This window comes from Cherax quadricarinatus, unplaced genomic scaffold (assembly GCF_038502225.1).
Source record: "Cherax quadricarinatus isolate ZL_2023a unplaced genomic scaffold, ASM3850222v1 Contig968, whole genome shotgun sequence".
NCBI lineage: Eukaryota > Metazoa > Arthropoda > Malacostraca > Decapoda > Parastacidae > Cherax > Cherax quadricarinatus.
This window is the reverse complement of record NW_027195994.1, coordinates 54756-117670: the sequence shown is the minus strand read 5'-3', so window position 1 is coordinate 117670 and position 62915 is coordinate 54756. Positions and strand designations below refer to the sequence as shown.

The window sequence follows — 62915 nt, the reverse complement described above, 5'->3', positions numbered from 1 at the left end:
CTGATGGTCCAGAACCATACAAATTTGTGAACAGGAACTTGAAATTCTCCCTGCAGTGTACGTACTTACCACCAAACTGTATGTCATTTGTCCAACCCTAAGACCAAGGAATACTACGCTCTCTAAAGGCAGAAAAATCAGTAATCCAGAAAGGCTTTGGAACCAAAGGTCCCAAAAATCTGTATTGTACCTGTATTAACCCGTAAACGGTCCAAACGTATATATACGTTTTTACCGCTAGTGCCCCCAAACGTATATATATGTTTTATTTTTCCTGCCTTCAAATTTGGCATGATTGGCCTGAGATGCCTTGTCAGCATAGAATGGGTCCTAACACTCAGTGTGCACAGTATTAAAAAAATCTGGGAGCACCAGTTCAAATGAGTGCCAGCTAGAGCAAACAGCACAGCAAACACCTGGGATTCACTGATGTCATGTAGTATTAACACTACCATTTTAAGAGGAAAGTGATTTTGACCCTGGGTTTAGTGGCTTTGAGGTGGATGTGACCACAAGTGGTCGAGGAAATATCAAAAACCTCGATAATAACCCATGTGCAATATTTGTGCAACACCCTAAGTAAAGAGAAACAATTCTGGCTGGCTGGCTGCTTAGCTGGCTGGCTGGCTGGCTAGCTGGCTGGCCAGCTGCATGGCGGCCAGCTGTGTGGCTAGCCGGCTGCTGGCGGCCTGGCTCTATCTCCGTTTGTCTGTCTGTATCTATGTCTATCTCTGTCTGTCTCTGTCTCTATCTCTGTCAGTCTCTGTCTATCTTTGTCTCTGTCTCTGTCTATCTTTGTTTCTGTCTGTCTATCTCTGTCTCACAGGTACATATAAATACAAGTATACATAGTGTAAATTACCTAGGATAACCCAAAAAATCCAGACAAAGTGCTATACTCTGCTTGAAGATGTGAGTAAACGTGATGATGACGCAGTCTTACGGCTCTCTCTGAGACAGAGAGCTAGACGAAGAGACAGATAGACAGGGAGCTTGACAGACAGACAAATAGACAGACATGTTTATGTACCAGCGAAAACAAAGGGAGGCCGTAATCTTTTCTTATCAAGCCTTCTCACTGCACCCTCGCGAATGCTCATCAAACATCAGCTTTTATCAAATGTTATCTCATCATATCATGTCACTGTCAGGGGTGGATTTTGTTTTTCGTGCTTCAAGGGGAACTAATTATTTTATTATTACGTATTATTCCTCCTCCCTCCTCCTCCTCCTCCTCCTCCTCCTCCTCCTCCTCCTCCTCCTCCTCCCTCCTCCTCCTCCTCCTCCCTCCTCCTCCTCCTCCTCCTCCCTCCTCCTCCTCCTCCCTCCTCCTCCTCCCTCCTCCTCCTCCTCCCCAACATTGCTGGGACCTATAAATACTTTGTGTATATTCCAAGACAATAGTAAATGACCAAGGCAGGTGCAAATGTCCACCTGTCAGTGTGTTTGTAACAATTTGAGTACAATTTCAGTACCTAATACTAGTGCCAGAACAAAGATTGGTTATGAAATGACAAGAACTACTATAAATTGTAATTATCAGAACATAAAAATTATATAAAATAATATGAAAAATAGAAAAAAAGGTATACCGGCAACACTTCTGCAAGTGGCCGGACTCGCTGTTGCTGTCAAGTGAGTATCCAGTGCCAACTTCTGGGCCTCATATCTCGGTAAATACTGACCCTATTTTTTTTTTTTTATCCTATAACACTTAATGCTCTTTTTTTCAATAAAAAAAATGATTTTTTTATTTTTCAAAATATTTGGGGCACTGGGGTAGTGAACATATATATATGTTTGGACCGTTTACTGGTTAAGGGATTAGGCAATCATGTATTAGACCAGAATGAGTTAAAGCAGATGATCTCTGTGTTTGGCATGCTGTTGAAGTGTGAACATTGTAATGAATTATTATATCTATGAGGGGAGTGTGCTTAACCCAATGGGAGGCAATCAGGTTTGGTTTGAGAAAGAGGAGAGCAGGTCCATTTCCTTGGGTCAAGAGCCTCTCACCAGCTTCAAGAAACCTCCCTTGAAGGTAATATGTATGAAAAGATTTAGGGAAACCAGTTAGCTGACCTTAGTAAGTATTAGAAGGAAAAAAGTACAGTGCTAAAAAAAGAAAGTTAAAAATAATCAAAAGGAGATGAGAAGTCTCATAGATGTGATTTATAAACAAATTTACATTAGCTTTTTTAAATTTTGAGTGTTTGAGAGTCTAACAAGATAGTGTTTATGGAAAAAAAATCTAAAACCGGGATACTTGGCTTTATACTGCAACCTTCAAAAAACAAATGATATGAATTTGTGTATAAATGCATGTTGTGTTCTGTCTTCATAGGATGATGGAAAACAAATAGCAGAATGCAGAGTTCGGTTCCTGTCATTCTTAGGCATTGGACAGGATGTGAAGCACTGCGCCTTCATCATGCACACAGCCCAAGACCAGTTTATTGCACATGTGTTCCACTGTGAACCATCTACTGGAGCCCTCTGTAAGACCATTGAAGCAGCTTGTAAGGTTAGTGTCATGGTTATTAACTTAAGATTTGTTTTTGTTTCACTTCAAAAAAAAAAAAAAAAAAAAAAAAATTTGCCCTTGATGTTATGGAGGAGAGTAGTCATCTTAGTAAGTTTATTAAGGTATACACAAATACAGTTGCATAGATTAAAAGAAACACTGTCTGTTCATAAATTCAAGTGTTCTTAAAAATCACTTACTCACCCACAACCAAATAAATACTGAATAATTGTATCTCATAAATGTTTAACCTGTGACCCAATCAAACTTTGTTATTTTTAATTACATTACCTAACAGAATACTCCATTCTACTGAATGCACAGCAACACAGTAAATGACCATATGACCTGTCTTTGAAATGCAATGGACCCTCGAGTTTCGGCAGCATCGACTTTCATGAAATCCGACTTTCGGCATGTTTTTTCGGCAAAATTTGGCCTCGCGTTTCGCGATTAGACTCGTGGTTCGGCGACCGTCCGGTACCCGTCTGCCCGTCACCGCGCACACAAAGCCAGTCTCCCACGCCATTCATGCTCAGTGTGCCATTGTTTACCAACACGTGACCATCACCCCGCGGGTTCATACGTAATAATCCATTGTTTTTTGTGATTGCAACTGCTAAATAAGTCACCATGGGCCCAAGGAAAGCTAGTGCAAACCCTTTGGTAAAGAAAGTGAGGAACACGATTGAATTCAAGAAGGAAATAATTGAAAAATATGAGAGTGGCGTGCGTGTTACAGAGCTTGCCAGGATGTATGGCAAACCCCATTCAACCATCACTTCGATCGTGGCGAAAGGAAAGGAAATAAAGTGTGCCGTTGTTGCAAAAGGGGTAGATATGCTGACAAAAAGGAGATCACAAATCCTCGAAGAAGTGGAGACGTTATTTTTGGTGTGGATTACCGAAAAACAGTTAGCAGGAGATAGTGTTATGCAGTCGATAATATGTGAAAAGGCAAGGCAGTTGCATGATGATCGCGTAAAGAAAATGCCTGCAACAAGTGGTGATGCTTGTGATTTTAAGGCCAGCAAAGGTTGGTTTGAGAGATTTAAGAAGCATAGTGGTATTCACAGTGCGATAAGGCATGGTGAGGTTGCCAATTCTGACAAAATTGCAGCTGAGAAGTTTGTACAGGAGTTTAAGGAGTGCATAGACACTGGAGAATTCAAACCCCAACAATTGTTTAATTGTGATGAAACAGGCCTGTTTTGGAAGAAAATGTCAAAGAGGACCTACATCATGCAGGAGGAAACGGCACTCCCAGGACACAAGCCTATGAAGGATAGGCTTACTCTCATGTTTTGTAGTAATGTTAGTGGGGATTTTAAAGTGAAGCCTTAACTGGTGTATCACTCTGAAAATCCCAGAGTGTTCAAGAAATACAGTGTCGCCAAGAGTAATTTGTGTGTGATGTGGAAGGCTAACAGTAAGGCATGGGTCACAAGGGATATTTTCCTAGACTGGTTTAATGAAGTGTTTGGCCCCAGTGTGAAGAAATACCTCCTGGAAAATAAACTGTCACTCAAGTGCCTCCTGGTAATGGACAGTGCTCCTACTCATTCTCCAGACTTGGAAGAGCAAATAGTGGAGGAGTTTAGTTTCATCACGGTGAAGTTCTTGCCCCCTAATACAACTCCTCTCCTCCAGCCCATGGACCAGCAGGTCATTTCAAACTTCAAAAAACTCTACACAAAAGCAGTGTTTCAAAAGTGCTTTGAAGTGACCTCAGACACAGAACTGACCCTAAGAGAGTTCTGGAAAGATCACTTCAATATCCTCACTTGCATAAACCTTATAGGTAAGTCATGGGAGGGAGTGACTTCCAGGACTTTGAACTCTGCTTGGAGAAAATTGTGGCCAGAATGTGTAGAAGAGAGGGATTTTGAAGGTTTGGGGCTGACCCTGAGGAGCCTATGCCAGTTGTGGAATCTATTGTGGCATTGGGGATGTCCCTGGGATTGGAGGTGAGTGGTGAGGATGTGGAAGAGTTGGTGGAGGACCACAGGGAAGAGCTAACCACTGAAGAGCTGCAAGAGCTTCATCTGCAACAGCAACAGGTCACAGCTCAGGAAACTGCTGCAGAGGAGGAGAAGGAGGAAGAGAGATAGAGGAAGGTGCCTTCTTCAAAGATTAAGGACATTTGTGTAGAGTGGACTGGAGTTCAAGCATTTATGGATGAACTTCACCCTAACAAAGCTGTAGCAGGCCATATTGGCAACATGTACAATGACAGTGTTATGTCCCACTTCAGACAAATCTTAAAGAAACGCCAGAAACAGAGCTCTCTGGACAGATATTTTGTGTGACAGGGTTCCAGTGACTCAAGTTGTTCCCAGTGCCGGTGTCTTTAAAAAACAAAGAAGGGAAGTAACCCCAGATAAGGACTTCATACCTGAAGTCCTAATGGAAGGAGATTCTCCTTCCAAACACTAGTGTACACCTTCCTCCTATCCCCTCCTCCTGTCTTCCATCCACCCAGAAGTCTTCAGTAAAGGTAAGTGTAATGTTATTATTATTTTTTATATACATGTTCTTGATTTCTCAGTGTTTTCAGCATGTAAATTTTTATTTAATTTGAAAAAAAAAATATTTTATTTTAATATTTTTGGGTGTCTGGAACGGATTAATTTTATTTCCATTATTTCTTATGGGGAAAATGATTTCGCCATTCGGCAGTTCCGACTTTCGGCAGGCTCTCTGGAACGGACTAATCACGAAACTTGGGGGTCCACAGTACTCATTTGTGCTTAATTGTTAACTGTTAACAACAATGTTTACCACTGAATATATCATTGCTTAGTTAATCTTAAGCCTGCCCATAATGCTCTGCATACAAGGGGCTTTGGCATGTTACACTTAATTAACCACTGTATTTCCTTGTACTTCTATGTATCATGTTCAAATTAATAAATAAATAATTAAATACATAGCAGCATATGTGTAAAGTACCTAGGATAACCCAAAAAAGTCAGAGTGACTTATTTCCATTGGGGTCCTTTTACCTTATTATTATAATATAAAGGTGATAATATCTTATTATTATATAAAGGAGATAATATCTTATTATCATACTATTAAGACTATCTACTACATGAGGGTCATTAAGACTATCTACAATACATGGGTCATTACTAGGAATAAGGTAAAATTACATGTTTGTTGGCTAAAAAATTAAAAAATCATTCCCCTCCCTTTCTGTAGCTACATTCATCAGGCACCTTTTGGCACTCTTCTTGAACTGGTTCATGCTATGACTGGCTTTGACATATGCAGGCAGTCTGTTCCATTCCTTTATTGCTGTACAATAAAAGGTGTTTGAAGTCTGGCCACTAACTGTGGGTACTACAAAGTTGTGCTCTCTCCCCCTAGTACTTTGATTGCTTTGGTTCCCAGCCTTGACAGAATTGGCAGCAAGATATTCTGGACACTGTGAGCAATTTTATAAACTTGATTTAGCTTCAGTTGTTTTACTCTGTCTTCAACATTCAGCATATCCAATTGCTGTAATTCATCCTGGCCTACATGCTGTCTTGGTCCCAGGTCCAGGATGAATCTTAGCATTTTGTTCTGGGTGATTTGCAGTCTATCTTTCAGTTTTTTGTCAAGGCAGAGTACCATGAAGAGCAAGTGTAGTCCATATGACATTGTATAAGGGCTAGACATAGGGTCCTGCGAGCCTCAGTAGGTAGACACTGTGCTTGTCTATAGAGGAATTTCAGTCTGGCATTTGCTTTCTTTACTACACTGTTCCCTATCAATTCTCCTGACATGCATGTGTCAAAGGGGATTCCCAGATATCTTACCGAGGAAACTGAAGTGATGGGCTCCCCATTACACTGGACATTAAAATTATTTACCCTTCTCAGTTTGTTTCGTGCCAAAGAGCATGGCTTCAGTTTTCCCGAGGTACAGTGGACCCCCGCATAACGATTACCTCCGAATGCGACCAATTATGTAAGTGTATTTATGTAAGTGCGTTTGTACGTGTATGTTTGGGGGTCTGAAATGGACTAATCTACTTCACAATATTCCTTATGGGAACAAATTCGGTCAGTACTGGCACCTGAACATACTTCCGGAGTGAAAAAATATCGTTAACCGGGGGTCCACTGTATAATGATAGTTTGTTGTCTACTGATCATTTGCTGCAGGACTCCAGTGCCAGTGTTAATACATTAGCTATATCTTGTGTGTCTTTACCTGACACTAACAGAGCACTGTCATCTGCATACAGTAAGAGGTTGCACTTGGCACTGATAGGCATGTTGTTAACATAGCATAGGAATAATAAGGGACCCAGAATGCTACCTTGGGGAACTCCACATGCTATCAGCAGGGGTTCTGATTCCGTTTTGTTGACTTTGACAATTTATCTCCTGTTGCTAAGGTAGGACTTAAGCCTATACCGATAGCTTGAAGTTTCTTATATAATATATTGTGGTTGACAGTATCGAAGGCCTTTGCAGGTCTAAGGTTACCATACCTATGAGGTTCCCCATTGACATTGTAGTTCTCATGTAATCCATCAGATTAATTAGGGAGGTGTCGGTTGAGTAAGATCTTCTAAGGCCTGATTGATAGCTATGGAGAATGTTGTTGTCATTAAGGTTCTTAACTACTTGAGAGTACACCGCCCTCTCTACAATTTTGGATATTACACATAATACACTAACAGGCCTATAGTTGCTTACATCAGACCTACTATTTTTCTTGAAGAGAGGAGTAAATCTGGCCTCCTTGAACCCCTCTGGTACGGTATTAGTGGTGATGGACAAATTTATTATGTGAGCAATGGGGATTGACAGTTCAGAAGCACCATCTTTTAGGAACTTAGACGGGATGTTATCAGGGCCGGTGCTTTTAGTTGGGTTTAACCTGCTTAGTTCTTTTTGAATAAAGTCATGAGATACACTAGTTGACAACTGTTTGGGGTTACCCCTTTATTGGTATAGTATGTTTGAAACTTATCTGAGTCTGTGTTAAAGGTATTTGATGCAGCTGGTAGTTTACTTACTAGTGTTGATTATTATTATTATTATAATCAAAAAGAAGTGTTAAACCACAAGGGCTATACAGCGCTGCACTAGCGTTGATGCAACAGATGTGTAGTAGGAATTAAAACAATTTGCCACCTTAGTCGTTTCGTGGCATACCTCATTATCGATAGTGAGTACTATGTTAACTGTTTTAGTTGTTGCCAGAGCCTTCTGGGATTATGTTTATACTCTTCAATTTTTGAGCAATAGTGCTTTGCCTTTGCTCCTTTTATAAGTCTCTGTACTCTGTTCCTCACCCTTTGGATTTAGTGCTGCAATATCCTGTCTGTTTGTTTTCAATCTTTTTAGCAACTGATCTCTGAATTTCATATTATCTAATATCTCAGTAGTCATCCAGGGTTCGGTTCTCCATTTAATCTTAACCTCTTTAACTGGTGCAGTATTATCAAGGATGGTAGTGAACATTGTTTTGAATTTTTCCCAGGTATCATTTATGTCCATGCAACTTGTTATCACTGTTCAATCACAATTGTGTAGCCTATTTACCAGTGTTTCTTTAGTTTCTAGTTGATCTCATTTTTATTGTCCTGTGTAGGCCTATCCTATCCCTAGTGATTTTCCTGGTGCAGTAAATGATGAAATGATCACTAAGGCCTGTGGTAATGACGCATGACTGACTAATGTTCTCAGAGCGGTTACAAAGTACATGTATGTGGTCAGTTAGGGTAGCTGAGAACTGTGTGATCTGGGTTGGTGTATTAATTAGTCGAGTGTAACTATTTAAACCTAGAATTTGTTTATACCTTTTGCATAGTCCGTTATTTTTGCTGCTGAAAACAGATACTGAAGTCTCCCAGTATTACTGTCTTGCAATTGTTTTTAAGTCCGGACAAGACTCTGGAAAAGTCTTCTAAGAACTGATCATGGGTGGGAGGGTGGTAACTGGTTCCTACTAAGATGGGTTTGGTCTTGGGAAGCAGCACTTCAAACCATAGAATCTCCAGTTTATTGTTATTTAAATCAGGTCTTGGGTTGTAAGCTAAGTCATTTCTTATGCAGGCACACACCCCACCACCTTTTCTGTTCCTATCTAAGCATTTTATATTTAACCTTCTATTTTGACCTCGTCATCAGTCACTGTATCATCCAACCAGGATTCAAAGATGGATGTAACTGCCGCCCTAGATCTGTTAGCTAAAATCCTAATCTCTGCCAGTTTTGGAATAAGTGATCTTGCATTGACATGAATAAAGTGAAGGCCTGTTTTCATAAAACAATTATAATCATCAGTATATGGCAGTGGGTCATTTGTATTAAAATTAGGTAAAGCAATGTCATCATTGCTAAAGGGTAACTGTGCCAAAGTGCATTTGTTACAAAGTGAATTCTGGCACCATTACTATAATTGTACATACATCCATTATGTACCCACCCCTTACACATTTTACATAAGGTGTCTTTTCTGTTCTTCTTTTGTACCTTAGTACAGTGTATGCACATGTTTGGTGGTGTTTAAGATACAGTGGACCTCCGGTTACCAGCCGGTTTTTCGGCGCCCGGTTATCGGCCATTTGGGACGCGTCCATCCGCCAGCTGGGGGCGCTTGCGCGTCAGTTTGGCTTTGTCTCTTGGTGGCTAAGGAAGCTTCTGCTCTTACATCCAAACATTTTGCTTGTTTTCCATGGTTTTTAGTGGGTTTTTTGCAGTGCAACTGTGAAATAAGTAACCATGGCTCCAAAGAAAGTTCCTGTGGTAAAGAAAGTGAGAAGCGCCATGGAATTTAAGCGTGAAGTGATAAAAAAGTTTGAAAGTGGTATGAGGGTGGTGGAACTTGCCAGGATGTACAGCAAGAATAAATCAACAGTTACATCCATCCTGGCAAAGAAAGAACAAATCAAAGACGCTAATGTTGCAAAAGGAGTAACTTTTCTAACTAAACAAAGGACACTAATAATGGAAGAGATGGAAAAGTTATTATTATTGTGGATTAAGGAAAAAGAATTAGTGGGAGAGTGTTGTGGAGTCTATTGTTTGTGAGAAGGCAAGGCAGTTGCATGAGGATCTTGCAAAGAAAATGCCTGGAACAAGTGCTGCAGTTTGTGAATTTAGGGCCAGCAAAGGATGGTTTGATAGATTTAAGAAGCGTAGTGGCATACACAGTGTTGTAAGGCATGGTGAGGCTGCAAGTTCTGACAAATGTGCAGCTGAAAAGTGTTCACGAATTCCAGGACTATGTAAAGGCTGAAGGATTTAAACCCCAACAAGTGCTCAATGCAACATGTTTAGTGACAAATCCCTGTCCCACTTCAGGGAAATCTTAGAGACGCCAGAAACAGAGCATTCCGGACAGTTATTTTGTGAGACAGGGGTCCAGTGACTCTCAAGCTGGTCCTAGTGGCATTAAAAGACAGAGAAGGGAAGTAACCCCAGAGAAGCCTTTGCTACCTAGTCTTTATGGAGGGGGATTCCCCTTCCAAACACTAACTCCTCCCTATCTTCCAGAAGCCAGCATTAGCCTTCAATAAAGGTATGTAATACTTACATAATTGTTAAAAAAATTATTTTTTTGTGAATATTTTTGTTTGGAATGGATTAATTGTATTTCCATTAACCCTTTGACTGTTTCAGGCCCCTCTCTGAAACTGTCATTCTATGTCGCCAAATATTCAAAAAAAAAAAAATTATTTTTTTCTTATGAAAATGTTAAGATTATTTTTCTGAGTGTTTTAGTCCAAAAAAAAAATTTTTGCCATCGGTACTTACCGAGATATAGAGCCGTGAAGGTTGCAGAAAATGAGCCGCGTATGGCAACAGCAGCGACTGCCGCTCACCCGGTAAACTTTAGTTTACTTGTAATTGAAGGTTTTTTGTTTTTTTCACTATTTTATTTTTTCACATAACTTATGTGGCCTATGAGACCAAAGTATTGTATACAACACAATAAGCACACAAACATAATTATCAATATATTGTTTACAAAAACAAACAAACAAACAAACAAACAAAATCATCATCATCATCATCATCATCATCATCATCATCATCATCATCATCATCATCATCATCATCATCATCATCATCATCATCATCATCATCATCATCATCATCATCATCATCATCATCATCATCATCATCATCATCATCATCATCATCATCATCATCATCATCATCATCATCATGATGGCACCTGAACATACTTCTGGAGTGAAAAAATATCGTTAACCGGGGGTCCACTGTATTCGATAGTATGCCTACGGTCTTGGAAATTTGTTGTACAGTGGAACCTCAAATATCGAACTTTCTTTGGTTCAGAAGGCTGTTCAAGTCCCTTTACTGAATGAATTTATTCCCACAAGGAATAATGCAAATTAGGTTAGTCCATTTCAGACCCTCAAAAATACACTTATAAAAGCACTTACAAAAATACACTTACATACAGTGGACCCCCGCATAACAATATTAATCCGTTCCTGAGAGCTCATTGTTATGCGAAATTATCGTTATGCGAATGAATTTTCCCCATAAGAAATAATGGAAATCAAATTAATCCGTGCAAGACACCCAAAAGTATGAAAAAAAAATTTTTACCACGTGAAATATACATTTTCCTACACACAAAGAGAAGGATACATGCACAATAGTAGAGTAGTACATGCACAGTATATATTGTGCATGTACTACTCTACTAAATGAAGAATAAATGACACTTACCTTTATTGAAGATGCAGCAATGACTGATGAGACACTGTGTCACTCCCTTTTCCTCCTGAGTACTGTAGGTCCTGTTTGGCATTTCCTTCCAGAACAGCCTTATCACACTGTGTATGCCACTACGATTCTTAAATCTCTCAAACCAACCTTTGCTGGCTTTAAATTCACCAATATGAGCACTAGTTCCAGGCATTTTTCCCTGTTCACCTGGGTGTTAGTCGACTGGTGTGGGTTGCATCCTGGGAGACAAGATTAAGGACCCCAATGGAAATAAGTTAGACAGTCTTCGATGACACTGACTTTTTTGGGTTATCCTGGGTGGCTAACCCTCTGGGGTTAATTGTTTCTTGGTATTCTCAATAAGCCACACCAACAACGGTGCTACAGCAGCAGCAGCTGACAGTGCTACAGCAGCAGCAGACAGTACTACAGCAGCAGCAGCAGCTGACGGTGCTACAGCAGCAGCAGCATCAGCAGTTGACCATGGTACCACAGTATTTCGATAATATTTATCACCCTTTTTACCACAGGGTTGGCACTAGAAGCTTTCTTGGGGCCCATGGTCACTTATTTTGCAGATAAAATCACCAAAAACACTGTAATAATACGAAATGTTCCTATTGTATGCTTGGATGTTACCGCGGAGGCTGGCTTGTAAACAATGCCACCGGCGGAACATGTGAGGCTGGCTCAGGCCGCACATTAGACGCGTCTCGGACGAATAGCGTTGAGCGGGTTTTTTAGCGGTATGCGAGGCAAAATCTTAGCGATAAAATGTATCGGTATGCGGATTTAACGTTATGTGATGCCAACAGTATGCGGGGGTCCACTGTAATTGGTTGTGTTGGGAGCAGTTCGATTTTTGAGGTTCCACTGTACATGTGTTTGAAATTTGAGTCTATTATCAAGGTGGATTCCTAAGGATTTTCCCTCTGTGAGCTTTGTGATAGGTGATCCGTTTATCATTATGTTAAGAGGGACATCTGTAGCTCTGTTACCAAACTGAACGAAGTAGGTTTTGTCAATGTTGAGAGTAAGTTTGTTAGTCATCCAGGTAGATATTTTCTGTAATTCGGTATTCACAGTATTGGCCAGCATGACTGGGCTTGGGTGAGAGAAGACGTATGTAGTCATCTGCAAATAGTGTGGGTTTGAGTAGTTGCGATGCATTTGGTAGGTCGTTTATGTAAACAAGAAAGAGAAGAGGGCCAAGGACACTTCCCTGTGGGACACCAACTGTAATTGGCTGTGCGGAAGAGTTTTCTCCATTTTTTTATTTTTATTATCACACTGGCCGATTCCCACCAAGGCAGGGTGGCCCGAAAAAGAAAAACTTTCACCATCATTCACTCCATCACTGTCTTGCCAGAAGGGTGCTTTACACTACAGTTTTTAAACTGCAACATTAACACCCCTCCTTCAGAGTGCAGGCACTGTACTTCCCATCTCCAGGACTCAAGTCCGGCCTGCCGGTTTCCCTGAATCCCTTCATAAATGTTACTTTGCTCACACTCCAACAGCACGTCAAGTATTAAAAACCATTTGTCTCCATTCACTCCTATCAAACACGCTCACGCATGCCTGCTGGAAGTCCAAGCCCCTCGCACACAAAACCTCCTTTACCCCCTCCCTCCAACCCTTCCTAGGCCGACCCCTACCCCGCCTTCCTTCCACTACAGACTGATACACTCTTGAAGTCATTCTGTTTCGCTCCATTCTCTCTACATGTCCGAACCACCTCAACAACCCTTCCTCAGCCCTCTGGACAACAGTTTTGGTAATCCCGCACCTCCTCCTAACTTCCAAACTACGAATTCTCTGCATTATATTCACACCACACATTGCCCTCAGACATGACATCTCCACTGCCTCCAGCCTTCTCCTCGCTGCAACATTCATCACCCACGCTTCACACCCATATAAGAGCGTTGGTAAAACTATACTCTCATACATTCCCCTCTTTGCCTCCAAGGACAAAGTTCTTTGTCTCCACAGACTCCTAAGTGCACCACTCACTCTTTTTCCCTCATCAATTCTATGATTCACCTCATCTTTCATAGACCCATCCGCTGACACGTCCACTCCCAAATATCTGAATACGTTCACCTCCTCCATACTCTCTCCCTCCAATCTGATATTCAATCTTTCATCACCTAATCTTTTTGTTATCCTCATAACCTTACTCTTTCCTGTATTCACCTTTAATTTTCTTCTTTTGCACACCCTACCAAATTCATCCACCAATCTCTGCAGCTTCTCTTCAGAATCTCCCAAGAGCACAGTGTCATCAGCAAAGAGCAGCTGTGACAACTCCCACTTTGTGTGTGATTCTTTATCTTTTAACTCCACGCCTCTTGCCAAGACCCTCGCATTTACTTCTCTTACAACCCCATCTATAAATATATTAAACAACCACGGTGACATCACACATCCTTGTCTAAGGCCTACTTTTACTGGGAAAAAATTTCCCTCTTTCCTACATACTCTAACTTGAGCCTCACTATCCTCGTAAAAACTCTTCACTGCTTTCAGTAACCTACCTCCTACACCATACACTTGCAACATCTGCCACATTGCCCCCCTATCCACCCTGTCATACGCCTTTTCCAAATCCATAAATGCCACAAAGACCTCTTTAGCCTTATCTAAATACTGTTCACTTATATGTTTCACTGTAAACACCTGGTCCACACACCCCCTACCTTTCCTAAAGCCTCCTTGTTCATCTGCTATCCTATTCTCCGTCTTACTCTTAATTCTTTCAATTATAACTCTACCATACACTTTACCAGGTACACTCAACAGACTTATCCCCCTATAATTTTTGCACTCTCTTTTATCCCCTTTGCCTTTATACAAAGGAACTATGCATGCTCTCTGCCAATCCCTAGGTACCTTACCCTCTTCCATACATTTATTAAATAATTGCACCAACCACTCCAAAACTATATCCCCACCTGCTTTTAACATTTCTATCTTTATCCCATCAATCCCGGCTGCCTTACCCCCTTTCATTTTACCTACTGCCTCACGAACTTCCCCCACACTCACAACTGGCTCTTCCTCACTCCTACAAGATGTTATTCCTCCTTGCCCTATACACGAAATCACAGCTTCCCTATCTTCATCAACATTTCTCCATTTGTGTACACATATTGGCTTCTGTTGCTGAGGTATGACTTTAGGTAGTTGAGGGAGTGCCCTCTTATACCATAGTGCGACAATTTTATGTGGAGCAAATCATGGTCAACTGTATCAAAAGCTTTATGTAAATCAATAAAGATTCCCATTGGGACTTCTTTTTTCTCTAGTGCAGTGTATATTTGTTCTAGCATGTGTATAATAGCATTATTCGTATTTTTATTAGGCCTGAACCCAAACTGACAGGGGTTGAATATGTTGTGGGAGATGAGGTAGGAATACTGTAGATTCGCTTATGAATTAATTTTTCGAAGATTTTAGAGGGTGCAAGTTGGATATTGGCCTGTAGTTGTTCAAGTCTGTTTGGTCTCCTCCTATATGGTCCGGGGTGACCCTCACTATTTTGTGAACTGTAGGGAAGGTAGAGGATTCGATGGATTTGTTAAAGAGTGTTGCAGTGATTGGTGACAGCACTTGCGACGCTTTTTTGTATATAAAGGGTGGTAAGGTATTTAAATCTCCTGTCTTGTTTTTTAGTGTAGGGAGACTTCTGTTGGGTTAGTCAGAGCTAGGAACAGTGTGTTCGGGTAGTTGCCAGTGAGGTAGTCATTGGGTGAGATATTTGAGCTTGGGATTTTATTGGCAAGGTTTTTTTTCTATGGTGAAGAAATCATTGAGTCTGTTTGCTGTTTCTGTTGGTGGGAATTGGGGTTCATCTGGTTTTGTTAGTTCAATTGCACTATTTTATGATATCTTTTTTGTTCCTAGAATTTCTGATAGGGTTTTCCAGGTCTTTTTTATATCACCTTTTAAGTTGAATAATCTGTTCTCATAATACAATTTTTTAGCCCTTCTTATTAGGCTGGTTAGGATTGACTTGTAACATTTTGTTTGGTCTCTGGTTATGTGACCCATTCTGTATTATTTTTCATATAGGTGCTTTGTATTTATGGATTTGAGGATGCTGGGTGTTAGCCAGGGACTGTTCAGTCTCTTAGCTGTCATCTGAGTTTTTTCAGGGCAATGCTTGTTATAGAGGTATTGGGTCTTTTTTAGAAAATTCTTAATACATTCATCAATATCTGTATAGATTTCTAGCTCAGTGTGCCAGTCAATGTTTGTCACTGCCATTAATATGGCTGCCTCATTGTGAAGTCTGAAAGTGACTTTAGTAGTGTCTTGGGGTAATGTGCTTAGATTAGTTATGAGGAAGGTAGGGTAGTGGTCTGTGATTATGCCTGATTTTAAAGGGGATATGGTGTTGTACAGATGTGGTCTAGTAGGGAAACACTAGTCTCTGTAATTCTTGTAGGTTTTGTTACTGTTGGTAGCAACATGCAGTTACTCATAGTGTTTGTGAATTCAGTAACGTGTGGGTCCTGGTCTTGCAGGAGATTTATATTGAAGTCATCTGAGAGTAGTAAGTGATCTTTATTCATGCGTGCATCAGTTATCATACTTCCTAGGTTTTCACTAAAATGGCTAATGTTTGACTGTGGTACTCTGTAGATGTTTATCACTGTGAGAGGTTTTTGCAGGTATTTGGATTTGAATTTAGCTATTATATATTCCCCATGTTCATCCCTTGTGTAAGTATTAGTGATACATTCTAGTTGGTCTGAGTAGTATACAGCTGTGCCATCCCCTTGTTGATCTGGCCTACAGTTGTGTATGGCTGTGTAACCAGGAATGGCATAGACATCTGTAGTATCAGGCTTTAGCCAGGTTTCGATGAGAGTAATGATGGACATACTGGCATGCAGGGAATTTAGTAATGCTATGAGGTCATCGTAATATTTGCTTGAAGATCTGATATTGTAGTTAGAGAGTTATGTTGTTGTTGGCTCTGAGAAGTGCCTTTGATTGTTCTGCTGTGTAGTAATTACAGTAACTGTTTGATTCATTTAAGTCATTCAGTAAGAGGTTGGTATCAGGATCAATGCTTGTAATCATAAGATTTATAGTGAATCTATAGTTAGAATTAAGTATCAGACAAAGTAAATATTCTAAAGCTAAAAAATAGCACCTGAATTATTTTAACAAATGTAAATACAGTATATGAACTAAGGTAGTTCTTTAAAGCTAAAATAAAGGAGACAATATAAAAGGGACTAATATAAGTTGTGGTGAACAAATAAATGAGCTTGGGAATATAATGGCAAAATAGTGAACTTATTACACTTTATTACACTTTAGCACTTGTGAATATATGAACTAAGTAATAGTAAACAAAGTTAAATTGACAGATAGTCACTATGATATAATATTGATTTGGGAGTAAGATCTGATTTGTAATATATAATAAGTTGAGCAATTAATTGTACTATAAAAAGTAAAAAAAAAAAAAAAATATGAGGTAGTTGGTACTAGCTAGCAAAAGATAGTTTTGGGAATCACACAATAATGTAATTGGAATGTACAATACAGTGGACCCCCGGTTAACGATATTTTTTCACTCCAGAAGTATGTTCAGGTGCCAGTACTGACCGAATTTGTTCCCATAAGGAATATTGTGAAGTAGATTAGTCCATTTCAGACCCCCAAACATACACATACAAACGCACTTACATAAATACACTTACATAATTGGTCGCATTCGGAGGTGATCGTTATGCGGGGGTCCACTGTAATTGTACACACAAAATTAAATGGACAGGTAGCAACCATGAATAGCATTAATTTGGAGTAAGATTTGACTTGCAACACAAAATTATGAGCAATTAATAGCAATTAAAAAAAGTAAAAAGTATTTGAGGTAGCTGGTATTAGCTAGTAAAAAAAAACATTTATGAGATAGTTATTCAGTATTTATTTACTTGTGGGCGAGTAGGTGATTTTTAAGAAGAGACTTGAATTTATAAAGTGTTTCTTTTATACTCACAGGTAATGAATTCCAGATTTTTGGGCCTTTTATGTGCATTGAGTTTTTGCATAGCGTGAGATGGACACGAGGAATATCAAAGAGTGATCTGTGCCTTGTGTTATGGTCATGTGTTCTGTTGAGGTTGGTAAGGAGACGTTTGAGGGGAGGGTTTATATCAGAGTTAAGTGTTCTGTGAATGTAGTAGGTGCAGTAATAAGTATGGATGTTTTGTATTGTGAGTAGGTTTAGAGTTTTGAATATTGGTGGTGTGTATTGCCTGTAGTGGGAATTTGTTATTCTGACTGCAGCTTTTTGTTGGGTAATTAATGTTCTGAGATGGTTTATTGTTGAGCCCCATGCACAAATTCCATAGGTGAGTGAGTGGTATAGGGCCAGGAGGGCTGACTGTGGAACATAGTACCGTATCTTCGATAGTATGACTACGGTCTTGGAAATTTGAGTCTATTATCAAGGTGGATTCCTAAGAATTTTCCCTCTGTGAGCTTTGTGATCTATTTATCATTATGTCAAGAGGGACATCTGCAGCTCTGTTACCAAACTGAATGAAGTAGGTTTTGTCAATGTTGAGAGTAAGTTTGTTAGTCGTCATCCAGGTAGATATTTTCCGTAATTTGGTATTTACAGTATTAGCTAGCATGACTGGGCTTGGGTGAGAGAAGACGTATGTAGTGTCATCTGCAAATAGTGTGGTTTTGAGTAGTTGCAATGCATTTGGTAGGTCGTTTATGTATTATTATTATAATCAAAAAGAAGCGCTAAGCCACAAGGGCTATACAGCGGTCGTTTATGTAAACGAGAAAGAGAAAAGGGCCAAGGACACTTCCCTGTGGGACACCAACTGTAATTGGCTGTGTGGAAGAGTTTGCTCCATTTGTGTACACATATTGGCTTCTGTTACTGAGGTATGACTTTAGGTAGTTGAGGGAGTGCCCTCTTATACCATAGTGCAACAATTTTATGTGGAGCAAATCATGGTCAACTGTATCAAAAGCTTTACGTAAATTGAAGATCCCCAGTGGGACTTCTTTTTTCTGTAGTGCAGTGTATATTTGTTCTAGCCTGTGTATAATGGCATCATTCATATTTTTATTAGGCCTGAACCCAAACTGACGGGTTGAGTATGTTGTGGGAGATGAGGTAGGAATAGATTCGCTTATGAATTAATTTTTAGAAGATTTTAGAGAGAGGGTGTAAGTTGGATATTGGCCTATAGTTATTCAAGTCTGTTTGGTCTCCTTTATGTATCAGGGTGACTCTCGCTATTTTGAGAACTGTAGGGAAGGTAGAGGATTTGATGGATTTGTTAAAGTGTGTTGCAGCGATTGGTGACAGCACGTGTGATGCTTTTTTGTATATAAAGGGTGGTAAGGTATTTAAATCTCCTGTCTTGTTTTTTAGTGTGTTGATAATAAGGGAGACTTTTGTTGGGTTAGTTGGATTATTATTACGTATTATTATTATTATAATCAAAAAGAAGCGCTAAGCCACAAGGGCTATACGGTGCTGCAGGGTAGGGAAGGAAGCAAGGGTATTGGGTGGCAGAAGGGGGGAGGGATGACCAGTAGGTTACAGAAAACAGCAGGGCAGGGGATAGTGCGGGGGTAGAGGGCAGCAAGAGATTGAGGTAGAAAGGGCTCAAGGTATCATCAGAGTTTGTGAAGTAAGTCAGTTGTTGTCAAAAAGTCAATGAGAGAGTCCGGATGAAAGGTGGGTCCATCAGCGAGAAGGGAAGGTAAAGAGAGCAGCGGAGCGAAGACGACGATGGAGGTATATTCTGCGTGCTCGTTGATAAAGTGAGCAGTCTAATAGAATGTGGCTGACTGATAATGGAACCTGACAATTCTCACAGAGAGTAGCAGGGCACCTCTCCATGAGATATCCACGAGTATGGCCATTGCGAAGACGGGAGAGAGTAGTCTCCCAACCTCGACACTGGTGACAAGAAGACGGCCAGTAACCAATACTCGGTTTAACAGATTGAAGTTTGTTACTGAGCAGAGTAGACCAACGTTGTTGCCAATGGGTGTGAAGGTGGGTAGCTATTGCAGCAAAATAGTCCATAATTGGAACACCTCTATATGAAATTGGTAGGTCATGTACTGCTGACCGTGCAACAGTGTCTGCCTGTTCATTGCCCTGTACGTCAACATGACCAGGGACCCAACAAAAAACAATATCTTTATGCTTGGTAAAAATGAGGTGTAGCCAAAGTTGGATACAGAGGACTAAGGGGTGAGGTGTATCAAATTTCTGTATAGCTTGTAAAGCACTAAGGGAGTCTGAGACAACCACAAATGATGACACAGGCATAGATGCAATACGGATAAGTGCTTCAAAAATGGCATACAATTCAGCAGTAAAAATACTAGCCGAAGATAGTAAATGCCCTCGTACGATGCTGTCCATAAACACTGCTGCGAATCCTACGCCGTCAGAAGACTTAGAGCCATCTGTGTACACTGCAATGGCATGAGAGTGGAAGTGGTCAAGAAAATGAGAGCGGGAAGCTACCGTAGACAATTGGGCTTTCGAGCAAGGGAGTGAGAAAGAACAGACTCGAACAGCTGGAACTTCCCAGGGGGGTAGGGAAAAGTGAGATGCTACATGAACATAGAAAGGTGGTAATTGAAGAGAAGACAAGAGCGAATGTAGGCAAAGAGAGAAGGGATGGAGCAAACAGGGGCAGTGAACAAATAAAGAATGTCTATTAATATCGGTGACCATTCTATAAATGGAAGGATTGTGGAAATCATGAGAGCATACATAGTAGCGAAGGCAATGGGCATAAGAGGCTCTCAACAGGGGACGAGCGAAAAGCACCAAGGCATAAACGTAATCCTTGGTGATGAATAGGGTTGAGGAGAGGCAGCTGAATAGATCTGGTCACCATAATAAAGTTTCGATGAAATGAGGGTGGAATGTAGGCGAAGGAGAGTTCGACAATCAGCTTCCCATGAAAGATGAGCAAGGGTTTTAAGAAGGTTCAGCTGGCTGTGACAAGTTGTCTTCAGAGAGGTAATGTGAGGTTTCCGGGATAACCTACGGTCAAAGAGGAGGCCCAGAAACTTGACTATCACGTTCAGGGATACGGGAGCCATAGAGGTACAAAGGATGATCAGAGATGACAGAGCGTCTAGTGAAAGTAATTTGGTGGGTTTTAGTGCTGGAAAATTTAAACCCATGTGTGGTGGCCCAATTGGAAACACAGTCGACTGCATGCTGGAGAGAAACTGTAATGAGGTGACAGTCAGCGCCTGCACAGGCAATAGCAAAGTCATCAACATAGAGTGATGACCAAATATTTGATGGAAGACTCGAGGCCAAATCAATAATAGCAAGGAGAAAGTGTTGTGCTCAGAACACATCCATAAAGTCCGGGGAGAGCACATTATTAACCCGAATACGGAAATGCCTGTCAGTTAAAAAGTTCTTAAGGAAGGATGGTAGATTGCCTCGAAGGCCTAAGGAGTGGGCTTGGGCCAAAATATTATACCTCCAAGTTGTCATATGCCTTCTCAAGGTCAAAAAATATGGCAATAACTGAGTGATTATTTGCAAAGGCATTACGAACATACATATCCAAGCGTAGTAAGGGGTCTGTGGTAGAACAGCCCTTACGAAAGCCATATTGACGAGTGGAGAGACTGTTGTGTGTCTCTAAATACCACACTAAACGTCTATTTACCAGGCGTTCCATCACTGCAAACTGCACTGGTAAGAGCAATGGGACGATAGTGGGAGGCTTCATGTCCCGTAGTACCCGGTTTGCGGAAAGGGAGAACAATGGCAGATTTCCACAGCTGTGGAAGAACTCCCTGTGACCAAATAAGATTGAAAAGGCGTAATAGGACTGCAAGGGCTGACTGATGTAAATGTTGTAGCATACGAATATGAATGTCGTCGGGCCCAGCTGCCAATGATCGGCAAGCTGAGAGTGTTGCCTCCAGTTCCTGAAGTGTAAAAGGCACATTATACTGTTCTTCTCTGAGAGAAGAAAAGTCCAAGGGTGCTAACTCTCTGGCAGACTTTGAGGAAAGAAACGAGGGGCATAGATGGAGCCCCCTGAGAAATACGGACCAGATGATTGCCAATTTCGTTGGCAACATCTAGTGGGTTTGCTCTATCAACACCTGCAACCCACAGAACAGGAGCCGGGTCAGGAGAATATTTATCACTCAGTTTTCGTAATTTTATCCAGACTGCACTCATAGAGGAAGCAAGAGGTGATGGTGGAGACATAATCTCGCCAGCAAGTGCGTTTAGCATCACGGATGACACGGCGAGCGATCGCACTCTTCTGCTTAAAATCAAGAAGTCTTTCCGTGGTTCTATTGTACCAGTACTTGCCCCACGCAGCGTGTTTCAAACGTACTGCACGAGCACAAGCAGGAGACCACCAAGGCACACATTTCTGAGAATGCCTGCCCGAAGTTTGGGGTATAGAATGAAGCTGCGGTTAAAACAGAGGACGAGAAGAGGTGTAAAAGCTCATCAATGGAGGACGAAGAAGGAACCTCACTAAAAACAGTTAGTTGTGAGTAAAGGCTCCAATTTGCCAGCGTGGGTTACGAAGAGGTGGTGAATATGAAGGGGAAGTAAGAATGATTCTGAAATGATCACTGTCATGTAAATCTGGGAGAACAGACCAGGTGAAGTCTAATGCAGAGGAGGAAGAGCAGACTGAGAGATCAATGCAAGAGAGAGTATGAGTCTGAGGATCAAAATTGGTGTGAGTACCTGTATTTAAAACATGGAGGGGGAGGGTAGCAAGAAATCCCTCTAACTGAATGCTACGGGAATCACAGTGAGACCTCCCCCCCCGGAGGAAACGATGGGCATTAAAATCGCCAAGTAACAGAAGTGGTGGCGGTAATGACGAAACAAAAAAGGCAATATCCGGGATAGATAATGCCTGAGAAGGAGAGAGATACAAAGAACAGAGTGTATACCACCTATGCAAGTGGATACGGGCTGCTGCGTAATGCAGCGAAGTACGAACAAATAGCTGATGGTACAGAATATCAGTGCGTAGAAGGGCACTTTCATTAAAGGTTCCATCAGGAAAAGGATCTGAAGAATACAATAAATTATAGCCTGAGATGGGATAGATAGCAGCAGAGTGTAATTTTGGTTCCTGTAAGCAAACACCAAAAGGGAAAACTGGGAGAGCAACATCTGAAGCTCACCCCAATTACCCCTGAGGCTGCGAATATTCCACTGTAAATATTATTATTATTATTATTATAATCAAAAAGAAGCGCTAAGCCACAAGGGCTATACAGCGCTGCAGGGTAGGGAAGGAAGCAAGGGAATTGGATGGCAGAAGGGAGGGGGGATGATCAGCAGGTTACAGAAAACAGCGGGGCAGGGGATAGTACGGGGGTAGAGGGTAGCAAGAGATTCAAGTAGAAAGGGCTGAAAGTATCAGAATTTGTGAAGTAAGTCAGTCGTTGTCAAAAAGTCAATGAGAGTCCGGATGAAAGGTGGGTCCATCAGCGAGAAGGGAAGGTAAAGAGAGAGCAGCGGGGCGAAGACGACGACAGAGGTAAATTCTGCGTGCTCGTTGATAAAGTGGGCAGTCCAACAGAATGTGGCTGACTGATAATGGAGCTTGGCAATTCTCACAGAGAGGAGCAAGACGCCTCTCCATGAGATATCCATGAGTAAGACGAGTATGGCCAATGCGAAGACGGGAGAGAGTAGTCTCCCAACCTCGACACTGGTGATAAGAAGACGGCCAGTAACCTATACTCGGTTTAATAGACTGAAGTTTGTTGCCGAGCATAGTAGACCAACGTTGTTGCCAACGGGTGTGAAGGTGGGAAGATATTACAGCAAAATAGTCCGTACATGGAATACCTCTATAAGAAACTGGTAGGTCATGTACTGCTGACCGCGCAGCAGTGTCTGCCTGTTCATTGCCCTGTACGTCAACATGACCAGGGACCCAACAAAAAACAATATCTTTATGCTTGGTAAAGATGCGGCGTAGCCAAAGTTGGATACGGAGGACTAAGGGGTGAGGTGTATCAAATTTTTGTATAGCCTGTAAAGCACTAAGGGAGTCTGAGACAACCACAAATGATGACACAGGCATAGATGCAATACGGATAAGTGCTGTAAGGATGGCATATAATTCAGCAGTAAAAATACTAGCCGAAGATAGTAAATGCCCTTGTACGACGCTGTCCGGAAACACTGCTGCGAATCCTACGCCGTCAGAAGACTTAGAGCCATCTGTGTACACAGCAATGGCATGAGAATGAGAGTGAAAGTGGTCAAGAAAAAGAGAGCGGGAAGCGACCGTAGACAGTTGGGCTTTCGAGCAAGGGAGGGAGAAAGAACAGACTCGAACAGCTGGAACTTCCCAGGGGGGTAGGGAAAAGTGAGATGCTACATGTACATAGAAAGGTGGTAGTTGAAGAGAAGACAAGAGCGAATGAAGGCGAAGAGAGAAGGGACGGAGTAAGCAGGGGCGGCGAACAAATAAAGAATGTCTACTAATATCAGTGACCATTCTATAAATGGAAGGATTGCGGAGATCATGAGAGCGTACATAGTAGCGCAGGCAATGGGCATCACGGCGATCGGATAAGGATGGAACGTTCGCTTCTGCATAGAGGCTTTCTACAGGGGAAGAGCGAAAAGCACCAAGGCATAAACGTAATCCTTGGTGATGAATGGGGTTAAGGCTAGAGAGAGTAGCAGGAGATGCCGCTGAATAGATCTGGTCACCATAATCAAGTTTCGATAAAATAAGGGTGGAATGTAGGTGAAGGAGGGTTCGACGATCAGCTCCCCACGAAAGATGAGCAAGGGTTTTAAGAAGGTTCAGCCGGCTGTGACAAGTTGCCTTCAGAGAGGTAATGTGAGGTTTCCAGGATAACCTATGATCAAAGAGGAGGCCCAGAAACTTGACTGTATCACGTTCAGGGATACGGGAGCCATAGAGGTACAAAGGATGATCGGAGATGACAGAGCGTCTAGTGAAAGTGATTTGGTGGGTTTTAGTGCTGGAAAATTTAAACCCATGTGTGGTGGCCCAATTGGAAACACGGTCGACTGCATGCTGGAGAGAAACTGTAAGGAGGTGACAGTCAGCGCCTGCACAGGCAATAGCGAAGTCATCAACATAGAGTGATGACCAAATATTTGATGGAAGACTAGAGGCCAAATCATTAATAGCAAGGAGAAAAAGTGTTGTGCTCAGAACACATCCCTGGGGGACACCTTCAGCTTGGATAAAGTCCGGGGAGAGCACATTATTAACCCGAACTCGGAAATGCCTGTCAGTTAAAAAGTTCTTAAGGAAGGATGGTAGATTGCCTCGAAGGCCTAAGGAGTGGGCTTGGGCTAAAATATTATACCTCCAAGTTGTGTCATATGCCTTCTCAAGGTCAAAAAATATGGCAATAACTGAGTGGTTATTCGCAAAGGCATTACGAACATACGTATCCAAGCGCAGTAAGGGGTCTATGGTAGAACGTCCCTTACGAAAGCCATATTGACGAGTGGAGAGACTGTTGTGTGTCTCTAAATACCACACTAAACGTCTATTTACTAGACGTTCCATTACTTTGCAAACTGCACTGGTAAGAGCAATGGGACGATAGTGGGAGGTTTCCTGTCCCGTAGTGCCTGGTTTGCGGAAAGGGAGAACAATGGCGGATTTCCACAGCTGTGGAAGAACTCCTTGTGACCAAATAAGATTGTAAAGGCGTAATAGGACTGCAAGGGCTGACTGATGTAAATGTTGTAGCATACGAATATGAATGTCGTCGGGCCCAGCTGCCGATGATCGACAAGCTGAGAGTGTTGCCTCCAGTTCTTGAAGTGTAAAAGGCACATTATACTGTTCTTCTCTGAGAGAAGAAAAGTCCAAGGGTGCTAACTCTCTGGCAGACTTTGAGGAAAGAAATGAGGGGCATAGATGGAGTCCCTGAGAAATACGGACCAGATGATTGCCAATTTCATTGGCAACATCTAGTGGGTTTGCTATATCAACACCGGCAACCCGCAGAACAGGAGCCGGGTCAGGAGAATATTTACCACTCAGTTTTCGTACTTTTTTCCAGACTGCACTCATAGAGGAAGCAGAGGTGATGGTGGAGACATAATCTCGCCAGCAAGTGCGTTTAGCGTCACGGATGACACGGCGAGCGATCGCACGCTTCTGTTTAAAATCAAGGAGTCGCTCTGTGGTTCTATTGTACCGGTACCTGCCCCATGCAGCGCGTTTCAAACGTACTGCACGAGCACAAGCAGGAGACCACCAAGGCACGCATTTCTGAGAATGCCTGCCCGAAGTTTGGGGTATAGAATGAGAAGCTGCGGTGAAAACGGAGGACGAGAAGAGGTGTAAAAGCTCATCGATGGAGGACGAAGAAGGAACCTCTTTAAAAACAGTCAGGTGTGAGTAAAGGTTCCAATTTGCCCGATTAAATTGCCAGCGTGGGGTGCGAAGAGGTGGCGAATATGAAGGGGAAGTAAGAATGATTGGGAAATGATCACTGTCATGTAAGTCCGGGAGAACAGACCAAGTGAAGTCTAATGCGGCGGAGGAAGAGCAAACTGAGAGATCGATGCAAGAGAGAGTATGAGTCCGAGGATCAAAATGGGTGTGAGTACCTGTATTTAAAACATGGAGGGGGTGGGTGGCAAGAAAAGCCTCTAACTGAATTCCACGGGAATCACAGTGAGACCCCCCCCAGAGGAAATGGTGGGCATTAAAATCACCAAGTAACAGAATCGGTGGCGGTAATGACGAAACAAGGAAGGCAAAATCCGGAATAGATAATGCCCGAGAAGGAGAGAGATATAAAGAACAGAGCGTATACCACCTATGTAAGTGGATACGGGCTGCTGTGTAATGCAGCGAAGTATGAACAAATAGCTGATGGTACGGAATATCAGTGCGGAGAAGAAGGGCACTTTCATTAAAGGTCCCATCAGGAAAAGGATCTGAAGAATACAATAAATTATAGCCTGAGATGTGAGAAATAACAGCAGAGTGTAATTTTGGTTCCTGTAAGCAAACACCAACAGGGGCAAACTGGGAGAGTAACATCTGAAGCTCACCCCGATTACCCCTGAGGCCGCGTATATCCCACTGTAAAAAGGCCATGATTGGCAATGATAAAGATACTTGAAATCCGCAGGTAAGGGTTCCTACGGACTAGAAGGGTTAGAAAAGTCCACATGCGGAGGCAGTGGAAAATGTTCAAGCAGCGAAGGAACGGTGCGCTGTGAAGAAAGGAGTTGCGCAGATGGAGCAGAGGAGAGAGAAAGAGCGGAAGGTGGATCAGTGTCCATTGATGGTTTGGTCTCTGCAATATATTCAGAGATTGTTTCAAGTGTTTCGGAATTCAGAGATGTCGTATGGGAGACAATATTGGGAATGGTAGGGGGAGGATGAGTAAAGATTGGAACTGTATTGGACTGTACCAAGGTAGGGGGGGGAGAAAGGGTGGAGGGAACTGGAGAAGCGTGGCAGGGGACAGGAACCTGGGAGGTGGCAGAAGAGGAAGAAACTTGGGAGGGAACAGGGGAGGAAGGTACATTACGAGGAGGAGGGTGAACCTCTGCACTTGTAACTGAGCCAGTGAGAGGGGAAGAACTAGGGACAGAGACAGGGAGGGTAAAATGAGGAGGTGGAAGATGGGTAGGAGGTGTTACCGGACCTTTTTTTGACTTTTGAGAAGTAGAGGGACGATTGGGAAGAGGTGTCGTACGAGGTCTCGTCGATACTGAGGCTTGTAAGAGAGAACTCGAAGAAGCGAGATTAGACTGAGGCGTTGAAGTAGGGACGTCTGAGCCGAGGACAGCAAAAGGATTAGATACAGGAGTGATTATGGGAGAGGTAACCACAGAGGTGGGTGTAGAAGATGGGATACCAGAAGTGGGGGGACGTTTTGAAACACGGGAATAAGAAACACGTGGGAGTCTCCCTTGGAGGCGGAGATGAGAAACTGCCATGGCATAAGGGAGACCTTCTGTCTCTTTGAGGTAACGGATTTCCCGCTCGTTTAAATAGACCTGACAACGGCGAGAGTACGAAGGGTGAGCCTCATGACAGTTAAGGCAAGAGGGAGATCGATTGCAAGACGTATTAGAATGGTCATCGGCACCACAGACTGGGCATTCGGCGATAGATCTGCAATATTTCGCTGGATGGCCAAATCGCCAGCAATTTCTACACTGTTGTGGTGTAGGGATCACCTTTCGAACTTGTAACCGATGTCCTGCTATATAAACTGAGGATGGGAGTTCTCGGCTGTCAAAAGTTAAACGAGCCACATTGCTAGGGTATCGTCTCCGCCCACGGGCAGGAAGAACGTAAGTGTCTACCTTGAGGATTGGGAGATCTTGGAGTTCCAGCTGTTCTAGAATGTCGGTGCCACATGTCTGGAAATTTTGTTGAACTATGGTATGGGGCAGAATGACGGTACCACTACAAGAATTGAGGGAATGATGTTTTTCAAGGGTGACAGGAACAGTATCTATATGGGAAAGACGAGAGAGCTCACGAGCCTGGGTAGCATTCTGTACGGTAATGATGCGCGTACCGCTCTTAAGAGCATGAAAAGAAATATCTTTACCAACATGGCGTAGGAGTGCCTTGCCAATACTATGGTCAGAAAGATAGGCAGTAGAGGAAGTTGGTCGTAAAGTGAAGAATTTAGTCCACTGTTCAGTCTGAAACTGAGCGTGGAAAGGTAGTGAAGGACGTGTCGATCGTTTCTGAGAAGAACGAGAAGGTGAAGGTGGAGAAGTATCATCAGCAGGTAATTGTCGTTGACGTTTAGGCGTGAGACCAGAGTTGGTCCGACGTGGAACGGGTCGGCGATTTGAAAATTGCCGCACCGTAGAGGGAGAGGCCGGAAGCATAGTCAGAGGAGAGCGAAGGTCTGATAAATCGAAGGAGTCAGTCGAGGCCTCAGTACCTGAAGCAGGTGAGGAAACAGCACCGGCAATAGGTACAGAGGCATGAGGAATGTCTGAAGAGTGGTCCAAAGACGAGGCGGGGTCAGAACGGGGTGCGGTATCAAGAAGGGGCCCGGGGGTACCAGGTTCATGGACTAGGGCTGCCATGGTTAGGTTACTTCTTTCTTTTTGTTTTTAAGAAAAAAAAAGAAAGAAGAAAAGAAAATAAAAATAAAAAAAAGAAAAAAAAAAGGGGGGGACCGGGGAGGGATAGGTCCTAGGAGGAATGAAAGGGCCAGAAATCTCCCTCCGCGCCCAAGAGGACCTCAGCACCGCAAGTAGCGCAGATGCAGCATGGAACCCGTGCCATACCCTACCCATCATGCTAGTAAACTAACAATCCGGGATAGCAACCTCACATCTGCCGAGCTACCTCGGTGGACAAAACAGAGGGCGGCCGGATATCCGCCACAAAGCATACCTCCTTCGGCCACCACCCCTGGAATCCGAAAGGTGGCTTCCAGAGATACACTCGTTGCCCGAAAGACACCCAAAGCTACTCCGGGATACCGGAGAGGGATCGGGACATCCCCAGGCGATCCAGATTCCACGGCAAACTACGCCACCGCTAAGAACCTCAACGGAATGGGATGGACCCCGGTATCCTTTCTCCTACCCAGGAACTAGCGCGCCTGTGGGAGAAATCCCAAAGGACAAAAAGAGGAAGGGCAAAAGGGAGGAGTGGGGAGGAGGAGGAGGAAAGGAAAAAGGGGAGGATGGGATAGGGGAGGGGAGATTGGGGGGTAATTAGGTTCGGTCTGAGGAAGAAGACCGATAGGTCTAATTCCTCAGACCAAGAGCCTCTTCACCACGCCAAGGAGCCCCCCTTGAAGAGGCCACTGTAAATAGACCATGATTGATAAAGATACCTGAAATCCGCAGGTAAGGGTACCTATGGACTAGAGGGGTTAGAAAAGTCCACATGCGGTGGCAAAGGAAAACGTTCAAGTAGCGAAGGAACGGTGCGTTGTGAAGAAAGTTGCGCAGATGGAGAAGAGGAAAGAGAAGGAACAGGGTGGATCAGTGTCCATTGATGGTTTGGTCTCTGCAATATATTCAGAGACATCGTATGGGAGACAATATTGGAGATGGAAGGAGGAAGAGTTTGAGTAAAGATCGGAGCTGTAATGGACTGTACCAAGGTGGGGGGGGGGCGAAAGGGTGGAGGGAACTGGAGAAGTGTGGGAGGGGACAGAAGAGGAAGGCACAGTACGAGGAGGAGGATGAACCTCCACACTTGTAACGGAGCCAGTGAAAGTTGAAGACCTAGGTACAGAGACCGGGAAGGTAAAATGTGGAGGTGGATGAAGGGAAGGAGGGGTTAAAGGAGATTTGTTGGACCTCTGAGAAGTAGAGGGACGATTGGGAGGTGTTGTCGTATGAGGTCTTGTGAGGGAGAACATGAAGAAGTGAGGACAGACTGAGGTGTTGAAGTAGGGACGTCTGAGCCCAGGACAGTAAAAGAATTAGATACAGGAGTGACTATGGGACTGGCAACCGCAGAGGAGGCTGCAGAAGATGGGGACGTTTTGAAACACAAGAATAAGAAACATGGGGTAGTCTCCCTTGGAGGCAGAGATGAGAAACTGCCATAGCATAAGGGAGACCTTCTGCCTCTTTGAGGCAACGAATTTCCCACTCATTTAAGTAGACCTGGCAACGGCGAGAGTACGAAGGGTGAGCCTCATGACAAGGCAAGAGGGAGGTCAACTGCAAGATGTATTAGAATGGTCATCGGCACCACAGACTGGGCATTCGGCTATAGATCTGCAATATTTTGCTGGGTGGCCAAATCGCCAGCAATTCCTACACTGTTGTGGTGTAGGGATCTCCTTCCGAACTTGTAACCGATGTCCTGCTACATAAACAGAGGATGGGAGTTCACGGCTGTCAAAAGTTAAACGAGCCACATTGCAAGGGTATCGTCTTCGCCCTCGGGCAGGAAGAACACGAGTGTCGATCTTGGAGTTCCAGCTGTTCGAGAATGTCATTACCACATGTCTGGAAATTCTGTTGGTCTATGGTATGGGGCAGAATAACAGTACCACTACAAGAATTGAGGGAATGATATTTTTTGATAGTGATAGGAATAGCATCGTTATGTGAAAGAAGAGAAAGATCATGAGCTTAGGTAGAATTCTGGACTGTGATGATGCGCGTACCACTCTTAAGAGCATGAAAGGAAATATCTCTACCAACGTGGCGTAGGAGCGCTTTGCCAATACTATGGTCGGAAAGATAGGCAGAAGAAGAAGTCGGTCTTAAAGTAAAGAATTTAGTCCATTGTATGGTCCAAAACTGAGTGTGGAGAGGGAGTGCTTGACGTGTCGGTCTTTTCCGAGTAGAATGGGAAGGTAACGAAGTAACATCATCAGGAGATTGTCGTTGGCGTTTAGAAGTGGGACCAGAGTCGATCCAACGTGGGATGGGCTGGCGACTCGAAAATCATCGCACCATAGAGGGAGAGGCCGGAAGCATAGTCAAAGGAGAGCGGAGGTCAGACAAATCGAAGGAGTCAGTCGAAGCCCCGGCACCTGAAGCGGGTGACGAAACAGCACCAGCAAGAGGTACAGGAGCCTTAGGAATATCCGAAGAGTGGCCAAAAGATGAGGCGAGGTCAGAACGGGGTGCGGTAACAATAAGGGGCCCAGGGTCATGGATTGGGTGTTCCATGGTTAGGGGGGGACCGGGGAGAGATAAAAGGGCCAGAAATCTCCCCCCGTGCCATACCCTACCCTTCATGCCAGTAAACCAGCAATCCGGGATAGCAACCTCACATCTACCGAGCTACCTCGGTGGACAAAAGAGAGGGCGGCCGGATATCCGCCACAAAGCATACCTCCTTCGGCCACCACCCCTGGAATCCAAAAGGTGGCTTCCAGAGATACGCCCGAAGCCACCCTCCAGGATACTGGAGAGGGATCGGGACATCCCCAGGCGATCCAAATTCCACGGCAAACTACGCCAGCGCCAAGAACCTCAATGGAATGGGATGGACCCTGGTACCCTTTCCCCTACCTAGGAACTAGCACGCCTGTGGGAAAAATCCCAAAGGCCAAAAAAGGAAGGTCAAAAGGGAGGGGTGGGGAGGATGGGATTGGGGGGTAATTAGGTTCCGTCTGAGGAAGGAGACCGACAGGTCTAATTCCTCAGACCAAGAGCCTCTTCACCACGCCAAGGAGCCCCCCTTGAAGAGGGGGTTAGTTGGAGCTAGGAACAGTGTGTTCAGGTAGTTGCCAGTGGGGTATTCGAGCTTGGGATTTTATTGGCTAGGTTTTTTTCCTGTGGTGGAGAAGAAATCATTGAGTCTGCTGTTTCAGTTGGGGTTCACCTGGTTTTGTTAGTTCAATTGTCCTATTTCCTGATATATTTTTTGTTCCTAGAACAGTTGCACACATTGCACATCTGATACCCCACATGGTATATATATCTGGTACTTTTGCATACCAACATTGGTATACATTCTCATATGTCTGGCAGTCCTGGACTTGTATTTTTGGGGCCCTGAAGCTTCACTAGTTTCATAGTAGATCTGTCATTGAGTCCTGCACATCTGGCAGCTCCCCAAACATCCTACACCAGTCACCCTCACACAGTATGTCTCTCAACCAACCTGTTATTGACATCTGGCACCACCAAACAAATATCTAGTACAACATATACAGGTGGCAGACCTAATCATTCCATGTATTACAATCTTTTTATGGGGAAGCACTCAGACCCACCTTGATGATACTTCCTCTGTCACTCCTCACATACATACATACAGAACAGCAGGCATGGGGGAGTGCTAAACCCATAAGATTATACAGTGCATGTTGGGGGGGGGAGGAAGGTATTAAGGGAACCTGAGCACAGATCCAATTCCTTAGATCAAGATTGAAATAAGTCCTTAAAATGATAAACCTCAGCATCACACAGCAGGTGCATTTTTTTCTATTACTAGCAGCAAGTCTAGTGCTTAGGTTCTTCTTTGTTGGGTTTATCAGGGCCACTGACAGCATAAGCCGTATCGAGCCCAAGCAAAGAGGGATGCCCACACTCCCACCTGATGTCAGTAACCGGCTTCCTACCAAAGACCTATAAAGAATTATCCACAGATTATTATTATTATAATCAAGGGGAAGCGCTAAACCCGGAGGATTATACAGATTATCCACAGAGCGGAAATAGTGGAGCTGGCTAAAAGTATGCCGATGTACAGGTGCCCCTCCTGGCGAGTGCCTGGCAGGCAAAATAGACGAGGACAAGTGTCCCAGTGAGAATGGGAGAAACTTGTCACTGATACTCAGGCAAGAGAGACGCATCCACACCCAACGAAGGCTGGCGCAGAAGTCTAGGGCTTAGGTTCTACTTCTTGCACCTGACTATATTACCATTACATACCCTCTGCAAACCTGTATTTGGATTGTCTTAAACTGTCCAAACGTAGATCTACGGTTGTGTGCGTAGTGCTCCGACTTTGATTTTCTCCACAAGAAACAATGTAAAAAACGTAGATCTACATTTTGACAGTTTAAGGGTTAATAAACCTCTTGGAGAGCAAATGTTAACGACAGTATCTCACTAGTTGCTCATGGCATCCTTTACCTAATACATTCTCATGTATAGATTTTCAGAGTTTGTTCTAAATAATTGCAGTACTTTTCATTACTTAGACCTCGTTGAATACTTTTGTCATGTCTATTTTTATTGACAGCTGAGATACCAGAAATGTTTAGATGCACACCCTGGAGTAAGTCGTGGACGAGGAGCAGGTACTCCACGAAGCATTTCGGCCACTTTGCGGTCTGTGTTCGGATCCATCACTGGACGAAAGGCTCGGTCAGCTGAATCCTGAGATGAGGACTCACCTCTGCAGGTAATGGCAGTGTTGTATGGAGTTTACATTCAATTTTAAAATATTTTCAGGGTTAGTTTTAGAGCTACAGTATACTGTACTTTGAAAGTTGAAATGCATGCAGAAAGGGGTAACTTTTAACCCTGTATAATAATCTTGGTCCTTGGTCTTTTTTTTTTTTTTGATACAAATTTGCATCTTACTAAAAAAAAAATAAGCTTTTTTGTATCTTTTAGATGCAGTTTTGATATCTAAAGATTTATTTTTACAGCCTCTTTTGTTTTTTGTAAATATAGAATAAGCCATTACTTCCACTCTGCACTTTAGTAACTAAAATAGTATAGGAACCCTTAAAGTATGTATCATATGCAGTATCACTGACCTAGCCATGTCTCACTACAGAAGATGAAGATAGCTGTGGAGGAACTGACTAGTTTCAATATGAGCAGAGTCAAGTTAATTGAATTAAGTACATGATGCACCTCTGAAGAACTATGCACTGTTCACTTCAGTAATAGCTATGTCATTTTCAAGTGGTGGCAAGAAAATGAATGAGATTAATTTGTGATAATGGATATTAGGAAACATGGATCATTACATTGAAGCACTTGGTTTACTGCCAACAAAAGACCAGATGTGCTGATATCTTGGCAGCTTATAGGATGGAGATGTAACCTATTTGATTACTAAAAGTTAATTTAGTGAGAAAACTAATGTTCGTGAAAATTAGTATAAGTGGTGCAGCTAGACTTTTAGGTATTAGAACATAATATACTTGGAAAAACACTCTCAAACTGAAAGAAAAGCAGTTATGGATTGTGAAGTGTTTACCCAAATTATCAAGGGTCATGGTGTTTAGCTAAATGTGTTTCCCAACCTGTACCATGTTTTTCATACGAATTATGTTTGAATTCATCACATTTAAGATTCAAATTACAGCTGAAACCAAAAAGGGCCATAAAGCTCCCTGCAGTTGTGAACTGTGAACATACCATGATATTTTCTTATGCCAGATCCCATCAAAATCCTAGATATTTAAAAGTATACGGACAATGAATAGTTATCCTTCAGCTTCTTTTAATGTACATTTATTGCATGTAGTGTCACTAATTGAACATTCAGTATGCATTAGCACATACGTAATGAAACGTGCCAAAATCTAAATGTAACTTGTGTATTTAGGCAAATTTCCACAAACTGTCAATCCATGAGCTTAAACAATTTTGTAATCGCCTTAAACTTTTTAAGCATGCAATATCTTTGGTTGATTCTTGTTACCCATAAATACCTTTTACCTTATATAATTATATTTGAGGTATATGTTAAGCTATTAGAAATGCTGTCACTGTAAATCTGTATTCTATTGTTTAAAACTATTTCATGAATTGATAAACTAATACTAATGGTAAATCAGAAATAAGCCACAAAATTTAAAATAAAAATTATAGTGCGAGTGTGGTGTGTTGTCTGTTACTAGAAACTGTGTCAGGGACACTTGTTAAAAATGAAATACAAGGCAGCACATAATTTTACCTCCAAGTGAGATTCTCTTTACCAAATAAAGATCACTGTTGAAGACAAAAATATAAACATAAAATGAGATGTTTCACATGAGCTTACTGAAGTATTCATTACACTTCAAAGTTTCATACATGCATATGCGTGCATACACTTGCACTTTGTATTTTTTTTTTTTCCAAGCAATGTTGGAAGACTTGAACTGAGGCAAGTTAAAGCTCAGGTTAGCAGCTCTACCCAGGATCCAACATGCCACAAACTGTACAGTGGTACACCTGCTGCCTTGTGTTTTGATTGGCTACATTTCTTTCCAACAACTCCCAGATGTTTATTATATTTCTTGCAGATTTGTATGCAAATTATATGATACATTATATATGTGTGTGCATTTGTGTATATATATATATTATGCAAAAAGATCACAATATGAAGAACAACCACTGAAAAAAATAGTGAAATTCCAAGTGCTTTTGTGACTTCACATTATCGAGGAACTAGAAAAATATCAACAGGAAGGCATATAAGGGCAAGAGTACACCTCACAACACCCGACTGTGAAACGCAACTGATACTCCACCAGGCATTAAGACTTTACTTGTCTAATGTATTATTAAATTCTTCCCAAATTTTATTAATTATAAATGAATCCAATTCATATAAACCAAAAGAAATATTTATATTTTCAAAACTGCTTTCTATGAAACATGATTCTATTATATTCCTGCCAACCAAGGCTTGCGTGATTCAACTTTCTCAGTCTTTTGAAAGTCAATTGGATGTTTATTATTATTATTATTATTATTAAAGATCAGCCGGTATTCTCCCGGCCCGGGCCTTTTCCAAGTGGTGGCCCGGCCTTGGCTCCCTCTTTAGGGAGTGTCCGAGACCTAAGTCTCCCATGGGAGGAGGCACAAGTACCTCATCTTTGGGACCAACTGTCCCCAGGCCTAGCCACAAGCTAGGCCTCTCTGGTGTGCCATCCCCACCCCAAGGGGGCAAATGGGAATGACAGTCTTATGAGCTAAAGGCTCGGGCTCAGGCACCTACCCTACCCTAGAAGGGCTGGGCATGGTGTCGATCCAATTGGATGGTTAAAGTCTCTCACTTGAATAAATAGAGCATTAGAATCTTGTCTACTTCTACAACTATATGTTGTTTTAATTTTAGTTTAAGACTTTTACCAGTTTTACCATAATAAACTATCACATATTTTACAAGAAATCTTATACAAACACCAGTCAGCATTTTGGGGGGAATTTTTTCAAAAGTTCTTTACCGTATCAGTTCAAAAAGGGACAACCAACTTTATTCAACTAAAAATATGTTGGTTCTCCCTTACCATGAATTATTATTATTATAATCAAAAAGAAGCGCTAAGCCACAAGGACCCTTACCATGAAAACTTAGTTGATATGCCTTCTCTTCTTAAGACTTTTAATATCAATGTTGTATTTAAAAATCAAATTCCTCCCCTGACGAGTGTATGAGTCCTTGTAAAATACGGGATAGTTTATTACGGTCAAACTCGTAAAAGTCTTGAACTAAAATTAAAAACAACAAATATAACATTAGAGGTGGAGAGGATTCTAATGCTTTGTTTATTCATGCGAGAGATTTTAACCATCCAATTGATTTTCAAAAGGCTGAGAAAGTTTTATCAGGCAAGTCCATCATTGACAGGAATATTATAGAATCAGGTTTCATAAAAAGCAGTTTTGAAAACATGAATATTTCTTTTGGTTTATATAAATTGCATTCATTTATAATTAATAAAATCTGAGAATTTAATGATACATTAGGCAAGTAAAAAATCTTAATGCTGGGTGGAGTATCAGTTGTGTTTCAGTCAAGTGTTGTGACGTGACCGAGGTGTAGTCTTACCCTCATACGCCTTCGTGTTGATATTTCATTTTTATAGTTCCTTGATGTGAAAAGTCATGAAAGCACTTGGAATTTCACTATTTTTTTCACAGTGGTTGTTTTGCATATAAAAATTAATATATATATACATACATACATATATATATATATGAGGGGTTCAGGATATTGGCAGTTTGGAGGGATATGTTGTGTATCTTTATACGTATATACGTACTTCTAAACTCTTGTGTTCTGAGCACCTCTGCAAAAACAGTGATTATGTGTGAGTGAGGTGAAACTGTTGAATGATGATGATGAAAGTATTTTCTTTTTGAGTCACCCTGCCTCGGTGGGAGAAGGCCAACTTGTTAAAAAAAAAAAATAAATATATATATATATATACACACACGTATATATGCGCATGTGCACACACAGTGTATTGTTAACTCAACAGTTGTCTCCCATCAAGGAATGATGGCACAAAAAAGAAGACACTGTTACTCAGTCTATCTTCCCAGAAATGTGCTATTGCAGTCAAATCACCCTTCAACTGTAACACCACCACTCTTCCAGAGTGCAGGCACTTTCCACCTCCAGGGCTAAGTCCAGATAATCTTGAAGGTTTCTTTGTTCCTACTTCAATAGCATGCCCATTAAAACCATTTTGTTTCTATGCACTCCTAACATTCTCACACACACCTACATTTAAAGGCAATGTGGTATTACCTTGAGTATAATTCAGAAGCCTGAGGATGGGTTGTGGTGGTTTAGGCATGTGGAGAGGAGAAGTGTGAGATTGTATATATCTGGGGTGGAAAGTAGGAGGGTGTAGGTGTCATTCCAGGATCAGTTGGAGGGAGGAGGTGAAAGAGGCTTTGAGTTTTAGGGCTCGAGTATCCAGCAGGCTTGTGTGAGCATGATAGGAATGGAGAAAAGTGGTTTTAAATGGCAGTGTTGGAGTGTGAGCAAGGCAACTTTTATGAAACAATTGGGAGAAACAGCTGGACTTGTCCTGGAGGTAGGAAGGGCAGTGCCTGCACTTTGGCAAGGTAGGGATGTTGCAGCAGGAGAGTAATCTGTGTGTGGTGTCACCACACTTCTGGAAAGACAGCAGTTGCATTTTCTCTGGGCCACCCTGCCTTGGCAGGAGATGGCTATTGAATTAACCCTTTGACTGTTTTCGACGTATAAATACGTCTTACGAGCCAATGTTTCTGACGTATATATACTCAATAATTCTAGTGGCTTCAAATCAAGCGGGAGAAAGCTGGTAGGCCCACATGTGAGAGAATGGGTCTGTGTGGTCAGTGTGCACCACATAAAAAAAAAATCCTGCAGCACACATTGAGTAACGAGAAAAAAACTGATTGTTTTTTTGGAATAAAACGCCGACTTTGAGGTGTATTTCCGTATAGTATTTATCGTTGTATTCGCGTTTTCATAGTCTTAGGTGATAAAATGGAAAACATATTACAGAAATAGAGACGATTTTCATTACTTTGAGGATGAAAACGACCTTGAAACTGAGCTCAAAGTAGCAGAAATGTTTGATTTTTACCAATGTTCAGGAGTAAATAAATCACACCACACGTCCAATACACGTCAACTGGGGAGTCTAATATTCTTTCACTAGTGCACTGATATTATTTATACCATTTTTACAATAATGCAGTAGTCTGCATAACAGTAAATTTTGTATTTTTTTGTATTAATAAAAAATCAAAATAGAAAGCAATAATAATATAAGAGGGGCCTAGATTATTATTATAATCAAAAAAGAAGCGCTAAGCCACAAGGACTATACAGCAGAGGGGCCTAGAGATGTGACTAATGAACAGAGCATATGTTATTTTAGTGCCACGAATGTCTACCTTCTTTATTTTGGACCCTATTTTGAAATTGGCATCTTTTTTAGTTTGCGTGAAATTGACCAAATTGCCAATTTCTGACCACCATATTGGGTAGTCCAAATTAGTAAATGGGAGGTTTCTTGTATTCAGCTGATTGATAAAATGGAGTTCTAAAGAAATAGCTATGAGTTTGGTCAACTGGAACAATGGAATTGGCTGAAAGTAGGACTCAAAGTCAGCGAAATCGCCGATACGCATATGTCGCCGAGACCGCTAACTTCACGGGAGCATAATTCCACGAGTTTTCGACCAAATTTCGAACTTTTGGTGTCATTACCATCAGGAAAAGATTCTCTATTATTTCATAAGAAAAATAATTTTTTTTTTTTTTTCAAAAATTGAGCGACATAGAATGACAGTTTCAGAAAGGGGTCTGAAACAGTCAAAGGGTTAAATATGCATACTTGTGTTTATATATAAATAATTGTGCAAACTGGTAAGTCGGACTCGAGTCCTAGAGGTGGAAAGTACAAAGCTAGTACTCTGAAGGAGGGGTAGGGATGCTACAGTTTGGAGTGTCTTATGAAATGTGATGTTAGTGTACTCATGGCAAGACACCCCTTGAATGAATGATAGTGAATGTTTCTTTTCTTTGGGTCACCACTTGATGGGAGATGGCATATACGTATACTGTATATAATGTTGAGAAATACCTTACTGTGCAATTTAACCACTTAAATGTAATTAAATTTTATGCACAATAAAGCAAGGTATGTAATATACAGATTTGCACTTCACACATGGACGCAATATGACAAATTCAGGTGGGTAAGACAACACTCATGGGCATGAGATTAATATCTATCCATAATATCAGATCAAGAGTTGCATGTATGTGGTTTGTCAGTATAGCTTAAAATTCTCATAAATTTCATTGTAAATGCATCAGTTTTATATAGTCCTGTACTTCCATTGCAATTACTGTGGATTTTATAAAACTTTTACGATATTTTGTTGAACCATTGGTTTATGTATCACTTTTTTTCTTTAAAGCAAGCAATGGGATTGTAAAATTTTTTCACAAAAAATAAACATTTGACTCCTGGCATGTGCTATTTTATGCTCTCTTAAATCCAGGCTTTTTTTTTTTTTTTGTCTGCCCTAAATAAAATAAATCACATTTTATATACAGGATCTTATAAACTGTCATCAGCATTTTCTGGGAAATTCTTTAGTTCTTTGTGACATCTAGAATTTTGACTGCAACACTGGTGTTGATGTTTATGAATAATGTAGGAATTTCAAGGCAATTTACATGTGTCAGCAACAAAACATATTTGGTTGAGTATAGTTCACTGTCTTTTGGATTGTGTTTCTAGCAGTTTGCAAATATTTTTGAAGACTTAAGGTCATATCTATTTCACATATAGTACAGGTCCTCCATCACAAATCTGGCATCATTGGGACCTGTAGTGTGCCGGATTACAGAGTGGTAAGGTTAAAATACAATTAATCACTTGACTTACACAAAGTTCATTGAACATCGGCAAAAATCGAACATTTCCGTTACTTTGAGCTCAATTTCAAGGTACTTTTCGTCATGAAAGCAATCAAAATCATGTCTAATTCTATCAAATGAGTCTAAAAAAAAAAAATGAGAATACAACCATAAAAACCATACGAAAATATACTGCAAAGAGGTGGCTAATGCCTGAGAAGTGAACTCCCTCGTTTATCGTCCGTGTTTTTTATTTTTGGTGTATGTTAAGAAGCATCTTTCCATCATACATTGCCTAAGTTTCAATGAGATAGCCCAACAAACAACCGAGAAAAAAAAAAATATTTACCAAAAATCATATATGGCAAGCCCAAGCCAGGTACTGGAAATAAGTCACTTTGTCTGACTTTTCTGGGTTATCCTAGGTTCTCTATACATACGCTGCTATGTATGATAATCTATGTAACTGTATTTGTGTATACCTGAATAAACTTATTTACTTCTAGTCTGTCAACTGAGTACAAGAAACGCACATTCACTTATTTCAACTACCCAATAAAGTGGTCAGAAATTGGCAATTTGGCCAATTTCACACAAATTTCAACAGATACCAATTTCAAAATAGGGTCCAGAATAAACAATGCAGACATTCCTGGCACTAAAATAACATTTTCTCTGTTCATTAGTTACGGCTACATGCTGCCCCTCTTATATTATCCTTGCTTACCATTTGGAATTTTTATCAAAAAAAAAAAAAATTTATGCAGACTGCTGCATTATTGTAATGATTGTATAAATAATGTCAACCCATTCTTGACTCCGTATTGGAATTTGGACTGGCAAGCGGACAGGTATTAGATGGTAACGTCATTTGTTTACTCTTGAGCTTCACTAAAGAATAGAACATTTTCGCTACTGTGAGCGCAATTTCAAGGTACTTTTCATCATGAAAGCAATCAAAATCATATCTATTTCTGTAATATATCTTTCAATCTATCAAATAAGACCGAAAAAATGAGAATATAACCATAAAAACCATACAAAGATATACTGCTAATGGCTGAGAAGTGAACTCTGCTATTTATGGTCTGATTCCTTTCATTTTTGGTGTACGTTAAGAAGTATCTTTCCATCATACATTGCCCAAGTTTCAATAAGATAACCCAACAAACTGAGAAAATAATAATAATAATAAAATAATAATAATATCTTTATTTACTACACATACATGTACAAGGTATACAGGCCTAGCTGACATCAGTGACATACTACTACATAGAAAGCCGCTTGTTATGCAGAGTATTTCAAGAAAATTTGGTAAGTGTCCCAGGATAACACCCACACTAGTCAACTAACACCCAGGAACCCATTTACTGATGGGTAAACATAGACAACAAGTGTAAAGAAACATGCCTAATGTTTCTACCCTGGCTGGGAATCGAATATTTACCAAAAATCATATATGGCTAACCCAAGCCAGGTACTAGAAATAAGCCACGTTGACTTTTTTGGGTTATCCTTGGTTCTCTACACATATGCTGCTATGTGTGATAATCTGTATAGAGAAAATAACTTTTTTGTTTGAGGTTCATGGTGCAGTACGAGTGTATATCACAGTTAGCCCTGAGCTACACTCCGTTTTCTCTAATACAGTGGTCTCTCGTTTTTCGTAATTAATCGGTTCCTGGAGCCGTTACTATAAACGAAATTTACGATTTACGAATCAATTTTCCCCATAAGAAATAATGTAAATACAATTAATCCGTTCCTGACACCCAGAAGTATTAAAACAAAAAAATCTTTAACATGAAACATACATGTAGTACATAAACAATACAATGGGAAATGATGAATGAAACATTAACAGCATAACACTTACCTTTATTGGAGATTCTTCTTAGTGTATGGGAGACTGGAGGAGGAGAGAGTGGATTGTTTATAGTTTGGAAGGGGAATCCCCTTCCATCAACACCTCAGGTACCATTTGCTTTTTTTGGGGTTGCTTCTCTTCTCTGTTTCTTAACCCTTAAATGGTCCAAACGTATATATACGTTTTTTCAACATTTGAAAGAATGTAAAAAAATGTAATCTTCTTTCTTGTTTTACATTTGAAAATGTGTAAAAAAAACTTTTATCTACTTTTTTTTTTTTGTTATATATGAAAATATGTAAAAAAAAAAAGTAGATCTACTTTTGGAGCACTACAGATTTGAACGTCGATCTGTTTGGACCGTTTAAGGGTTAATGCCACTAGGACCACCTTGAGAGTCACTGGAGTCCTGTCTCACAAAATAACTGTGGAGAGAGCTCTGTTTCTGGCATCTCTCTAACACTTCCCTAAAATGGCCCAAGACTTTGTCACTGTACATGTTGCCAACCTGGCTTGCAACAACCTTGTTAGGGTGATGTTTCTCCATAAAGCTTTCCATCTTACCCCACATAGTAAAAATCTCTCTAATTTCTGAAGAAGGCACCTTCTTCCATCTCTCTTCCTCCTCTGCAGCAAGATTCTGAGCTGCGATGTGTTGCTCTTCCTGCTGAAGCTCTTGCAGCTCCTCAGTGGTGAGCTCTTCATTGTGGTCTTCCACCAATTCTTCCACATCCTCCAAACTCACATCCAACCCCATGGAACTCCCCAGTGCCACAATTGATTTTACAACAGACATAGGCTCATTAGGGTCAGTCCCAAATCCTTCAAAATCCCTCTTGTCGACACAATCTGGCCACAATTTTCTCCAGGCAGAGTTCAAAGTCCTGGTAGTCACTCCCTCCCAAGCCATACCTATAAGGGTTATGCAATGGAGGATGCTGAAGTGTTTTCTCCAAAATTCCCTTAGGGGTCAAGTGAGTGTCTGTGGTCACAGTCAAGCACCTGTGAAACAATGCTTTTGTGTAGAGTTTTTTAAAGTTAGCAATAACCTGCTGGTCCATGGGTTGGAGGAGAGGAGTGGTATTCGGGGGCAAGAACTTTACTGTGATGAACCCAAACTCCTCGAAAATTAGGTCATTCAAGTTTGGAGGATGAGCAGGTGCATTGTCCATTACTAGCACGCACTTGAGATCCAATTTCTTTTCCAGGAGATACTCCTTCACACTAGGGCCAAACACTTCATTGAACCACTCGACGAAAGTTTCCCTCGTGACCCATGCCTTACTATTAGATTTCCAAAACACACACAATTTACTCTTCATAACATTGTTTTTCCTGAACACTCTGGGATTTTCAGTATGGTACACTAGTAATTGCTTCACTTTGAAATCCCCACTAGCATTAGCACAGAACATTAGCGTCAGCCTGTCTTTCATAGGCTTGTGTCCTGGCATTGCCTTTTCCTCTTGTGTAATGAAGGTCCTCTTTGGCATTTTCTTCCAAAAGAGGCCTGTTTTGTCACAATTGAACACTTGTTCAGGTTTCAGTCCTTCAGCCTCTATGTACTCCTTGAATTCATGCACATATTTTTCAGCCGCCTTGTGGTCCGAACTGGCAGCCTCACCATGCCTTACCACACTGTGTATGCCAGTACGGTTCTTAAATCTCTCAAACCAGCTTTTGCTGGCCTTAAATTTTCTCACATCACCACTTTTTGCAGGCAATTTCTTTACCAAATCTTCATGCAACTGCCTAGCCTTTTCACAAATAATCGAAGTCATAAGAGTATCTCCTGCTAATTGTTTCTCATTTATCCACACCAATAATAACTTCTCATCCTCTTCCAGTACTGGTGATCTCATTTTTGTCAGCATAGTTACTCCCTTTGCAACAACAGCATCCTTTATTTCCTTTTTCTTGGCCACTATGGAACATAAGGTTGTGTAGGGTTTCTTATACATCCTGGACAGTTCGGCCACACTTGTACCACTTTCATATTGTTCAATGATGGTTTTCTTAAATTCAATCGTATTTCTCACCTTCTATACCACAGGCTTGGCACTAGGAGCTTTCTTTGGAGCCATGGTAGCTTATTTAGTACTACTTGCAAGCACTAAAATAAATGGAATATTATGAAATATTTCGCTGGAGCACGTGAGGGGACCTTCGCTCACTGGTAAACAATGCCAGACTGGCTGCCGCCCCAGCTCACGCCATGGGTATGCGTCCCGGACGAACTACGACTCGCGAGTCAGCCTATGAAAAGCGAGTCCACGTTTATACGAAAATACCCCTATGATTGGCGAAATTTACGATTGCCGGGAACTACGAAAAGCGGGGGACCACTGTATAGCCCCAAGACAGGGATAGGAGAATGGTATTTGTATACCATATCCTCTTCATACCTCCGTCGAACTGCTCGGTGTTATGCCAATTATTTATTCTGGAGTATTTAACATGTTTTATGTTATTTATATTGTTTATTATGTCATATTAGATCAGTTGTGATAGGCAAATAAGCTGTGGTGTTGATATTAGCGTAATAATAAAGCATATTCTCCTGCATCATGAGACTGAGCTCATGGCAACCGACAGTGGCTTCCAAGCCACCTTATCTTTAATGGATAATGTACTGTGTAGGTGCTTTACATAATGAGAAGAATTTCTTTTATTCATTGGAACCATGGCTAGGGCTAAAATCAAGCAGGTTATAACAATAAATGGAGAAAAAGAAATTGGAATGACTTATGCAGCAAGTAGCACCACCAAACAGTAGCAGCAGGTTGGTGTGGCGACCCTGGAAATTTGAAATTATGCTAGCCAAAATTAGTGCCGAATAACTGATTGCTGGATTTGTGATGGCAGACCTGTATCTGCCTTTTTTTTTCTCTTTAAACTCGGTTACAGAAAATGCAGAGTTCACAAGAACGTACAAAGGAAAACTGAAAATTTTTGTGGTGATGAATGATAGTGTACAAAGGAAGACAGTTATTTACTTTCCATATTTGAATTCCTTTATGTTATGTCAAAGCATCCAGAAATAATGAGGAATTATTTTAGTCAAATTTGACAGCAGATCCTGACAGTAAAATTTATGGATTGTAATAAATCATTTAGTTCAAATAGAAACTTTTTTATAATCTGTATTCTTGAGCCATAAACACTGGACATTATCCACATATCTATACCATTTGTATCATGGGAAAAAAAATTGTATTTAGCAGTTCATTTTCCAAAAAAATTCCATGCTAAGAACTGGGAAGGAGGATTTCCAATTGCCATTTTAAAGTTTTGGGTGTAAAAAATTAGTCATGAAACTGATTGTCAGTCAGTAATATTGAGTTTAATAAGGTACAAGTTTGGTAACATAGACAATGGTAAGTTTAGGTCTTCAGGCAGAAAATTTGTCATTTACAGAGACCATAGTAAATGTTACATCAAAACTAGTCATACTGAAATCATCAGATGTTGTGGTACTTAATTTTCCACTAAATACATACATGTATAGGTATTTACTTTATAACTGTTTACCATGTTTTCAATCAGGCTCAATACATTTACTAGCCACTTTGATTTGTATCAAGAAAAAAAAAAAAAAAGCCAATTAAACTCATTATGGCCTTTGCTGGATTGTTTGTTTGATGGGTTTTAGTAAATTAGTATTCATGTACAGACAGCAGTAGGGGCAGTGAGTGCTAAAGGAAGTACAATAGAACCCTCGTATCCACTGATTCGGTATCCGCGGTTTCAGTTATCCACGGTTTTCTGTGGCTCAAAAATACCTCTTAATTTTACATAATAATGGCCCCAAAGTGCAAAAGTAGAAAAGTTGGCAGTTCTTCAAAGCCTAAGAGAAAATGTGAAAGTGTTTCCCATCAGTGAAAAAGTGATAATTTTCCACTTATTATGCATAAATTATCAATTAAACTTTATAATAGGTATGTATAGGACTTATATATAGGGTTTGCTACTATTCACGCTTTTGGTATACACGGCAGGTCCTTGGAACGTATCCCCTATTGCATAATCAAAGTTGGTGTAATAAAGTTGTTGCCAAACAAAAAGTCAAAGAGGGAGTCTGTGACAAAGGTGGGGCTGTTAGTAAGTAGGCAAGAAATTTGCTGTGAGGGTGGTTTTATTGGCTGTTTTTTGGTTCCAGTAAACTGGAAGACATACTAGAAATAGGGAAGATTTTGGTTGGTTAAGAAAGGAGAAAGCCTGAAATAAGCCTCAAAGTGGCAAAAATGGTTGATTTTCCTAGAGTAGGTCTACTTCACTTATTACATGGTTTTAAACCGTGACCAGTCATTCTTAGTTATGGTTATAGATGAGAAATGGGGGAAAACGATTTCTTGTGTGACAATGGAGTCACATGATTAATGAACAGAGGGAAAGTCACATTAGTGGTTGTAATATCTAATGTTGATTTTGGACTTTTAACCAAATTCTCTATCATTTCGAAAGAATTTTTTTTTTTTTAATTTTTCAACCCTGAGAGTGAGTTCAGGATCAAGACCTCTGATCCTGAACTCACTCTCAGGGTTGAAAAATTAAAAAAAAAAAAAAAAAAAATTCTTTCGAAATGATAGAGAATTTTTTTCTGATGTTAATGATGCTAAAAGTACGAAATTTGATGGAAAACTTATGAGAGTACTCTCACAAAGTTAGCGATATTTACACATTAGCGATTTCACCCACTTTGAGCCCTATTTTTGGCCAATTCCATTGTTCCTGTGGTCAGAAATTAGCAATTTGGCCAATTTCACCCAAATTTCAAAAAATGCCAATATCAAAATAGGGTGAAGAATAAACAAGACAGACATTCCTGGCACTAAAATAACATGTTCTCTGTTCATTAGTCATGTCTCCAGGCCCCTCTTATATTACTCTTGCTTTCCATTTTGAATTTTTATTCTCACAAAAAATTGAAGATTTACTTTTATGCAGACTACTGCATTATTGTAAAAGTGGTATAAATAATATCAGCACACTTGTGAAAGTATATTAGACTCACCAGTTGACGTGTATTGGACACGTGGTATGATTTGTTTACTCTTGAAAATCAGCAAAAATCAAACATTTCCGCTACTTTGAACTCAATTTCAAGGTACTTTTCATCATGAAACCAATCAAAATCATTCTATTTCTGAAATATATCTTCCATTCTATCAAATGAGATCAAGAAAATGAGAATACAACCATAAGTACCATATGAAAATACACTGCAAAGTCGGTGTTTTGAACCAAAAACAGTCAGTTTTTTTTTTCTATGCACTGCGTGCAGCAGGATTTTTTTATACTGCACACACTGACCACGCAGACCCATTCTTTCACATGTAGGCCTACCCGATTTCTTCCGCTTGATTTGAAGGCGCTAGAATTTTGGCATATAAGTACGGCACCAACCCTGGTTCTCAAGCCGTACATATACGGCACCGACCCTGAAAGGGTTCATTTGGAATACATATTGAAAAGTGTGAAATTGGGCAAATTACAGACCTCCAGGACAGTAGTGTTGTTCTGATGGTTGAATGAACAGTATTGAAGGCATACTAGTGAAATAACTAGGACTTGGGTTAGTCTGAGAACTGAAATTGGCCTAAAATAGGCCTTAGAGTGGGCAAAATCACTGTTGCATGAATTACACTCAGACCTCCAACTTTGCACCTGTGTAATTTTGTATTACATCAAAGTTTTCATTTTTGGGGTCATTACCTGTAGAAAGAGATTCTCAACCATTTTAGAATTTATTTTTTTCAGAATTGTAGACAGAGAAGGGACTTTTAATTTTAGGTTATGGACAGCTTGAGTTGAAAGCTATAAAACTTCTGCATCTTGCAATTTTGAAAGCTTCTTTTTCTTAACCCTTAAACGGTCCAAACATATGTATACGTTCATTCGCGTAGCGCCCCAAACGTATATATACATTTCCTTTGTCAATGATTCAACATTGGCACGATAGGCCTGAGTCTCCTAGACATGAGAGAATGGGTGTGCACACTCAGTGTGTGCCATATGAAAAAAATTGGGGATGCCTGGGTACCACATGCTCTTTTTTCCTATAAAAAAAAAAAAAAAAATTCTCACAATATTCGGGGCGCTACGTGAGAGAACGTATAAATACGTTTGGACCATTTAAGGATTAAAAACCCATCGTAATTGCACTTTATGTCAAAAAGTCTAACTGGCAAAAGAAACTGCTTTATCAAGCTATGACTCACGAAATCATAATGACACGATTGCAAACAAACCATACCATGGGCAGGATTTGAACCCGCGGTCAGAGAGTCTCAAAACTCCAGACTGTTACGTTAGCCACTGGACCAGCTAGCCACAATAAAATTCGTCTAACTAGGTATATTTCTACACCATAGGAAGGTTAGCATAGGCACCACTGTGACCACAAATGCAAGCTTTTACAGACGAATCTCCAGCTAGCGTGGCCGTGACAAACTCTAGCTCTAGTCCCCTCACTGCCGTCAACATGACTCACGAAATCGTAATGACACGATTGCAAACAAACCATACCATGGGCGGGATTTGAACCCGCGGTCAGAGAGTCTCAAAACTCCAGACCGTCGCGTTAGCCACTGGACCAGCTAGCCACAATAAGATTCGTCCAACTAGGTATATTTCTACACCATAGGAAGGTTAGCATAGGCACCACTGTGACCACAAATGCAAGCTTTTACAGACGAATCTCCAGCTAGCGTGGCCGTGACGAACTCTACAATTTTGTGAGTCATGTTGACGGCAGTGAGGGGACTTGAGCTAGAGTTCGTCACGGCCACGCTAGCTGGAGATTCGTCTGTAAAAACTTGCATTTGTGGTCACAGTGTGCCTATGCTAACCTTCCTATGGTGTAGAAATATACCTAGTTGGACGAATCTTATTGTGGCTAGCTGGTCCAGTGGCTAACACGACGGTCTGGAGTTTTGAGACTCTCTGACCGCGGGTTCAAATCCTGCCCGTGGTATGATTTGTTTGCAATCGTGTCATTACGATTTCGTGAGTCATGTTGACGGCAGTGAGGGGACTTGAGCTAGAGTTCGTCACGGCCACACTAGCTGGAGATTTGTCTGTAAAAACTTGCATTTGTGGTCACAGTGGTGCCTATGCTAACCTTCCTATGGTGTAGAAATATACCTAGTTGGACGAATCTTATTGTGGCTAGCTGGTCAAGTGGCTAACGCGACGGTCTGGAGTTTTGAGACACTCTGACCGCGGGTTCAAATCCCGCCTGTGGTATGGTTTATCAAGCTATTACTAGCATAGAAACAATGTCAGATTGTTATAACATATTAAGAATCCATGATGATCTTAATAACAAATATGTATCTTATGAAACTCTGTAGTTAAGGATGAATTCTACACCCAAAATTTTGGTACGTCAATAGGATATCCCCCTTCCCTAGTCAATAATTTAAGACTACATGGATTTTTTTTAAACCAAATTACAGTATTAAATAAAAATTTTCTCCATAATACAAAATGGTATAGATACAGTATGTAGATGATACCTTATGCATATGACCCAAGAATACAAATTTAAGTAAGTTTCTACCTGGGTTAAATCATCTAGCTCCACTGATAATATTTACTAATTTGAACAAATTATCTAATTTACATTTCTGGATGTTTTAATTATCAAAGAGAACCAGGTATTCAGATATACAAAACCAACCAATGTCTGTTCCTATATACATTATTATTCATCATATCATGACAGTTAAATATTCAATGTCTTTTTCCATGTTCTTGAGAGCACTGCATGTTAATAGCTCAGAGTTCATAGATAAGGAAAAGACAATGAATCATACTTGACCAAAATTATGTTGGTACTACCATATCAATATTGCATTTAAAAATCCAGATGTCATTATAACTTCTTAATGAAGAATTCCCCCAACAATGTTGGCGTGTCTAAGATCCTATGTACAAAATGAAAGATTTTATGCATGCTAGACTGACTAAATCCTAAATTTAAGATAACACAAATATAACAATTTGTAAGGAGTCAAATGTTCTGTTTTTTCATGCAGGAGAATTTAATCCTGCTGATGAAAAAAAATTGTAATATGCAAGTTAGTTATTAAACAAATTATATAAAAGTCAAGCTGTATAAAAAATGTAGTGCTGATGGAGTCTGAACAAAAGTCTAGTACTTTATAAGTTCTTAACTAACAAAGTTTGGGAGAATTTTAACTATATTAAATGAAATTACCCAACCTGACATGTCATTATTGACCTAAATTTTGGCTAAATAATAATGATATCCACTTTATTTTGTCATATTAGCTCCATGTGTGATGTACAACTCTCCTTGACAAAGTTGCTTGGGAATTCAGTTCCCTTTCAAAATGGTTAAACTGTATAACACACAAACACAGTATTTCAGTTCATATGCATATCATTACCTAGTGAACTCTTTCACTGTTATTTTTGCCGTTATGAAAGTGAATAATTTTATTACTGAGGTTGTATAAAAGATAGGTTAAAACAGTTTGATATGGACAAGTTACCCTGAATAAATATTGTGGAGAGGTTACTCTGAATAAATAATTTTAATGCAAGATGACAAAAAATAGTTAGATTTTTGTAAACTTTTTGGAGAGAAAATTTCTAATTTAAAAAATGTAATATGCCCTTACAAAAATTATTGAAGAAAATACAGCAATGCATTCTAGCTTATCAAATTACACTTATTGCTAAATTCAGTTAATGAACCATTCTCTCTCATTACAGATATCTGATATCTATATTTGTCTTTTTTTATTACATGGTAATTTATTCGTAAACAAAATGGAAAAGATATACAAATTAATGCAAAATTAATGCACATATATACAGGAGGTCCTCAACTTACACAACATGTAGTCTTGAACACCATTTGTAATTTGCATTCAGCTATAAGAACCTATATTTTCATAGAACCCATGATCAGAAATTGCAATGTGGACAATATTTTGTTTAATTATATTTAACTTTTAAAAAATTCAATTAAAAACTTGTAATCTCTTCCCATTTTTCCTCCCTCCCACTGTATGACCACTTTTTATCACTGAAGTGTTAGTGTGTGTGGTGGTTAAAGTGACAATAACATGTGGGTGCTTCACCTCTACTGGTTTAACACAAAGATAACTATCTAGGGCTATTAATAAAATACCTGCCCAGAGCAAGATTTTGTGGCTATGCTAAGCTCAGCCTGAGGTGCCACCAAGGAGGGGCTCTGGGGCCTTCAGCCCCCAAAAAATCCCTCAGCCACCAAACAAAAATAGTAATAATAATAATGCTGATTCAAAACAAGTCTCCTGGGACTCCTCCCTCCTAATCCGATAGCCATCCCTAAGCCTACCTAGCATAAAAATTCTGGCACTACACCTGGCCCTAGCATACATTCATTAGTTAGGTCAGTACAATGAAGGTCTCCATAAAAACAGCAATATAAATTACTACATGTAAAAAGAAAAACTTTTGTTTTTCTTTTTGGGTCACCCTGCCTAGGTGGGAGATGGTCAGTGCATTGAAATAAAAAAAAAATACTATATTAATGAAGACTACTTTATATACACATGAACACAAGATATAATTGGGCCTTGTTATTTCTCATAGCTTAAAAACATTCATCTATATCAAGTAGAATATTAAATATCACAAAGGCTATCCTTATAATCAGCTAGCCTGAAGTCGGCTTGCACCACTACATGGCTACTTCATATTAGTCATAATTATCCTTAAATTCTCACTTGCCTTAAAGCACTGTTTTGACACACTGCAGCAACTAGTACCCTATACATATAATTATCACCATGACTTGAACGAAAATTAACTCCAGGGTTAGAAACTTGAAGTTACCCAGAAGTGCTGAGGGGAATATTCACATGGTTGGTCATTCAGAAAAGAAGGGAGAACCTACAAGCTCCCAGTAAAACAAAAGCAGCATTGCCTTGTATATTACACAAACTACAGTATAAATGTAGTATTTTAATACAATCTTATTTACTTTATCCTATTTATATTAGTAAATAATGATAATAGTGCTCTAAATATAAACATAATAAAATATAAGTGATTATAAGTGCTGAATGTATATACATGTGATGTATTATTATTCAATGTTCATACATAAACATAACATTACCTAGCCATGGTGGAAGGCTCTTCATAGCACCCTAGCTCCCAGCATTAGATTGATCAGGCCTCATGCCAGACTTGTAACCAGACATGCCCCAACATTGTACTATAACTCTACAACAAGCATTACCATATATAAGTAACCAGACCAATTCCTCTAGCCAGAACATTTCTGATAATCCCATAACAGTAAGTGCCTGGATATGTGATTTGGGAAGGAGGATGTAAGTGAGGGGTAGCACATACCTGGGTGTGGTGTGGAAGAAAGTGTTGGGAAGGGTGGTAGCTGGGTGGTTATGTGGGGGCAGACAGTTGTGGTGAGTTGAAGTGCATGCTCAGGCCTGTTGTGTTGTTTGCAGGAACATCAGCCTTAGATAAATCCAAGACAGGACTGCCTCCACTCACTCAGCTTAAAATCATAACTGATGAATGTGTGGTTCTTGACTCTTGAGCCCACTAAACATGCATAAAAAAAAAAGTATACAAGTATTTGACAAGAAAAACTCTTGAAAAATCTACAAGTCAGCATTCAAAGTGCCCTGTTCATAAATTCAGATCATTGCAACTAAACATTTGTAACTTGGGGACCTTCTGTATAATTTCCTGAATTAATGTACAGTATTTATACAGACACATTTGCATAGCAAAATTCATTCTACTAGTTCACATGCACCTGTGTGGACACACTGCATCCTGACATACTCATTTCTCCTCTCATCTACACTCACTAATTGATTCACTCGACTCCCATCAGTAGTGCTTGCTTTTTCACTTTGCCTTTACCCTTGTATCTGCCTTCCTGCTCCCTCTCCAAATTTGTGATGACACTGGCCCCCCTTTCCTTCTCATTCTGTTACCTCTTAAATTAGTTATATCCTTAAATAATTTGCATTTTTTACACCTACTTCCACCAGTGATTAATCCCAATACACACATATGAAACTATTTGCCCACCAATTTCTACAGCTTTAATAAATATAAATAAATAATATTTTATATTTATTTATATATATTTTTTCTCCTCTCTGCACCATTTTGTTTTCTAACTTATTTTACTGTTTTACACCAGTCCATCACATTGCAGTCTTGGCAATGGTACCGTTTTAAGATTAATGAGGTTAACTTCACTTAAAGCCTCCATTAATTCATAACCCATTACTAACAGTAACTAACCTCTCAGGACTTCTGGGCCCAACCTGCAGAGCGTGAGGTCATCCCACACCGCCACCTGACCAGTCCTGGAGGAGGCACCCCTTCCCCAACTGTGTCAGGGTGTCCCTTTTCCTCACGACAGGTGCAGGCACTGGTCTCTCCCACATGTGAATCTCCCCACTCATATAATCTTCATCGCTCCCCAACCACCCCAGCTCTCATGATGCAGATACCTCCCACACCTGCCACACCCATGTCCCCTATGGATGCCCTTCGACGCCTCCAATTCCCCCCAGATCTATCCCCTTCACATGAAGAGGAAGCTGACTTGGAGGATGGAATTGATTTGGAGGAAGGAATTGATTTGGAAGAAGGAATTCTTCTAGAGGCTGATTTGGAGGATGAGAATAGCAGCATGGACAAGTTGGGAGGTACCATGCGGAATGAGTGAGAGCTGCAGTTTTCTCCCTAAGGACTGAAGTGCCATTTAGTCTACTTGGTAAACTGCCCAATATATAACATGGCAGCTGTGATGGTGTACATGGAGAGTTGACATTATACATTTCTGATGAGAAAAAATGGAAATAGCAGGCTTTTCATTCACTTCTATCTTGTTAAATTACAAAGATGGTGTAGAGCGATCAAGACTGCATTTTTCTAAGATCTCTATAAAAGTGTCCCTCCATACTGCCATGTGCCAAGTAGATCCAGTATGCCACCTACATTTCTTCACTTTCAATGGACCCATATGTCTAATCCCTGCGCTGGTACTTCCATCATCTTTCTGACCTTGTTGAGTTCCTGTTTAGACACCCTCCACTTACCTGCAGATTGACATCTAATGTGTCATAAGTGATATATATAGTAGATGTGAATGAAAAGGAAATACTGTACACAAGTAGAACATGGAAATAGTGTAGTCCATTGCAAAGGGATTACTCCAAGCCCAAGTAGTAAGTGTGTGGTTTGGTGTATGCGCGTGATTTGGTGTACGCACGGTCAGCAGGGCCCAGAATGGCTGGTTGTGTGTAGACTAACTTGTCACAAATCTTTTGCACGTACTCACTAATGATGAGTTTGTAAATGTAAGAATATCCTAAGAACTTACTCCTATGCTCTCGTTTGGCATGTCAACTTCAATTGTAACTTCTAAGTGGACATAAGAATTTTTGGGGAATTCTTACCTTATGACTGCAGCCTAAGCTTCACAGTGTTCCCAAGGAAGAGATCATTAGCAGGGGATAAAGTTGTGCCTCTGCTTGCATAGAAGTTTTGCTAACCACTAACACATTGATGTACATTGTGAATGTATTTTCTGTGGCCTAGTGCAACTGTTTCCCCCATCCCCCTCTATCTGCATTAATATTTCCTGTCATGGAAAAAGCTATATATAATATGTTGACTTAACCATTTTAGGTCTGAAGTACAGTAAACAATAATTTTAGCCCTTTCACAGTATTGTCATTGAAGATTTTATAATGTCAATACGGTATACATATATATATATATTTAACTGAACTTGATGTACATGCTGAAAAGTGCTAAAAGTCATATTTGTTATGTAACTGAAACCCAACTGGTAAATTAGTTTTACAATTTAACTACCATAAAAATTGGCTAAATATGATTTACAAATCTAGTGAGCTTTTCTCCCTATATTCAGTGTTTTAATTTTATATTTTACTCATATCTGTGGGTTAAGCCTTTTATTCATCCCCAGATTCTCTCAGCTTTGTTCTAACACTGACTAACTCTTCAGCTGAATTCTTGTAGGCTACTTCTAATCTTGTTGACTGTGAGTGAATGTTCTCTTGTTACCGCATATAGCCAAGTAACTAGTCGTTAACATATTGTACTTACGAGTGGAGCTTGACTGGAGAAAACTTTACATATTAGGGATTAACATCAATGAGCACAAGGATCTTAGATGGCTTGTAATACTCAAAAATTCATGGGTTTATGACAACAGCCATTAATAACATTATAGAAATTAGATTGCACAGATAAGGGATGTAAGTTTTCCCTATCTGATTTTTTTTTTTTGGCTTGTAGCTCCCAATGATAGCATACACACTAATACAGTACCACATTTCCTTGTGCCCATTGCAAATAACACCTGCATGAAAGAGTCTCAGGTGCAAAATGGAACCAATGTATTGATAGTGTTTTTCTTGGCCATTCACCTGAGCCTCCTGAATTGACCCCACAATGGCCATATGACACAAAATTAGGATTCTTTGGAGAACAATCAAGGGAATGTCTCAGCAGATCACTGTAGTATCCTCATTCACCCTTAGTTTTTGTCTAATGAGTTTTTAATACAATACGGAATACTAAAAAATAAAGAACAGTTGGATACACAGTTTGACAATATAGGAAGATATTATAGTATGTTTAGACAACCTTGAATGAAAATCCTCAACTGTGGAAGCTGGGTCACTGTAGGGGTAGTCCATACAGCACAGTCACAACACGTGTAACTCCACCAGCAACTATGACCCATTTTTCCAGACTGGCACTTATTTGTAATCTTACTCAAACCACCAAGGTAGCAAAAGTTACCTGCATGTTGAAGACACATTTTCTTGATTTTTTTGGTAATTTTAAACTGAAAATAGATTACAAGGATTTTTACTGTTGTTATGGCACTATATTATTTTTTGATTGAGTAAATGTTGCTTGTTAAACAATTTTCTTTACTTTTGCTATACTTTACAGAAATTTACTTATAATCTTATGGATTATAGTTGCTGGTCATATTACAACAATTGCCATAGTTACAGTATGTTCACCCATTATTGTGACTTGTCTCATAGGATTGCTGATTTATAATGGGGCAGTTATAACTAATCTGAATCAGAAAAGAAAATACATATAAACTTTGCAGAACCTAGTAGAGCTTTTTAATTTCAAGTCAACAGAACTGTATAAAGTATGAATAAATATATATATTGGTAGATATGATTTTTTCCTTTGATAGTAGAGGGGTTCTTGCAAAAGTTTAAATAATGCCATACTTATACATTCCACTGAAGTAGTTATTAATTTGAGGGAATATTGTTACAGCACTGGCCATATGTAGTGGCCACATTAGCCCATCTAATGATAGTGTAAGGCTGTTTGTAATTTTGTTTATTATTGTTCATGTCCAATCAGTGTAAAAGATTAAGGAAACTACAGTATGGTTTCATGGTAATTAATTTACAACCTGAATGGTATTTTCCATTATTTCATTAACTTCTTTTGAAATGCCTTTTGAGATGTAATACTTTATGGGTGAAGTTTTTGTGTACTTTTGTATTTAAGTTACACATACATGTATGTACAACTCTTCTGGCAAGTCATGTATTTAAGTGCCGCTTACACAAACTTTATCAATGTTGATACCCAGGTGTGAGCAAATACATTATTACATAGGATCAACTGTACTTTCATTCACCGCCTAAAAGTGTATTATCAAACATTTGCATATGTAGATTTGTTTACTTTACTTGTCAATTAAAGTACATCCATTCAGTGCTGAATGACCCATAAGGTTTAGCATAATTTTATCAACATCATGATCCTTCCTCCACTACTAGTGCTATGGCTTTACAATATATGGAAACCTTTAAGGGTTTTTTTGATGCGAGTGGTTACTGCTTTTGCAAAATGAGTTGAGAATTTTACCCTCACAAATCTGTACATTTCTCTTCTTGATAATAAATGCACAAAGGACCGACAAGGCTAGCATCGCTTGTCCACAAAAGTGGAACAGACTTACTTGAAATATAGAGACTGCCCCTTAGCTATGGTCTTCTCAGCTGACTTCTCCCTAGCTAGTTTGTCTCCAAGGCTGGAGTCTGGAAGTAAACCCTTGTTTTGCAAGATGACTGGTTACCTGTAAATACCAGTTAAATAAGAGATCTGTAGCCTAAAAAGAAGATTAATAATTAATTCCTCTTTTATTTAAGGCTACAAGCAACGATATGATCATCAAGTAAAATCTAAATAAATATTTTGCACATTTGGGGGTTTCCTCCCCATTAACCATCCCAATCAGACCCTTGCTAAATGGCATTCTATATATATTTTGTGGTAGCCACTACAAAACAAACTGATAATATCACCAACAATAAATAAAGACATAGATGATTCGGGCTCTTCAAGATGAGCATATTTCGTTAGTTGAATTGCTCTCGGGTTGTATGTACACTATTAAGTAATGATATCAGATATTTATTTTGTTGGGTTAGGCAGAATCTACATGGGTTGACATACTATCCTGAGTCAAATTTCAAGATGGCCCAACCAAGTCCTCCCAAATTTAAAGATCAATAATGTCCTTTCCCTCTCATTATAATCTAGCCTCACCAAGAACATGCCTAAACGATATCCAGTTTTTAACAAGTCTTGCCTTCAAAGATAATCCAATATACAGTGGTATTCTCCAGTACATAGTTACTCGGGTATGATTTAAGCCTTCCTGAATTGATATTAAGCTTAAAGCTCATGCCCTAACTTGAGTATTTTGTTTTCATTATTTTTTAAATTCACCATTAAGCCTTGATGAGAAATTTGAGATTTTCATGCAGTACTTGCACTATAGTACAATGCAGTGGTATGCTCAGCCTCCGCACGTCTTTGAAATTATTAATTAGACTTGCTTTTGGAAAAACTTGTAACGTCAAAAGATAGGTGGGGGTAGGTCTGGCATTTTAATTAATTTTTTATTGCTGTTGTTCCAGTTGAACATAGCGTGTGTAATAGCACAACTTCATTACCTTTAGAATACTAAATGCAATATTTTAGTACTAGACAGTAATTGGTATGAATGGCAGTACTACTACTATATTTTGTCCCAATTTTATTATAATCATAACTGAGTGCTAAACCCATAAGGGTTGTATTTTGTCCCAAATAACTGATCAATCAAAGTGATAAGTACTCCTTTCTACATGTTCTTTCATCAAAAAAGTCTACATTTTATGCCATAATATTGTCTGTACAAATATACCATACAAATGTGAATACACATGACAGAAGTACATGCACATAGAGTACTTTAAAAATGCAAAATAGTAATTAGGTACTTGTCAAAATATTTTAATTCAGAAAAGCAAAGACTTCTATTGGAACTTTTAAAATACAATATGCATTCTGGCGAGAGCATGATATATATGAAAATACTAGTAGTACTGATAATCAATTAGGTAAATGGACAGTGTGTTTGGATACAGTAGGGCCCCATTTATATGCCAGATAAGTAAGTATACACTTACATATACGTATTAGGCTAACAGTGTAGGTACACATCAGTATAATTATCAGAGTACTGTACATATAAAATATGCAATAACTTTAAAATGCTTGAAATTTTGAAATGTTTCCAGACACAATGGAGGGATGGGCTCACAGAGAATGTAAACAAACCGGGTGGCACATGGTGACTATCAGAAAGTGAGGTGGGGAGAGCCATATAGCGAGTTATGGTCATAATTTGAAATGTCCATATTAGCAGAATGCTGTAAGGTGAAACACCTTAAAGTGGGGCCCTACTGTACCATACTTTAATGCAAGCTACATCTCTCTCACTAGGAACTTTGTCAAGCTTTCATGTACAAAACTGAAGTGTGAGAGCATGTATATAGTGGACAGATGAGGTACAAAGGTAACAACAGAGGTAGCACAAAGGTAACAACAGACTTAAGAATAGAGTTACACAAGAAAGAATAAGAATTAAAACTAAACAACTGGTAAATAACAATTAAGTGATGACTGCTGTAAGGTCACAGGACAATTCTTGATAATACCTTAGACATGTTAAAGCTGCTGCTTTTTTGTTCAGTTGTGTCAAACAGCAATGAGAGAGGCATCTATATACTTCATCCTATACAGATCTGTTTGTCTGAAGACTAATCTTGCATCATTAAAGTTCATGAGATGACTGTGAAAGCTGCCACAAATCATGCCTGCATTATTGGGCTTATCAGTGATACAAGCATATACGTTTTCTCTAATCCATATTTCCAAATTCTTCTCAAGTTTCATAATTCACCAATTTATATTGTTTGATAACCCCTACAAAAAAATAACACACCTGCATCACCACTCTCAGGATGGGAAATTTTGGTTCTAATAGTGGTGGTACTAGTTATAGCTGCTCTAATGCTGCATCACCAGAGGAATGACTTTGGGTATATTCTCAGCAATGATATCAGGGAACAGGACAGGTTTTAGGGCCAATTTCACTTCTAGGTATGTTAATGCTGTAGTGTGCTAAGCTCTTTTTCTATAATCCAATAAAATATAAAGGACACTACAGTTCCACAAAAAATCAATGAATATAGATGTACTTTCCTAAGTACAGTGACCCTTAACTTAATGACCAAGACAGGGACCATAAGAATGGTTTGTTAAGCAGAAATTGTAATAAGGAAATCTAATCTTCTAATATGAGCCCATGTTATAGATGAAAACAGATCTGGACAATAATTTTCCATACTTCCAGATGTTTAGGTTAAGTGAATCTAATTTTCCCATAAGAGCCATGTTATAAATGGAGATACAGACCAAGACGATAACATAATTCAACTTAAACACTGGAAAAGTTCTGTAGAAATAAGGAATTTAAAAAATACTTAGTGTACTCACCTAAGATGGGTCTATTGCTGTAACTAAGATGGGTCTATTGTTGTAACTAAGATGGGCCTATTGTTGTAACTAAGATGGGCCTATTGTTGTAACTAAGATGGGTCTATTGTTGTTGTAACTAAAAGAACAGTGGTATTCACCAAAGCCACTATCAGCATATATTGGTGCAGGAGAGGAGTTAAGGAAGTGGAAGAAAAGGACTTTGGTAAGATTTAAGAAAATGAGAGCAAAAGAGCTAATGAATGAATTAGTAGAAAGGAGAGGAAGGGGAAGGATCATTGACTTCCTCATCAAAGTAACCGGAGAGACTGGTGCTGGAGGACATAGGCCAAACTTGAGCTTCTGTTCCATGATGCTCCTCTGTATAAACTAAACATGGCCTGGACGTTGAGGGCCACTCTCTATCAAAGGAAGATGTCCTGGATGTTGACTATCATGTACTGGATGCAGAGGGACTAGCATTCCTAAATAAACTTTCAGTTGTTGGTTGTTTGTCTTGATGTTCATATTGAAACATTCCTGAAGCATTGCAGTACATTGCTCACTACAATATCCAAGGAATTTGTGCGACTGTTATTTTGGTTGAAGGTCTTAGTGTTCTGTTTTCAAAAAGTTTATTTCCTTCAGCAAGAACTGCCACAGTATTATTATGAGGAAGCACTAAACCCATAGGAATTATACAGCACCTGTGGTGGAGGGGATGGAAGGTATTCAGGTTCAATTCAGGGAACTGGAGCACAGATCCAATTCCCTAGATCAAGAGCCCCTCACTAGCATCAGGGAACCCCCTTGAGGGGTAGAACTGTCAAAGTCGAGTGTCTCTTTGTATTTCCTCGTTTTCAACCAGCAGCTTCATCAATGCTGCTGATGGCATTCATAGTATTAAATTTCTTCTGTAATGCCTTTATTGTTGGTTCATTTTTCTCCCTCAGTATCAACAACAAGTTTTGCAAAAGTGTTTTGATATAAATGTGTTCAAAGATTTAATAACACTGATCCACTGATTGAATCATGGCAATGGTGATCTTAGAAACTGCAGCTTGATGTGTTTGGCAGCTCATATTAAGGTTACTGGGTGCATAATTGCTGTGTCAATAATTAGCAGTGTTTTAAGAGCAAGGTTCTCTGTCAGCACAATATTTTTCAACAACATGGCAAAAAGTGTCTTTTTCAATGTTGGGTTATCTCAGTTACAAACTAGAAGTAGCCTGAACTTTAAATTTCAAGCTGCATAACAGCCTAGAAGAGTTAATCAGTTTTTTGCTGGTTTGAATCCTGTAGCTCTTTTCTCATCTCTTGAGATCAGTGCTCTTGATAGTATATGCTTCCACATTAAATACAGGAAGGCCCCACTTATACGGCGGGTTAGGTTCCAGGCTACCGCCGTAAAGCGGAAACCGCCGTAAAGTGGAACACCCTTTTTTTCCACTTACAAATGCATACAAACACTAGATAACAAGTTTACACTAACATATATTAAGTTAGCAATAGAACCAGGCATCAAAAAACAATAAAAAAGTACAATACACACATAGTGCACTCATTACTTACCTTAAAATATTTATAGTCTTAATCTAGGGTGAGACAAGTAGTATTTATTGTAAGAAATCAAGTGTGGTATGTATTGTAATAAGCCAGGCTACCTTACCAGGCCACCCCACCCACACATACTATTCTATGATATTTAAGCATCCCAGAGCGATAAAATGTATATACAGTTCACTCATTACTTACCTTAAAATATTTGTAGTCTTAATGTAGGGTCAGGAGTAAGTAAGTAATTATCAGAGTATATATAAAATATGAAATAACTTTTAAAAACATTTGAAATTTTGGAGTTTCCAGACAAAATGGAGAGACTTAGTGCTTACTGAGCTCATGGAGAATGTAAACAAACAGGGTGGGGCAGGGTGACCGTATTAGAAAGTCAGGTGGGGGGAGCCGTATAGTGAGTTTTGGTCATAATTTGAAATGTCCGTATTAGCGGAACGCCGTAAAGTGAAACGCCGTAAAGCGGGGCCTTCCTGTACTTGCCGAGATGTGCAGCCACCTAGAAATGGATTTCTGAGCGAGTTAACAGAGAATGCTTTATAGTATATGCTTCCAGTGCTGTTGGAGTGTGAGCAAAGTAACATTTATGAAGGGGTTCAGGGAAACCGGCAGGCCGGACTCGAGTCCTGGAGATGGGAAGCACAGTGGACCCCCGGTTAACGATATTTTTCATTCCAGAAGTATGTTCAGGTGCCAGTACTGACCGAATTTGTTCCCATAAGGAATACTGTGAAGTAGATTAGTCCATTTCAGATCCCCAAACATACACGTACAAACGCACTTACATAAATACATAATTGGTCTCATTGGGAGGTGATCGTTAAGCGGGGGTCCACTGTACAGTGCCTGCACTCTGAAGGAGGGGTGTTAATGTTGCAGTTTAAAAACTGTAGTGTAAAGCACCCTTCTGGCAAGACAGTGATGGAGTGAATGATGGTGAAAGTTTTTCTTTTTCGGGCCACCCTGCCTTGGTGGGAATCTGCCAGTGTGATAATAAAAAAATAATAATAATAATAATAATAATAAACAAATTTGAAGGCTTACAGTGCAAGGGAACAATAATGTTAACTACATTAAAAAGTGAACTTTGCAAAACCAATTTGACAATAGCTCCATTTATAGAAGTGTACTTAGTTTTGTAACTACTATTGCTATATACTATTATATATATTTCAACTTATGAAATGGACATAGACTATTATTACTGTCCAATCAAACATAATGAATCACAATTATTTTAAAATTAAGGGCAAACAATTTTAATAAAATAAAGTAAAATATTTTTCATGTAACCATGTAAAAAGCACATGGAAAAGTTTGCCAGAAAATAAGTTTACCATGAATACATGTAAGTACAGGTTTGATAAATAATTTCCTTTAAATCTACAACTTATATATAATGTGCTGCCACAAGTATGCCATTATTAACCCTTAAACTGTCCAAACAGACTTACGTTCACATTCATAGTGCTCCAAAAGTAGATCTTCGTTTTTTTTACATATTTTCAAATCCAGTGGACCCCCGCATAACGATTACCTCCGAATGCGACCAATTATGTAAGTGTATTTATGTAAGTGCGTTTGTATGTGTATGTTTGGGGGTCTGAAATGGACTAATCTACTTCACAATATTCCTTATGGGAACAAATTCGGTCAGTACTGGCACCTGAACATACTTCTGGAGTGAAAAAATATCGTTAACCGGGGGTCCACTGTACATATAACAAAAAAAAAAGTAGATCAAAGTTTTTTACACGTTTTCAAAT

General features: G+C 40.0%; 1 protein-coding gene across 2 annotated transcripts; it reads left to right on the top strand.

Annotated features, from left to right (window-relative positions):
- Window positions 1–2344: 2344 nt before the first annotated feature.
- LOC128695110 (protein Fe65 homolog) lies at window positions 2345–56388 on the top strand (the record flags this gene model as incomplete). 2 transcript variants are annotated; one of them, XM_070080791.1, is given in 3 exon segments in its annotated part: window positions 2345–2524; window positions 32943–33104; window positions 52994–56388. In XM_070080791.1, coding segments are annotated over 2 exon segments (321 nt in total), but the record flags the coding sequence as incomplete, so codon positions are not given.
- Between the last annotated feature and the right edge of the window lie 6527 nt (window positions 56389–62915).